The following is a 72,089-nucleotide window of genomic DNA, read 5'->3' on the forward strand; positions in this document are numbered from 1 at the left end:
ATATTGGCAAGCAGACTTTGGAGCACATCATTGGCAGCTGCCAGGCCACTCCCTAGCAACCAAACACAGTACCCTAGCAACCGTTTTGCAAGATCTATATCTCAGCATCAGTACATCGTAGAGGCATGGGGGTTGGTTTATATTGGCGAGCAGACTTTGGAGTATCATCATTGGCAGCTGCCAGGCCACTCCATAGCAACCAAACAGAGTACCCTAGCAACCGTTTTGCACAACCTATATCTCTGCATCAGAACATCGTACAGACATGGCGGTTGGATTTTTTGACTCATGCTAGCACACTGGACTTCCAACATGCTAGTCATGCTAGCAGTGATTAGCTACATGCTAATAGTGATTAGCTAAGTGCTCAAATGGGCTAAGAACTCTATAATAACTACATAGTGACCATCTGTGACAACTACCAACCACCTAGTAACATCATAGCAACCACCCAGGATACCATAGCAACTGCCTAGCAACCAGCCAAAACACCCTAGCAACCGCCTAGCAACACCTTAGCAACCACCCCAAGTACCGTAGCATCTGCCTAGCAACCACCCAGGTTACCATAGCAACCACCCTAGCAACCAACTGGGGTACCCTAGCAACCACATAGCAACACCTAGCAACCACCCCGATTACCCTAGCAACCACCCTGGGTACCCTAGCAACGGCCCTAGCAACCATCATGGGGACCCTAGCAACCGCCCTAGCAACCACCCCGGGTACCCTAGCAACCACATAGCAACACCCTAGCAACCGCCCCGATTACCCTAGCAACCACCCTGGGTACCCTAGCAACGGCCCTAGCAACCATCATGGGGACCCTAGCAACCGCCCTAGCAACCACCCCGGGTACCCTAGCAACCACATAGCAACACCCTAGCAACCGCCCCGATTACCCTAGCAACCACCCTGGGTACCCTAGCAACGGCCCTAGCAACCATCATGGGACCCTAGCAACCGCCCTAGCAACCACCCCGGGTACCCTAGCAACCACATAACAACACCCTAGCAACCACCCCGATTACCCTAGCAACCACCCTGGGTACCCTAGCAACGGCCCTAGCAACCATCATAGGGACCCTAGCAACCGCCCTAGCAACCACCCCGGGTACCCTAGCAACCACAACCTTAGCAACCGAGGGGCGAGTTTTGCCACTGCAAGCACCACTCACATTTTCTTCAGGAAATGTACATTCTAGTTAGTGGTGCTTGCCGGAGGCAAAGCATCACTATTATTATCTCACATACTTATTATTATTATTCTTCTTACTTCTTCCGTACAAAATTTCGGCGCGTAACTAGTCCCGCAGTTTTTGTCACAGACCAACGAAACAGGCGTCAAATCGTGCGGCCTATTCGGGAATGGTGTGCTATGACTTTTATAAGCGATCGGGCGTACGATGTTCGTACAGCGGGCGAAAAATCGCCCGAAAAACGTCCCATAGGAAATGCATTACTGAAAACTTTGACGGATCGTAGCTCCGAGAGAGAATTTCGCAGAAACACGTAAATCACCACATTTGGAGAGGCTATCAGGCTGTGCGAGAACATACCTCGAAGTGGGGTAAAAGTTGTACCCCTGGGGGCTAGAGACCCCCAAAGTTGCCCCATTGACATAGTATGGTGAGGGATCGCCCATGAAACACTGTGTTTTTCCTACTATGGGAAATTACATAGGGATTTTGTATTGTGCATAACTCAGGATCACAGTGTCATAGAGACAAGGGGGTGGGCTCATTTGAATCAGGCAACCAATCAGTCTCTCAGGATCACTGTGACTCTATCAAGCCACGCCCTAGCAACCATAGAGAGCGCCATAGCAACAAGCTCCATAGACTTCCATTGAAAAAGATAAAATGAATAGCTTTGGATAGAAGTGTCATAGAAACATGAGGGTGGGCTCGTTTGACTCGGGGCAGCAAATGGCCAATCACGAATCACCTTCAACACTTCATAGCCACGCCCTAGCAACCATTTGGAGCTCCCTAGCGACCAAAAGCATAGAGAGATATCTTCAAATCTGAATATCATAGAGGCATGGGGGTTGGTTTATATTAGCAAGCAGACTTTGGAGCACATCATTGGCAGCTGCCAGGCCACTCCCTAGCAACCAAACACAGTACCCTAGCAACCGTTTTGCAAGATCTATATCTCAGCATCAGTACATCGTAGAGGCATGGGAGTTGGTTTATATTGGCGAGCAACCTTTGGAGTATCATCATTGGCAGCTGCCAGGCCACTCCATAGCAACCAAACAGAGTACCCTAGCAACCGTTTTGCACGACCTATATCTCTGCATCAGAACATCGTACAGACATGGCGGTTGGATTTTTTGACTCATGCTAGCACACTGGACTTCCAACATGCTAGTCATGCTAGCAGTGATTAGCTACATGCTAATAGTGATTAGCTAAGTGCTCAAATGGGCTAAGAACTCTATAATAACTACATAGTGACCATCTGTGACAACTACCAACCACCTAGTAACATCATAGCAACCACCCAGGATACCATAGCAACTGCCTAGCAACCAGCCAAAACACCCTAGCAACCGCCTAGCAACACCTTAGCAACCACCCCAAGTACCGTAGCAACTGCCTAGCAACCACCCAGGTTACCATAGCAACCACCCTAGCAACCACCTGGGGTACCCTAGCAACCACATAGCAACACCCTAGCAACCACCCCGATTACCCTAGCAACCACCCCGGTTACCTTAGCAACGGCCCTAGCAACCATCATGGTGACCCTAGCAACCGCCCTAGCAACCACCCCGGGTACCCTAGCAACCACATAGAAACACCCTAGCAACCACCCCGATTACCCTAGCAACCACCCCGGGTACCCTAGCAACGGCCCTAGCAACCATCATGGGGACCCTAGCAACCGCCCTAGCAACCACCCCGGGTACCCTAGCAACCACATAGAAACACCCTAGCAACCGCCCCGATTACCCTAGCAACCACCCTGAGTACCCTAGCAATGGCCCTAGCAACCATCATGGGGACCCTAGCAACCGCCCTAGCAACCACCCCGGGTACCCTAGCAACCACATAGCAACACCTTAGCAACCACCCCGATTACCCTAGCAACCACCCTGGGTTCCCTAGCAACCGCCCTAGCAACCATCATGGGGACCCTAGCAACCACCCTAGCAACCACCCGTGGGACCCTAGTAACCACACTGGGTACCCTAGCAACCACCCTAGCAACCTCATTGCTACAACCTAGCAACAGAGGGGCGAGTTTTGCCACAGCAAGCACCACTCACATTTTCTTCAGGAAATGTACATTCTAGTGTTACTATTACTATTCGCCTTGACAAAACTTTGGCACGCTACTCCTCCCGCATTTTTTGTCGCAGTCCCGTGAATGAGATGTCAATTCGAGCGGCTTATTGAGGAGAGGTGTGCTATGACTTTTTTAAGCAATCGGACATACGATATTCGTACAGCGGACGAAGAAAATGTGTAAAAATATCCCATAGACTTAACATTGGAAAAATTATCTGACATCATATCATTGGATCTGGAAGGCATAGAGGCTTGACAGTGGGCTCTTTTGACTCGGCCTATCAAACAGTCCATATGTAGTGACATAACTACTTCATAGCTATGCCATAGCAACCAATTTTAGCCCCCTAGCAACTGTTTAACTACATTTAAAAGCTGTATCTCAGCAAAAATAACTATATAGAAACACTGGCTTGGGCTTTTTGCATTCAGGCTGGTAAATAATCTTTAAATATCACCCCATAAACTATATATTCACACCATAGCAACCATATAGAGCACCCTAGCAACCATGTAGCAATATAAATCCTTCTATCTCTACTTCAAAACATCACACAGGCAACATTGGTGGCTACAGGGTGCAGAGTTTTGCCACTGCAAGCACCACTCACATTTTCTTCAGGAAATGTACATTCTAGTTATTCTTCTTCTTCTTCCGTACAAAATTTCGGCGCGTAACTAGTCCCGCAGTTTTTGTCACAGACCAACGAAACAGGCGTCAAATCGTGCGGCCTATTGAGGAGAGGTGTGCTATGACTTTTATAAGCGATCGGGCGTACGATGTTCGTACAGCGGGCGAAAAATCGGCCGAAAAACGTCCCATAGGAAATGCATTACAAAAAATTTAACGGAGCATAGCTCTGAGAGAGAATTTCGCAGAAACATGTGAATCACCACATTTGGAGAGGCTATAAGGCTGTGCGAGAACATACCTCGCAGAGGGGTACAAGTTGTACCCCTGGGGCGCTAGAGACCCCCAAAGTTGCCCCATAGACATACAATGGTGCGGGATCGCCCATGAAACACTGTGTTTTTCCTACAATGGGAAATTACATAGGGATATTGTATTGAACATAACTCGGCATCACAGTGTCATAGAGACAAGGGGGTGGGCTCATTTGAATCAGGCAACCAATCAGACTCTCAGGATCATTATGAAGCTATCAAGCCACGCCCTAGCAACCATATAGAGCACCATAGCAACAAGCCCCATAGACTTCCATTGAAAAAGATCAAATGAATAACTTTGGATAGAAGTGTCATAGAAACATGAGGGTGGGCTCATTTGACTCGGGCAGCAAACGGCCAATCATGTATCTCCTTCAAGACAACCTAGCCACGCCTTAGCAACCATTAAGAGCTACCTAGCAACCAAAATCCAAAGATAGATATCTTAACATCTGAAAGACATAGAAGCATGGGGGTTGGTTTATATTGTCAAGCAGACTTTGAAGTATCATCATTGGCAGCTGCAAGGCCACTCCCTAGCAACCAACCAGAGTACCCTAGCAACCATTTTTCAAAACCAATATCTCTGCATCAGAACATTGTACAGACATGGGGGTTGGTTTATATTGTCAAGCAGACTTTGAAGTATCATCATTGGCAGGTGACAAGCCACTCCATAGCAACCAAATGGAGTACCCTAGCAACCGTTTTGCACGACCTATATCTCTGCATCAGAACATCGTACGGACATGGCGGTTGGATTTTTTGACTCATGCTAGCACACTGGACTTCCAACATGCTAGTCATGCTAACAGTGATTAGCTACATGCTAATAGTGATTAGCTAAGTGCTCAAATGGGCTAGGAACTCTATAATAACTACATAGTGACCATCTGTGACAACTACCGACCACCTAGTAACATCATAGCAACCACCCAGGAGACCATAGCAACTGCCTAGCAACCAGCCGAAACACCCTAGCAACCGCCTAGCAACACCTTAGCAACCACCCCAAGTACCGTAGCAACTGCCTAGCAACCACCCAGGTTACCATAGCAACCGCCCTAGCAACCACCCAGGGTACCCTAGCAACCACATAGCAACACCCTAGCAACCGCTCCAATTACCCTAGCAACCACCCTGGGTACCTTAGCAACGGCCCTAGCAACCATCATGGGGGCCCTAGCAACCGCCCTAGCAACCACCCCGGGTACCCTAGCAACCACATAGCAACACCCTAGCAACCACCCCGATTACCCTAGCAACCACCCTGAGTACCCTAGCAACGGCCCTAGCAACCATCATGGGGACCCTAGCAACCGCCCTAGCAACCACCCCGGGTACCCTAGCAACCACATAGCAACACCCTAGCAACCGCCCCGATTACCCTAGCAACCACCCTGGGTACCCTAGCAACGGCCCTAGCAACCACCCTAGCAACCACCCCGGGTACCCTAGCAACCACACCTTAGCAACAGAGGGGCGAGTTTTGCCACTGCAAGCACCACTCACATTTTCTTCAGGAAATGTACTTTCTAGTTATTCTTCTTATTCTTATAGATTCCGTACAAATTTCGGCGCGTAACTAGTCCCGCAGCTTTTGTCACAGACCCGCAAAAGTGGCGTCAAATCGTGCGGCCTATGCGGGAATGGTGTGCTATGACTTTTATAAGCGATCGGGCGTACGATGTTCGTACAGCGGGCGAAAAATCGGGCGATCAAACCCATAGACTTAACATTGGGGTCAACTTTGACGGATCGTAGCTCCGAGAGAGAATTTCGCAGAAACATGCAAATCACCACATTTGGAGAGGCTATCAGGCTGTGCGAGAACATACCCCGCATTGGGGTATAAGTTGTACCCCTGGGGGGCTAGAGCCCCCCAAATTTGCCCCTAATACAAAGTATAGGGAGGGCTTTTCCTACTGTGGGACATTACATAGGGATTTTGTATTGAACATAACTCTGGATCACAATGTCATAGAGACAAGGGGGTGGGCTCATTTGAATCAGGCAACCAATCAGTCTCTCAGGATCACTGTGACTCTATCAAGCCACGCCCTAGCAACCATAGAGAGCACCATAGCAACAAGCTCCATAGACTTCAATTGAAAAAGATAAAATTAATAGCTTTGGATAGAAGTGTCATAGAAACATGAGGGTGGGCTCGTTTGACTCTGGGCAGCAAATGGCCAATCACGAATCACCTTCAACACTTCATAGCCACGCCCTAGCAACGATTTGGAGCTCCCTAGCGACCAAAAGCATAGAGAGATATCTTCAAATCTGAATATCATAAAGGCATGGGGGTTGGTTTATATTATTCATACTAGCAAGCAGACTTTGAAATGTCATCATTGGCAGCTTCCAGGGCACTCCCTAGCAACCAAACATAGTACCCTAGCAACCGTTTTGCAAGATCAATATCTCTGCATCAGAATATCGTACAGACATGGGGGTTGGTTAATATTGGCGAGCAGACTTTGGAGTATCATTAATGGCAGCTGCCAGGCCACTCCCTAGCAACCAAACACAGTACCCTAGCAACCGTTTTGCAAGATCTATATCTCAGCAACAGTACATCGTAGAGGCATGGGGGTTGGTTTATATTGGCGAGCAGCCTTTGGAGTATCATCATTGGCAGCTGCCAGGCCACTCCATAGCAACCAAACAGAGTACCCTAGCAACCGTTTTGCACGACCTATATCTCTGCATCAGAACATCGTACAGACATGGCGGTTGGATTTTTTGACTCATGCTAGCACACTGGACTTCCAACATGCTAGTCATGCTAGCAGTGATTAGCTACATGCTAATAGTGATTAGCTAAGTGCTCAAATGGGCTAAGAACTATATAATAACTACATAGTGACCATCTGTGACAACTACCAACCACCTAGTAACATCATAGCAACCACCCAGGATACCATAGCAACTGCCTAGCAACCAGCCAAAACACCCTAGCAACCGCCTAGCAACACCTTAGCAACCACCCCAAGTACCGTAGCAACTGCCTAGCAACCACCCAGGTTACCATAGCAACCACCCTAGCAACCACCTGGGGTACCCTAGCAACCACATAGCAACACCCTAGCAACCACCCCGATTACCCTAGCAACCACCCTGGGTACCTTAGCAACGGCCCTAGCAACCATCATGGTGACCCTAGCAACCACCCTAGCAACCACCCCGGGTACCCTAGCAACCACATAGCAACACCCTAGCAACCACCCCGATTACCCTAGCAACCACATAGCAACACCCTAGCAACCACCCCGATTACCCTAGCAACCACCCTGGGTACCCTAGCAACGGCCCTAGCAACCATCATGGGGACACTAGCAACCAACCTAGCAACCACCCCTGGTACCCTAGCAACCACATAGCAACACCCTAGCAACCACGCTGATTACCCTAGCAACCACCATGGGTACCCTAGCAACCGCCCTAGCAACCACCCGAGGTACCATAGTAACCACACTGGGTACCCTAGCAACCACCCTAGCAACCTCATTGCAACACCCTAGCAACCGAGGGGCGAGTTATGGGTGGCTACAGGGCGCCGAGTTTTGCCACTGCAAGCACCACTCACATTTTCTTCAGGAAATGTACATTCTAGTTATTATTATTGTTGTTATTAATCGTGAATAAATCTAAAGCTTTTGATACTATTATTTTGTGTTATTGAATTTGTCATGAAGATGTGACCATTTCTTCCTTTTATTCAGGCTTACTAAATAATCTTGATATAAAAAAAGGGAGGGGGGTGCCCTTTTTCAGTTTCAGCACATGCCCCTCAAAAGGTCTCTGCACGGCCCTGGTGCACACAGCCAAACAGACAGACAGACACACACGGATTAGTGGGCATCATTTATGCTGTAGTGCCCAGGGAGTAGCTGGGGGTTTGCTGCTTTGCTCAAGGGCACCATGTTCGTGGTATTGCAGGCGTGAGACTCGAACCCACAACCTTAGGTGTTAGGAGACAAACTCTCTAAACACCAAGCCACTTCCTCCCGTACTTAAATGCTCCCGTACTTATATATATATATTTATGGATAATCAACTGCTTGCTGTGCATTAAAGAATTTTAAATGCACGATGCAAAGGCAAAAAAAGAAAACACCCAATGCAAAGCTTTTATGTTTTACTCAATGGTAATTTGCCAAGTTACAGTTAAAACTAGTATCGCTATTTGTAGACCAAATGGGTCAAAATGACAGTTACCATTTTCAGTTTACTGCCTTTTTACTTGTTGCCTTTAATATCTTAAACAGACATCTGTCTTCGTTTTTAAACTCGTCAGATAAAAAATTGTCAAATGTTTTCAACCAAACTCTTAACCTTGTTAAGATATGTGGGAGAGTACATATTATAGTCCAATGATCTCAAGTCAAGGTAATGCCAAAATCTTTCCCATTTTGATCTTACATTGTTTGTTTAAGATCTTACAGAGTTATCTATCTCTTTTTATATAATTGGATATTGTCCAGTTGATACCTTTCTTGTATGTCTGTATAATAACTTGTACAAGCTGATTTATCTGAACATTGTCATTTATTCCCTTCAAGTAATAGCTTATTAGTGTAAAAAATGTTTCAAATTATAGATCTTCTTTTTTGATCCAAGTTCATCTTTTTCAATGCCCACTTTAGTAAGGTCACAATGGAGTGCTTGAGCCTACAAGCATGTCTTGGGCTGAAGATAGGGACAAACCCTGGAGTTGTACGACACTCAGTCGTTGTTTAAGGATCCCATAGGAATGAATGAGAATCCCACCCGTCGCAAAAAGTGAGTGACTTCTCTTTTAAAACAGCATTTTTTTTTTTTTTAGTGTAAACTTTAAAAATACCTGAATCCAAATGTATTTTTTAGTGTAAAACTTGCTGAAGATTAGCCCATAGGGTGTCAACTTATTAAATGATGAGCGGTTTCCTATGTTTTATATGTTAAGTGATCTCTAAACTGAAGTAAATTACTTTTCTCTTCATCCAGAGTAAAATTCCTAAATTTTGTACAGTTTGATTCTCAACAGATGCTTTGTAATGTCATTCTGAGAATTTCTTAAAAAAAATTGGTTGGTAATATAATGTGTATTACTGTGAAACACTATAATCCACATCAATTGGCAATAATTTTGACAATTGCTTAATTAAATGTTTTGTTGCAATTTATTTTTCAATGGTATTTTGCACAATACAAAGACAAGAGACACTCTTGTCAGAGACAAAACATACTAAATCAAATACATATAAACATTACAATAAAAAAATATTAAAATACATAAAAAATGCAACCAAGCTGGATAGTACTTAAAACAGCTTTCATGTTATTTAATATATGTTTTGTTTTTTTATATACATAAAAGCCTTATCTGCACACACAGCATACTTTTTAAACTTCATCATTGTTAGTCAGCGTTAGAAACATGTCAGTGTGGCTTGTTTTGTGGTATTCTATGGTTATAGAAAGGAAGACATGACCACAACTGCAAAGGAAGATGTTTGGTTAAGAGTGGTGACCAAATTTAGAGATGAACATCAGAGAGTCAAATACAAACTGTGTAAACAAGTAGCCTACTATTTTTGCAATGTTTAGTTTAAACCTTGGCCTTTATTATGAACAGAGGAGTGAAATATGACTCTGTACTTTAATTCTATCAGTCAGTTCACTCTTGTACTATTTGTCAGACTGAAAGTAGCTCGCAAGCGTGTGCACACCAGACCACAAATGAACTCTCTGACATTTCTGTTGTCCATCAGCTGACAATATCTCTTAAACTGCTGCATCTTTTTTATTCTTTACACTTAAACTTTTAAATTGGTCCAGATCTACAGCATCTTAAATATAACCATAGCGAAACATATGGAGCTGCAATCGTAACTGTGTAAGAAAACGATTACAAGTGCTCACTGTTTTACTGTTTTACTCATTTCTGTTAGAAACAGTACTGATACTGTATGAATCTATTGGTATGCATTTTATGTCTTTTGAATAAGTTCCCACAGTTATGTTTATATTTGATAAAAATGTATTAAAGTTTATGTTTAATTATGTTTCTCTCTCTCTGAACTGAAAGAAGGATAAGAAAAAAAAAAAATGAGAAACTCAAATATGAAGCAATAAATCACTTGAAAGCTTTGCTAATCCAAATAAAGATATAAACTTTATATCACAGATATTAAGTGGAGGAACTCGATGGGTTGATTAGCGTCCGTACACTGGGCTGACCGTCCAAATTTCTCTGTTTCATCTCTTCGTAAACTGAGTCTGAGGGTGGATTTGATGGTCTGTATTTCTTGCTCCTCCGACACCCCTCCACCTGAGGATAACACAAAGTAGTGACTCATTTAAAAATAAAATAAAAAATAACATATTTTTAATAACATTTTATTTGGAAAAGAGATAGAGAAGAACGGGTGTATGACTGCTAGTGGCACATACTGAGAAATCTGTCAATGACCATCAGACAAACAGCAACAGCTACAGTATAATAATAATAATAATAATAATAATAATAATAATAATAATAATAATAATAATAATAATAATAATAATAATAATAAATGGGTTGTTATTCAATGGGTGAATGAATTTTTTGAGCTATATGACTTCTGTTTCTCAAATGAAAACCTATATAAATATTTTGGCTATAGATTGGGTGCTGTGTATTAGTGGGTATTAGCTGTTGATATGTTAACTAAGTGGTTCAGCTATTAAAATACTTTATGCATCTCAGTCAGTGCAAGGGAAAGATTATCTGAGTGTGTAATGCTGATATACTCTCAACAAGACACAACAAACGCATTTATTTTTCACTTCAGGATTCAAGAAGCCAAAATTATCTAAAGGCTCATATCATTTTCTGTTATCATTGGTAAATCTATTTATTTACACATTTTGCTTAATGTAAAAAAATAATAATAATAATTTGAGAACAAAATGCAGGGCCACTTGACTATGAGCACCATTTCAAAAGTTTCCAATGATCTGTAAACATGCCATAACTTATTTTACATGTAAAGCTTTACTTATTTGGACAAACACGAGTGTTTGGGATATCCCAGAAAAACATCCCAGAGTGTCGGAATTGCAAAACAATTACCCACAACAGATTTTCAGCAACAAATCAAACCACTAAATTGAAATCAGCACATAACAGCATACCTCTGTAATACATTTCAGATCGATGCATAATGTTTTTTATAAGGTTAGTTTTTATTTTTGATTTGTGCTTTTCAGCACTGGTTTGTGTGTGTGTGTGTGTGTGTGTGTGTGTGTGCTTACCTTCAGAATCACAAAGATCAATCCAGTGATGCACAGCAGCAGCATGACAGCACACACAATGAGAAAGATCTTCCCAAGATGATGAAGATCTCCTGAGCACACTTGTTCATCATCTTTACCATCTGCTTCTCCTTTTTTATTTGTTATTTTATCAACTGATTCTTCTATGATGGAATAGAAAATGAAGGCCAGAGAAGTAGAGCTATCATCTATGCTGTTTTTCATTCAATATTAATTAAAAAGGACTGTACTTATTAATCTCGGTATCTGAATAGATGCTTCCCATTAACATAGTTTACATAATAAATCCACAACTGCATGTTTTAAATTCATATAGACAACGATAAACTCATCATGTTTGATAATAAATGTATTTACATGAAGTGTTAGACACACTTACCTATCCATAACCATGTCACTGTGCCGACTGATATTGTGTCTTCAAAATTAAATTCACACCAGTAAAGCCCAATGTCTGTAGCTTTTAGATTCAATATGGTGACATTAAAGTTGGGAAACATTCCATTTACTTTGACGTTGTCCCGACACCATTGTGATTTAGAGCTTAAAGTTCCATCTTTGTAATAGTAGAAGACTTCCTGCTTATTTTGACTTGCTCCTTCTTGTTTATACAGGTACACCCCAACTCGAGGGGTTTTATCAGCAGCACACTGGATGATGATCTCATTCCCAACAGATCCAATTAAAGATGTAACTGTGTTTGAGAAAAACAACTAATGAGATCTTCAACACTTAAATACACTGATGAATTTTCAGACTATTTTGCATCTGAAATAATTTGTGTAGCAAAATGTACAGACAAATACAATACAATACAATACAAATTATTATACAAATAAATTATTAAAGTATATAAAGTTATAATAAAGTATATGCAAAATATGCACATACATATTCATACCTTTTTCAACATGGAGTTTGCACACGAAGTGCTTCTTAAACAGACACTGATCAATAGAAAACTGTATCTCACAACCCTTGCCATCTTCACAGCTCTGCGTGACTGTGACTAGTGTCTGCTGAACAACATCTTGTGGAAGTAGTGGTCACATGCACAGCTTTACATAAACTTTTTTTTTTTTTTTTGTAAAGGGAGTCGAGAACTAAGGGGTAACATTAGAGGTGCCCGAACCCGTAAGAGACCCGTAATGCACTACACAGAACCGACCCGAACCCGTCTATTATTTGAAAGCTGGACCCGAACCCGCCGGGAAGACACAGACCCGACTGGACCCGATTGTCACATACTCCACCTTGAATTGCTATTACAAGTCAATAAACCTGTTGCAAAAAAATACAGCTTTTTGTCTTACCTAATTTAAGGAGCCGTAGTCTCTCTTCCTTGTACCTGACTGCCTGTGATGCATTACAATGCTCCGACAAGAAAGTTTTCCATGTTATTGCTCTCGTTATTCCAAGTCCAAGCTTAATCCACTAACGTTAATTATTTCAGCTTCAAGAGCTGACTCGAGTTAACTCGCATAATAACTTCGACTGTTTGCCCTTTTGAACTATAATAATAACGCCACTGACGTTATTTATTTTCTATCATCTCTGTGCTCTCTGCTCTGCGTCAAGTCTGAATCTGACCAATAAAACTTTAAGATTAAACGGTTCATTTATATTATTATGAAAATGAGAGAAAATGTAAAGCGCGTTTTGGCGGTCGAAGTGTCCCTCACTGGTTGCCATAGAAACATGAAACGTGCTGGAGACTGCAATATATGGAGACCTAAAATATGTTTAACGCAATTTGAGCGTCATAGAAAATATTCATTTAACAGTTCACCTCAGATTGTGTTGTTGATTTGAAATATATTAAATATAAGTGTGTCAAGCCTGCAAGCATTATTACCGTGCGGGCATTTGCAATAAAGCGTCATGAAACATGTCGGCGCCAATAGAGCATCACAGTCCCGCCCACAGCTGGTGCCGGAAGTAAAAAATCAATGCAATCTCTGCATTGACATTTGGGAAATAAGCCATAAAAATGTAACCATACATGGTAGAATTAAAACCAGCTATGGCTGTACTAAGCGATAGTATATGCTTATATAAATGCCAAAAGTTCATGGGGCACTAACCTTGTTTTGAGATAAATGCCTTTTATTCGCGATGTCTTGGATAAGTACTTCATTACCCACAATCCTGAACAATCCCACAATCCCACAGTGATGCATCTGATTGGTGGAACTCGTGGAACCGTCTGGTTAAACCCCGCGAAGGTCCGTGAAGACTGAAGATCATTAATAAAAAAATTAAATAAAATAAAAACATGTGTTGCGTTTTTTGCACGGTAGACTTATCAGAGCAATCGTGTGCTCCTTGGCTGCCATGATGGCTTTTTTCAAGGAGGAAAACAAGTGTTCAAATGGGTGAAAACCACTTTAGATAGGGTCATGTAACGGTAGTTGAGTGTAGCGTGTCCGAGGGTCAGCTTGTGGGTTTTGTAAGCGCCAGCATGAGGGACAAGACCTACAAAGTTTTGGTGAGTTTTGCAGGGAGGTTGGTAACGTTAGTTAGCATTATCGTCCACTTTAGCTAGGCTACTGTAGCCTTCATACGGTATGAGTCATATCAAGCATTTTATGATGCCACTGTCAAAACAATATTTAGACTAGGCATACCGTTTTGTCCATTTACTGAATATTTGTGTAATGGCAACGACATGTGTTGACGACTGAGTGGTGATTGCATTCAGGTATAAAGCACTGCACCATGTTGCTGTCGTTGTTGTTAACCGCTTTCAAACACGCACACAATATATAAAATACACGATGATAAATATAAAATTTTTTTTTGGATTTTCTCTTAGTTTTTTCACTCGAAATTATATGTTTATGAGTTCAGCCGTAGCTGGTTATTCTCAGACATGCTCTAAAACTCTTTAGATATGGATTTTTCCGAAAGTCAATGGGGAAAATGAATGGGAAATTTACTTCCGGCACCAGAGCTTTCACGGGTTGTGGGCGGGATTGTGATGCTCTATAGCATTGTTGGTAAGCGCGTCGCCATGTAGCACTGTTGTGCTTCGGGAGACCCAAGTTTGAGTCTTGGCTCATGGACTTTGGGGTGGTGTTGGCGCTGTGGATAAGACACATGCCTTTGGTGTGAGAGACCCAGGTTCGAATCCACTGTGAGACAATGTGTCCCTGAGCAAGACACTTAACCCTTGTTTGCTCCAGAGGCGTGCGACCTCTGACACATATAGCAATTGTAAGTCGCTTTGGATAAAAGCGTCAGTAAAATGTAATGTACAGATACCCCCCTCTTTCAGCTCAAGTCTAGCTCACAATCTTTTAAATGCAACGTAAATTGGTGTGGTGGCTGTGAGAAGAGGAGAGGGGAAACTCTCATCGCCAATAGCCCATGCATATCGACTGTAACTAAAAATCAGTGGTAAAATGTGAGGAAATATACAATTAAAAAAAAAAATAATAATAATAATGAAAAAATAAATCTAATGAAATACACTGACACTTTATTTTTGTCTTTTCAAGAGCTACTGAATGCCCTGCTACATATATCCTACAGTAATCGTAGTGACCTTTACTTTACAAATAATATCACTGAGCAGCCATGAGAGGGCCAGTGTTGGGTTACTCTAGTTACTCTAAAAAAGTAATTAATTATTAATTACATCTTCAACAGTACAATTAGATTACTGTACAAATTACTCTCTCCAAAAATATTTAATTACTTATTACTTATATATTCTTATTAACTTACCAAAGTATTTAAAGTGAGATGGTACATAAAAAGAATGCATTTTAATGTTAGACTTTACATTTATAATGTTAAATCCACTATTGCATTGTAAATTCATGTTCTACAGTCTTTACACAATATTAAGTTCAATTAAAAAAGAAGTAGCTGTAATTCAATAACAGAAAAAGTATTTCTTTTATAAAGGGAAAAGTAATTAAATTACACAAAACTAATTACACACAACACTGGAGAGGGCCAGGGCTTGCATTAACTTACTTTATTAGAAATAATGCATAGTGATTTGAACACTCAATATTAAAGTATCAAAGCACAATAAACCCACGAATGTTCATTAAAAAAGGGTCATATGAGCTCAGTTCACAGCACAGATGTCAACATAAGCCGCGTTTCCACCGCAGGAACTTTACCCAGGAACTAGGGACTTTGGCCTGGTACTTGGTGTGTTTCCACCGCAGGAACCAGGAACTAAATAAAGTTCCGGGTAAATAAATGCCCCTCAGAAAGTCCCTGCTGGCGAGGTGGTACTTTTTCAAAGTTCCGGAACTTTTGGGGGCGGGACTTTGGCGCTAAACATTCTGATTGGTTGAGTTCACGCAGCATTGGTTGAGTTCAACCACCATTTATTCGGATCAACATTTTCAAAATATTACTGTTATTGTGTCATGAAAAGTATTTCAGGCGAGAATGTAGTTGTTTAAAACTCAAATCTGTTGTTTATTTATAAAGACAGCGCCTATTTAAAAATGTGTTTCGCCGATCTCTGAGACGGTGAGCTCCACACGATCAGCAGGAGCTCAGTGATCATGTATCCCCGGAGAGCAGCCTCACCTCGGCTAGACTTTCTGATATGTGCCGCTGGCTCTGATGTCTCTTTAGTGGTTAAACATAAAATATAATTCAGCTGCGGGGTAAATCTAACAGGTTTAGAGGTTTTTTTTGGTCTGTATTCAATTTATCTATATGTTAAAATGAAAATAAAAAAGGCAAGTCTATATAATATTTAGTTTCATTGTAATGGCTGTATATAACGTTACACATATCCCTGAACTAAGTACATTTCTGCAGCTGTTTGTCACGGTTTTACGCTGCCTGAAGGAACACGGAGCCGAGGATAAACGAAATAAGGCTTTTATTATATCCAACACAGGAGATATCCAACATGGAGCACAGAGGTAGGCACACGTTAGTAGCAAATGAAGTTTGTAGCAAGTGAGGTAGTAGACCCGACCACACAGAACTGAAAGGACAGGGCTTTTGTACAAAGGATAATGGGGAAACACAGGTGGATGGAATCATTAAATTAACAGGGACATGGAACACATGAGGAAGATAACAGAAACACCTGGGAACTAATCAAACTAAACACGGAAGACAGAAACTGGGTCACGGGCAAAAACACACTAAATGGGTCCAGGTGTGACAGCACTCCCCCCTCCCGGTAGGTGCGTCCTCGCACCGTAGAAACAACCGAGGGAGGCGTGGGTGGGAACTTGGGAGGAGGTTCCGGTGGAGGACGGACTCCCAGGAGGGGGCCAGCAGACAGGGACCACGGAGGAAGGAGCCAGGGAGGAGACGACGGAGGGAGGAGCCAGGGAGGAGACAGGAGCAGGAGGAGCCAGATGGTCCACCAGAGACCAGCCAGGACGGAGATCCAAGGTGGAGTCGACGGCGGGAGGAGCCATGGTGAAGGAAGAGTCGACGACACCAGGGGGCCGACAGGCGGAGACTGCACCGGTGGGTGAGGAGCCCAAGATGGAGCAGCACAGCCGCAGAGCCAGGGTGACGACGAGGATCCGGAGGGCCTAGGTGGAGCTGAAGGCTCAGGCGACCAAGGTGGAGGCGGGGTCCTGGCAGACCGCTGTGGAGCCGGAGCGACCGAGGATGGAGGTGGAACTGGAGGGAAGGAGGAGCCTGACAGAGCCGGAGGGATGGAAAGACGAGGTGGAACCGGAGGAGTGGAGTCCCGAGGTGGCGGATGGTCGACGACTGACCAAGGTGGAGCCGGAGGGACGAGGGAGCCCGGTGGAGCAGGTGGGATGACAGGCCACGGTGGAGACGAGGGAGCTAAGAGCCAAGGCGGAGCCGCTGGGTCGAAGGACCGAGGAGGAGTCCAGGGCTCGGAGGCTGGAGGCGGAGACAGGGCCTTAACGCGCCAAGGCGGAGCTGGAGACTGGCAGTCCAGCGGCAAACCATCGCGCCCCGATGGCGCGGACTGAGGGTGAGCTGCGGGACTGACTGGCACCAGCAGGGATGGCGAGGAACTGGCTGGTCTAGGAGGAGGAGAGAGGAGAAGGATGGGAGGAAGGACAGGAGGATCAGGACTGGACGGAACCAGCGAAAGAGTAGAGGGACCAGCAGGTTTGGGAGGAGGCGGGAGAGGGAGGCTGGGAGGGAATACAGGAGACACAGAAGATTCAGGGCTGGGCGGAACCAGTGGTGAAACAGAAAAATCATGGCTGGGCGGAACCAGCGGAGACACAGAAGATTCAGAGCTGGGCGGAACCAGCGGAGACACAGAAGATTCAGAGCTGGGCGGAACCAGCGGAGACACAGAAGATTCAGAGCTGGGCGGAACCAGCGGAGACACAGGAGATTCAGAGCTGGGCGGAACCAGCGGAGACACAGGAAACTCAGGGCTGGGCGGAACCAGCGGAGACACAGAAGATTCAGAGCTGGGCGGAACCAGCGGAGACACAGAAGATTCAGAGCTGGGCGGAACCAGCGGAGACACAGAAGATTCAGAGCTGGGCGGAACCAGCGGAGACACAGGAAACTCAGGGCTGGGCGGAACCAGCGGAGACACAGAAGATTCAGAGCTGGGCGGAACCAGCGGAGACACAGAAGATTCAGAGCTGGGCGGAACCAGCGGAGACACAGAAGATTCAGAGCTGGGCGGAACCAGCGGAGACACAGACGATTCAGAGCTGGGCGGAACCAGCGGAGACACAGAAGATTCAGAGCTGGGCGGAACCAGCGGAGACACAGGAAACTCAGGGCTGGGCGGAACCAGCGGAGACACAGGAAACTCAGGGCTGGGCGGAACCAGCGGAGACACAGGAAACTCAGGGCTGGGCGGAACCAGCGGAGACACAGGAAACTCAGGGCTGGGCGGAACCAGCGGAGACACAGGAAACTCAGGGCTGGGCGGAACCAGCGGAGAAACAGAAAACTCAGGGCTGGGCGGAACCAGCGGAGAAACAGAAAACTCAGGGCTGGGCGGAACCAGCGGAGAAACAGAAAACTCAGGGCTGGGCGGAACCAGCGGAGAAACAGAAAACTCAGGGCTGGGCGGAACCAGCGGAGACACAGGAAACTCAGGGCTGGGCGGAACCAGCGGAGAAACAGAAAACTCAGGGCTGGGCGGAACCAGCGGGGAAACAGAAAACTCAGGGCTGGGCGGAACCAGCGGAGAAACAGAAAACTCAGGGCTGGGCGGAACCAGCGGAGAAACAGAAAACTCAGGGCTGGGCGGAACCAGCGGAGAAACAGAAAACTCAGGACTGGGCGGAACCAGCGGAAATGGAGCAGAGGAAATGACTGGAGGAGGTAGGAGTGGGAGACTGAGAGGGTATACAGGGGAATCAGGGCTGGACGGAACCAGCGGGGAAACAGGAAAATTGGGGATTACCTCCATAGACCAGTCCATCAGATCCAGAACTTGCTCCATATGACTTACAGAGACTGTATACAGCTCACCCTCAGTCGCAGGAGTGTGGGCAGGGCTTTCCTCCACGCCCTCGATCTCCACGAGGACTCCCACGATGCACGGTGTTGCCGGCTCACACACCTGGTCAGTCGCGCTCTCGAGATCCGGCTCCCTGTCGGTGAATGACTCGGGCTCTGCGGCTGCGGTGGGCTCTGGCTCCGTGCGGCGTGATGGTGGCTGGCTGGTCTCTGGGTCGGGAGTGGGGCTGGCGAGATCCTCTATGGGGCAGATGGTGAAAGAAGAGCCATTTCTCGCCAGAGTCCACTCCACGAATGCGGCGAAATCCTCCCGAGGACCATCTTCGGACGACAACGCTCTGCATTTGGAGTTCAGGCTTGTGTTGTAGAAGGTGCAGAGCGCGTCGTCCGGGTAGCTGGTGGCATTAGCTAGTAGAAGAAACAGTCTGGTGTGGTCCTCGAGAGAGCGTCCTTCCTGCTCCAGCATGAGGAGGAGGAATCCGGGGCTAGAGAGGGGATCCATCAAACACTACAAAACAAAAAGACTGAGAAAAAACGAAAGCAAAACGGAGGGAAAGACGCAGTTTTAAACCTTTTTTTTTTAAGGTCGGGTCTTCTGTCACGGTTTTACGCTGCCTGAAGGAACACGGAGCCGAGGATAAACGAAATAAGGCTTTTATTATATCCAACACAGGAGATATCCAACATGGAGCACAGAGGTAGGCACACGTTAGTAGCAAATGAAGTTTGTAGCAAGTGAGGTAGTAGACCCGACCACACAGAACTGAAAGGACAGGGCTTTTGTACAAAGGATAATGGGGAAACACAGGTGGATGGAATCATTAAATTAACAGGGACATGGAACACATGAGGAAGATAACAGAAACACCTGGGAACTAATCAAACTAAACACGGAAGACAGAAACTGGGTCACGGGCAAAAACACACTAAATGGGTCCAGGTGTGACACTGTTATTATGTTTAAATGAAAACGAAAGGAGGCAGTGGTATTTTATATCCTATTTCGTTTTATTGTAAATATACTGAGGGGAAAATTGCTGTAGCCAAAGCCATCTGAGTTCACGCAGCATTGGTTGAGTTCAAACACCATTTATTCGGATCATTTTCAAATATTACTGTTATTGTTTCATGAAATGTAATTTTAAAAGTATTTCAGGCGAGAATGTAGTTGTTTAAAACTCAAATCTGTGGTTTATTTATAAAGACAGCGCCTATTTAAAAATGTGTTTCGCCGATCTCGTAGACGGTGAGCTCCACTCGATCAGCGGGAGATCAGTCCTCATGTATCCACAGAGAGCAGCCTCTCCTGGGATAGACTTTCTGATATGTGCCGCTGGCTCTGATGTGTCTTTAGTTGTTAAACATAAAATATAATTCAGCTGCGGGGTAAATCTAACAGGTTTTCTTTGGTCTGTATTAAATTTATCTATATGTTAAAATGAAAATAAAAAAGGCAAATTTATAAAATATTTAGTTTCATTGTAATGGCTGCATATACACATATCCCTGAACTAAGTACATTTCTGCAGCTGTTATTATGCTTAAATGAAAACCAAAGGAGTCAGTGGTATTTGGTCAGTGCATATTTCGTTTTATTGTAAATATAGCCTACAGTAAGGAAAACTGCAGTAGCCAAGACGAGATGACTGAAGTTATCAAGTATGCTGCTGTTTATAGATTTACCGGACTTGCGTCATCGCGGACATCACACTCCCCAGTCGAATGCACAAAGTCTGAACTAACTACTGATGATGCACGTCCAAAATCAGCGAACTTTTTTTTTTTTTTATCAGCGGTACTTTGTATTGAGAAATGCACACGGAGCTACGTCACCAGTCATTTGCCTAATCTTCCCGGTACTTTACACCGCGGTGGAAACGCAGAAAGCAACAGGTCTGGGGGGAAAAAAGTTCCTGGGAAAAAAAGTTCCTGGTAAAAATGTTCCGGGTAATTTCGGTGGAAACGCGGCAATAGTGATGCATGAACACAGAAATGAAACTGGTGTTTACCGACCCCTAGTGGACACAGAGAGTACAGCAAAAACAAGGTGAAGCCACATGATGATGAGGGTAGAATGTCTTACTGAAAAACACGTTCAGAATTAAGTACAACTACAGGTGATTAAAATTATTTATGCAGTAATAGACATTAATTAATGTTGTTGCTCTGTACCTGATTAACTATTATGCTGTCCCTATTTGCAGTCCTTCCAGTTCACCCCAGAGGTCATTATCATCTCATCTTATTAAGGCTTTGACTAGGATTTCCATTTATTTACTTCTGGATCTGGGCCCATATTCACAAAACATTTTATCTTAGCACTAAGAGTTCTCCTAAATAGCAGTAAAACAATTAAACTATTAAAAATACAAACTTTTACTAAGGAATAGGGGGAAGTCTTAAAGGGGTCATATGATGCAATTTCTATTTTTCCTTTTCTTTAGTGTGTTTTGTAACTATTTGTGCATGTATAAGATCTGCAGAGTTACAAAGCTCAAAGTCTCCCACAAAAGGATTTATTCTATCTAAAAGAGGAGGCTGATCCGGCTAGGTAGCTTCCAATAAGCAAAGTTTCCTGATTATTACGCTGTAATGAAAGTATAGTTCCTAGCAATTTGGGCCTAGAAAATCACAACTTTTTTATTTTCCATCGGTCTACACGATGTACACGATGCAACTACAGAAGAGTCAAGTTTGAACTCATTTTGGTCATTTTTGAGCGAGGTGCTAAAGGTCTAATCAGATTCAATGATCTGTGCTAAGCTAAGCTAAAAGTGGCATTCATAGGCATCAGCCTGGTAAAAAGTACTATCCTGAAAACACAATCTAACTTTATTTACATGGTTTCCTACAAAGGTTTTTCTAAATAAAGACCTTATACAACTGGCCATGCAACTTTATATAACATAACTATTTATATTTTATATATTGTTTCTGAATAGGGGGGCTGTTTGAAATATGACATTTAACTAAATTTGCTTTAAATGTATGAGAAAGACAAATAGAGCAGAATATTATTTCTCTTTTATTTTGATTGTTTCTGTTGGCCTCATTTGTAAGTCACTTTGGATAAAAGCGTCTGTTAAATGAATAAATGTACATTTAATTAATTTATTTTTTATTTTAAATGCTAGATTCTATGCTTAAATTCACATGTGACTTTATTGTTTTTTAGCAGCTTTGACTGAAAAGTACAACAAAACGAAGTTTAACATCATCATGGATTCCAGAATCGAGCACACAGTTATATATATATACACACACACACATTTCATTTTTCAATTAAATTTTCACTTTATTTTTGTACTGCACCTTTGATGACCATCATATTCCACTCTGGTTTCTCAATGACAGCTTCTCGAATCTGTTTATATTCTAGATTTTATGACGGTCATAAGAATGAAAGTTGAAGGCCATGTTAAGATTTTTTTTTTTTTTTTTTTTTTTTTTTTTTTGGTTAGTGAACCCGTTCAACTCACCAAATATGATGTGTGAAGATACAGATATGAAGTCTTTAATATCTGACTGAATATAGTTGATCAATGCGCTAAAAAACTGAACCCAGATTCCAACACTCACCTTGTTTTTATAATTATTTTTTATATGTGTTTGTTTTAAATGTACCTCATCTTTTCCCAATGCCACAAAGTTATCCTACATAATGAAATGATAAAAAAAAAATATTAATTTTAATTTTGGCAGCCCTCCTGCAATATGCTCACGGCCCACCAGGGGCGCTGCATTAGCTTTATCGGATGCCACAGTTACACTTTTTCGATACAGTATTTTAATTCTGCTGTTATTTTAATGATTTCAAGGATGGCAATGTTCCTTCACAAAAATAAATAAATAAATAAATAATTCAAGTGGAAACATATAATTATCCTGTAAGGCATTCAGTACCAATCATAAGAGTTTCAATCTTTTGTTAACAAATACATTCATGTCCTGCCAATAATAACTATTTAGGAACAGGACTCCACAATGTTTACATGCAATGCCTCCAATGCAAAAGTTGATGAATTAACTTCATCCTAAGCAGGTTTTTACATTTTAGTTTTGCCAGCTCATTCATATTAACTTGTATCTAACAACCTTAAAGAGGCATGCATTTAAGTTCAAAGTCATCAAAAGTCAAAAAGAAAAATAATAAAAAAAATTAAATAAAGTGCTAGACATCTAGAAAAATAGTTATCCTTTGATCATGTGCCAATTGTGGAGTTTCAGCTTCCTCAATCACACTATCTCTACCTTCAGGACATTAACCCAGAGATCCACAGGGGTCGAGAGCTCAGGTCATGTGCTCTGAATCACTCTGTGAAGCTTGCAGAAGCAAGGAAATGTTCTACTTTGACAACACCATGTCAACATTCTCATCATGCAGGTTTATCTTCATTCATTACACTTAACTTATAACAATGTTTTCTAAAAAACTAATGTGCAACTCATTTAAAATAAGAACTTTTAAAAATCAATGCGGCTGCTTTGTGTCCAAAGGGATAACACTTAATAATAATTTTCATTAATAAATCCTTAACAAACATTATCTAATGTTTAACTAATCATTCACATATCTAGAAATATTAGATTATGTGCTTGTTAAATCTTAACTAATTATCTTATTAAACATTACCAAAAGATTAACAGATCATTATTTAATGTACATTTAAATGCTTAAAAAATGTCATAAAACTATCATTTCATATAATCATGCATTTAAATTTTTTGTAAATTATTATTACATATTTAAAAAAAAAAAAAAAAAAATATCAAAACAATGCAATATAATCCCCGTATCCCCGTATCACACCTCAACAGCAGCAAGTGTTGTGCATCAGCACAAGCTTTTAATCATTGTATAACATCTGTTAAAATCATTTGTAGATTTTCAAGATGTGCAAGTTTTATAACATTTGTTGGCATTTTAATTTACCTGAAATGTTAATCATTAGGTAATGTTTAATAAATGTATTAGTAAACATTAACAAGAACATTATTTCACATTCCTAGATATGTGAATATATTTGAACTAATGATCCGTTAATCATTACATAATGTTTGTTAATGATTTATTAATGAAAGTTATTATAAAGTGTTACCTGATAAATGTTTAAAGTTTTATTTATTCAAGCAGTGTAATTCAATTTACTTTTCCAAATTTTCAGCTATCAACTGCCAGAACACAACTGACAATGAGCATTCATCAAGAACTATAAAAAGACAGGAATGTTTAGGAATTTCCCAGAATTAAGTTTTTTTTTTTTTTTACTGCATCCCTCTTGGTGAAGACAGGGCCAAAGAGAACCATTCTGAAAAGGAAAAAAAAAATTAAAAGATCAGAAAAAAAGTATTTCTTCAATAGTCAAAAAGTGTTAAAGACAAACTCCTCTAACTTCTCCTCTCACCTTGTGTTAGACGGTCTGATGAGCCTTCAGCACCGCTACCGCTTCATCCACCTGGAATACAAATATATTTCTATATATAGAATATTAACCTCTGTGCATCAATAAAAAAAAAAAAAACATATATATATATATATATATATATATATATATATATATATATATATATATATATACATAGGTTCATAGAGGACAAAAATGTCCATGTCCAAAAAACTGTCATGACAATTTGAAGCTTGGTAGTACAAACTTATGTTTGGTCTAATTTAAAATAAGACCCTTGGCAGATTATTGTTGAACTAAAAAAAAAAAAAAAAAGGTAAGAAAACGTTAGAGAGGTTTAAGTTAATGAAAATTATTCATGAGCAATTTTTATATACAAACCACACTCTGACATCCATATTCACCCACACTATTATAACTGCATAATTCATCCAACTGGTTCTAAAATACAGCAGAAAACAGGAATATTTTTATTTATAAGCCAAACCTGAGAAAATGGCACCATCTGGTAAATAATAATAAAAAAAAAAAACGAAAAAAAAAAGCCTTGCCTACAGATTGAAAGCCTATTAACTATTATTTAAATGGGTTACAATGAGGAATTTTTTTGTCCTCATATTAAGGTCCTGAAAGGAACTATTTTTGTACCTAGTGTAAAACAGATTTATTAAAGGAAATGAAGATGAAGATTAAATCAATTTCAATAAAAATACACACCTGTGCCAAAATGTATGAAGTTGACATTAACACAAGCAAAATGATCAATAAACTAAACTGACAAAAATGCCCATAAGGTCACACAAAGGTTAAAACGCATTCATGACATTTCATTATCACTAAAAAGCGGTGAGATCACATCACCGCTATCAGGAACACCCAATAACAAAACCAAGCATCCCATGATGACCGACCTTTGACCTCAGAGACTCCGTAGACTCCAGCATGTGCAGCAGCTCAGAGTTGTCCATCTCCAAAAGCATTCCGGTGATCTTTCCAGCCAGACTGGGATGCATGTCCTGGATGAGCGGGAACAGACGGTCACCTGTCGCAGAAGAGAGCATGTATGAGATATCCCACTGGAATTCTATTGACTTTTATAATTGACATACATTACATTAAAATATGCAACTGACATTTTAAAAATACACGTAAAATGCAAATATATGTATACTATACATAAAAACAAAAATGAGAATTTAAAATCCCATTTTGGTGTGTGTGTGTGTGTGTGTGTGTGTGTGTGTGTATATATATATATATATATATATATATATATATATATATATATATATATATATATATATATATATATATACTCATTTACATCCTTCTCTTCACTCTCTGAGGCAGAAGTCTCAAAACTCATCCTTTCTAATCATCCTACTACTTGCCCGCTTGATCCTATTCCATCTCATCTTCTTCAAGCCATTTCTCCTCCAGTTATACCTGCACTCACTCACATCATCAACACTTCCCTTCACAATGGTGTTTTCCCCTCATCATTTAGACAGGCACGTATAAATCCACTACTTAAGAAAATCAACCTCATCTCTTTTAGATAACTACAGACCAGTTTCTCTTCTTCCTTTCATTGCAAAAACACTTGAAAGAGCTGTGTTCAAACAAGTCTCTGCATTTCTCACACACAACAATCTCCTTGACAGCAACCAATCTGGCTTCAGAAGTGGACATTCAACTGAGACGGCCTTGCTCTCAGTTGTTGAAGCTCTAAGACTGGCAAGAGCAGAATCCAAATCTTCAGTACTTATCCTGCTTGATCTGTCCGCTGCTTTTGACACGGTTAATCACCAGATCCTCCTATTAACACTACTGGCAAAGGGCATCTCAGGAACCACACTTCAATGGTTTGAGTCTTACCTATCAGATAGGTCCTTCAAAGTATTTTGGAGAGGTGAGGTGTCCAAGTCACAACATCTGACTACTGGGGTGCCTCAGGGCTCAGTTCTTGGACCACTTCTCTTCTCTGTCTACATGGCATCATTAGGTTCTGTCATTCAGAAACATGGCTTTTCATACCACTGCTATGCTGATGACACTCAACTCTACCTCTCATTCTTTCCTGATGATCCGACGGTAACTGCTCGCATCTCAGTTTGTCTAACTGCATTTCTTCCTGGATGATGGACCATCACCTTCAACTCAACCTTGCCAAGACAGAACTGCTTGTGATTCCAGCAAACCCATCGTTCCATCACAATTTCACCATACAGTTAGGCACATCAACCATAACTCCTTCAAAAACAGCCAGAAGCCTTGGAGTTATTATTGATGATCAGTTGACTTTCTCAGACCACATTGCTAAAACTGTCCGATCCTGCAGATTTGCTTTATTCAATATGAGGAAGCCCTTTCTTTGGGAACATGCTGCACAACTCCTTGTTCAAGCTCTTGTACTGTCCAGGCTGGACTATTGTAATGCTCTCTTGGCAGGTCTTCCAGCCAATTCTATCAAACCTTTACAATTAATCCATAATGAGGCAGCAACATTAATTTTTAATGAGCCGAAAAGAATACACGTCACACCTCTGTTTATCAATTTGCACTGGCTTCCAATAGCTGCTCACATAAAATTCAAGGCATTGATGTTTGCCTACAAAACTACCACTGGCTCGGCAACCATTTACCTAAATTCATTATTTCAGAATTATGTGCCTCTAGAAGCTTGCGTTCTGCAAGTGAACGTCACTTGATTGTGCCATCCCAAAGAAGCACAAAGTCACTTTCACGGACTTTTAAATTAAATGTTCCCTCCTGGTGGAATGACCTGCCCAACTCAATCCGAGCAGCTGAGTCCTTAGCCATCTTCAAGAATCGGCTTAAAACACATCTCTTACATCTTTATTTGACCCTCTAACTTTAACACTCACTATTCTAATTCTATTCTTAAAAAAATCTAACTACCTTTCTAATCTTTTTGTATTCTATTTTTCTTTTCATTTATTATGCAATTATATATATATATATATATATATATATATATGTGTGTGTGTGTGTGTGTGTGTGTAAAGACCTCTAACTAGCTTGCTCTATTCTTTTTTTATTTTATCTGTTTTCTTTTTATTTATTATATTATTTAAAATCCCATGAAACGTGTACTGTGTTAACCTAACTGAGACTTGTTATAGCACTTATATATCATTGCTCTTTTTGTTGTTTTTGATTGCTTCTACTGTCTTCATCTGTAAGTCGCTTTGGATAAAAGCTATTGCTAAATTAATGAATGTAAATGTAAATGTAAATATATATATATACCTGGATTTAATGTGCAATTTCTAATTTCAAAATTCAAATGGTTAAGTACTTGAAATATAATTATTATACAATTATTATTGTTACTATTACATAACTTTATTATATTTTAAATGATTAAAAAAAAACATTGCTGACAAATGAGTAGAACCTAGTGGTTTAAAGGATGATAATGAAAATTGGTAAAGACTTACAATGATAATTAGTATTTTTAGTGCTGCACTGTGATCCTTAAATAGAGACTTTTAATGACATCTAATGATTCTAAATATGCCTGACAAGATTTTTTTATATATTAACTATAACACAGTCTTCTGTAAATTACATTAAAAACATATGATGTCTTATTTTTTGCTCAGAAAAAATAAAATGAAACGGGACACATTCTAATAAATGAAAAAAAGCAAAACAGGAACAAGAGGATAAACTTACCCAACATCTGCTTCTGTTCTTGTGGAGGGACGGCAGCCAACATGGACGCCGTCAGAGGCTGACAAATACATAGACATTAAGAAACACTTTTTTTTTTTGCAAGATACACAAGCAAACAGTCACTCTGTGACGTCTGGGGCAAAAAGCAAGTACAATTTTGAAAACTCCTCTTCACTTACACATTGTTTCAGAGCAGCTTGACAGTAAATCATGATGGTAATATTTATGTTAATAAATTCTTCTTCAAAATCACATCTTGCAACAACATAATCAAGCAGTTGAGATTTGCTACATAGAATTAAACATTGCTTTATGCATACACTGAAGTTGCAGAGCTATATATCCAGCTGTATAAAAAGAGCTGGGTAAGTTATATTTTGTGACAAAAATAAATTCCGACAGTTGAGACTTACTACATAGGTTGTGCGATATTATCGGACCGATATCGGAATCAGCCGATAATGGTTCTAAATGTAAATATCGGCATCAGCCCGATATGAAAAATTATACCGAAAAGAATACAATAACTCACATGTGCTCAGGGTGTGCTAGTGATTAGATCACGTCAGCTGTGAGGCTCATTCTTGAAGCAAAGTTTTGTCTGAATGATAATAAGATTCATTGTTTTGGATCCCTGCTTTTAAAAGGAGAAACGCTGTTGGCCTACTAATAAAATGAAAGTAAAATACACAAATAAGATTTAGACTGTGTTTCTGATTAAATAAAGTAGTAATTCATGTCATAAAATCATGAGAATGGTTTCATTTAAAGTTCAGAAGCTATAGCTTACATAAAAAAAAAAAAACATATAATAATTGTATTTATACTGATTTATTCATTATCAGTACATCAGTATGAACATTATCACTATTAGCATGTGTAATATGTTATATTTTTAAACAAATTATGAGCTCTAATAGGTTTTCAGAATTGTTGCTACTTTTTTGCTTTGCTTTAAAATAAAATGTTAAGGTTACTACTGCATCTTTCTGAAAAGAATTTAAATAAATAAATGCTGCTCTTGATATATAGTTTATTTCTAGTTAAAATAACTTCATTATTGTTTATTTAACTCTGACAAATAAGCTCTTGTGAAAAACGAACCAGAATTAAAGGGGTCATATGATGCAATTTCAAGTTTTTCTTTCTCTTTGGAGTGTTACAAGCTGTTCGTGCATAGATAAGATCCCTAAAGTTGCAAAGACTAAAGTCTCAAATCCAAAGAGATATTCTTTATAAAATGAAGACTCGTCCAAGCCCTCCTAAAATGCCTCGTTTAAACCTGGCTCCACACGTCTATGTCACTGTTTAGAAATATTTGCATAACACCACCCAAATGTTCATGCAAAGAAAGGAGTAAAATTGATTCTTGCTGTATTATTGTTGCTGCCGCCACCGCCATGTCATGGAGACGCTGTGTGTTTCATTGTGAAAGCAGAACTACTTTGTTTGGCCTTCCAAAAGAGGACACAACTAGTAATCAATGGTTAAGTTGTATTTACAACACTGTTCCAGAACAGTTCAACCCAAATATTTGAGTGTGTGCAGCGCATTTTACGAAGAACTGTTTCCTGAAACCAGGAGAGTTGCAGACTCCAGGTGTGTAATTATACCAAAGCCAATAGAAAGCAAGCCTGCAACCATTAGCCAAAAAAGCATAATGCTAAAGCTAACATTTCCGGTCTGGCAGTACGTGGGAAAGGAGACCAGAAGCAGCTTTTTTTTTTAGATGGATGTCAATGGAGGAGAGGCTTCACAACGCTGAATATATAGCTTTTTAGAGGAAACGGCTATTACTTAATGAATCGAAAGCCTATCTGCTAATCATCAAATGATTTCCACTAAACAATATGTTTATATTGAACTATTTTTAGAGTTAACCATGTAAAACTAAATAGTTTGATAAGAGAAGTCACTGACTTTTTGTGGCAGGTGGGATTCACCTTACAAAATTCTCATTCACTCTTATGGTCACAGTAAGAGGCATTTGAGGCAACTAATATTCAATGACGTCAAGGCTGTAATGTGATTAGTTATTAAGGCTCACGTGACCCGAGTTAGCCGTTACGCTTTCTCCATTATTAAGTAACACAGAGCCTCTCATCTCCTGATACTAAGACAATCTCTGTTTGTACTGAGGCACTCCTCTCACCTGAGCCGTTCCTGTGGCTGCACCTGTGGTGGTGGGACGAGGGCCCATGGCCTGAGACACTGAGGGAAACACAGAGCACAATCTGGATCAGTGAACACACACACACACCGGGCCTCGTTCTGAAACCTGCATAAATTCAGATTAATTTGCACGTAAAACAGGCCTTCGTGAAAAATATTCTCTGGGTTCACAAATGCTTTGTAAACATCAGATCTAATGGTTAAACGTGTATGTTAATGAATTACAGTCATTAGTAAATAGGGCGCTTGTGCACACTCATTCACTATTAGCATAATCCCCACCTATGAATTACAGCTATGCATATTGTGTGTCGAGGAATGCCGTGGAATATTCTGGTCTACTTTCTTAGGTTTGGCTCAAGTAAATTGCAAAAAAAGACTAACAGGCCAGGCCATATGCCTAACAATAAATATTCAATAACTAATGAGGACAATGGAAGCAATCAAAATCAACAAAAGAGTATGCAAGTGCTATAGCAAGTCTCAGCCTAATGCAGTACATGTAGCAAGGTTTTAATATAATATAATATAAAAACCTTGCTACATGTACTGCATTAGGCTGAGACTTGTTATAGCACTTGCATACTCTTTTGTTGATTTTGATTCAAAATTCTGTGTCATCAGTTTGCCAAAAAGAACATGGAACATTTTGTAGGCTGTACATTTCTTTTGTACAAACTGACATTTTGAAAATATCATGAATATCAATTCATGAAATATTAAATTCATGAATTCAAAGGTTTACGTCTGAACGGCTTTACGAACTATTTACAAAATGTAATGTGTTTCATGAATGAGGCCCATTGTGTGCAGAGATGCAAACAGGTAAGTGGGGAAAAAGGTGAGAACATTGCAACTGTAATAGAATAGATTGTAAAAGTAATTTTTCACATACACACAAAAAATAACACATTGTTGCAACATTTGACAAAAATCAAGATTGAATATAAGTATTTGGTCAAAATACCATTTTATAAAAGATAACATTAGCAGCTGCCAAGGAATAATCAGTCTAACTTTTTACAATACAAATAAGACCAATCTAACTTTTCATATTAAAAGGTTATGACCAGTCTTAAAAAAATAAATAAAAACACTTTATCTTTGGATCTAAGCAAATTTCATAGGTGACCTTTTTCGATCACAAAAGTGAGTGGTTACTGAAAGGTGAGTCAAAGGTTCAAGGCTCACCCATGCCCTGGGGCGTGATCACCCGTGGCACCTGTAAGGCAGGACGCATGCCGCTGAAGGTTTGCAGACGGGGCTGCGAGGGCCTGATGGAATTGGGCATGGCCTGCATATCTGGAACGGAGATGAGAAACAGAGCAGTCAAATGAAGAGTTTTGGTGGTCTTTGCAAGTGTGTGAGCAGATGTGGGCGGGGCTATAGGTGTCTGGGCGGAGACTCATACTGAGGTTGGACACCCCGAGTGGCCCAGCGAGGACTGGGTCGGACCTGGTTGATCTGACTGGGGGTATAGTAAGCAGCATGATTCTGAGCCTGTCAATCAAACAAAGAGAGAGAAACACAACCTGTTACGAGTAAAATGTAAATTGTGTAATGTAAACTGCAGGTTTTATGAAGGCCAATTTACATTACATTTAGTCATTTAGCAGATGGTTTTATCCAAAACGACTTAAAATTGAGGGCAATGGAAGCAATCAAAACCAACAAAAGAGCAATTAAAAGGGTCATATGATGCTGCAAAAAGAACATTATTTTATGTATTGAATGAGCTCTGTGCAATGTCTGAACTGATTGCACTATATTTTCACTTTTTTTTTGTATTTTATTTTATGTAAAATCATTTTCTAACTGTTTTAAATTCATTTTAAATAAGTACATTTTTTAATAATTTTAAAATTGCTTGTTTTATTCTTGTTATTATTTTTCTTCATTATTATTTTACTTTCTTTTATGTAAAGCACTTTGAATTACCATTGTGTACGAAATGTGCTATATAAATAAACATTATTTTCCAAATACTGTACATCATTGTGTTTCCTCTATACCTTCTGAAATGCATTGATTTTTAACCCTCTCAAGGCAGGTGTTGCAGATTTGCAACAGTAAAGTAACTAAAAACCTTATTACTCCAGATACATATTTTATGAATCTGGAGTACTGAAAACTTTACTATAGGTTACTAAATTTACTAAGTTACTAAAACTTAATTTGAGCCTGAGAGGGTTAAACAGCTTACAAAAACAAGTGCAACTGTGTGTAACACAGCTCTAAGTGAATGAAAACATCCTGCAAAGTTTTAAATCTGAAAGTGCACCGTGTATAGTTATTGTCTCTCAAAAGAAAGAGGCGACTCTGAATCATTGAACTGAGTCATTTTTAAAACAAATCCCAGGCCGTTCCATGTTGACGTCAACATGAAGCATTAGCATATTGCCCATTGAGCTAATCGTTTGGGAGTCGTTGAGCAAGTACGGAAAAAAGAATGCATGTTATAAGACAATGAAAGTGTTTTTTGACCTTGCATGCATGTCAACCTGTTGTTGTGGACTTAAAAAAGCAAGATCTGAACCTTTCATTACCCACAATAAGGACACTTGGCATCTAATCTTTTCCAAGAAGTTTAACCTGATTTTTACATTTTATGGGCATTTTTACCTGTATAATGCCATTTTTTTCTAAAAGTGTCCATTACCTTATGAGTCAAATTCTTACATTTATTCAGTGAATTAGAATAATAAGACATTTGGGCTGTTACCCAGCAATGAAATCAACACAGAAGCTGCATCTGAAGTTGCGTTTAGATGTACACACTGTTTAATACAAGATATGACTGAATTTAGCCTGCAATCACTAATGTGTTAATAACGTTTTGCTATATTAAACATAAAAAGTTGAATACAGATTGTTTTAAATGTCACTGTTTTAAAAAATGATGTTCCTTTTCATGTTTTATTCATCAAAGAATCCTAAAAAAATTAAGATAAATACAGGTTCCAAACAAATATGAAGCAGCATATAACAATGTTTTCTGAAGGATCATTTGACACTGAAGACTGCAGTCATGATGCTGAAAATTCAGCTTTGATCACAGGAATAAATTACTATTTATAACATATTAAAATATAAACCATTATTTTAAATTGCAACAATATTACACACACAATATTACAGTTTTTGTTCTATTTTTAATCAAATAAATGCAGCCTGGATGAGCAAAGAAACCTCTTTAAAAACATTCAAAATCTTACTGATCCCAAACTTTTGATCAGTAGTGTATATCACAAACCCCTACTGAGTGGTGTGAAAGAGGTTTGACCTGTGGAATATGGAAGTATCTGGATGGTGGCGCTGGCTGGTAGTACTTGAAAACTGGGTTGGGCACGGATTTGACGCTGACCATGCTCTGCATGTGCTGGCTGGTGAGATTTGCCTGACAGCTCATTGTACCTGCATACTGCTGTATCGACTTTAGCTCTGTAGAGACTAATGACAATAAAACATCATCAGATCTTAAGCTTATATTTAAGAATTGAGTACAATATCATGTTTCTATCGAATCAGTGAGTGTAATGATGTACCAGTTAGTGTGAGTTTCTCATCTATAGTGTCCTTCAGTTGAGTCAGATCTCTCCTCAGAGTCTCCAGACTCTCATCAGTCTTCATACTGATCTCAGGCCAGTTCCTGGTGTTTCTAGAGCTGCACAGGGATGAGTTAATCTACAGCAGGAGAGAGGAGAAATCCTTCAGCGTGCCATATCCTGCATTATCATTGATTAGAGAGAGCATGTTGACTGACCTGTAGCAAGTGGAGGTGATCTTCAGTGTGTGAGAGCTGCTCCAACTCAGTGTTTCTCATCTTTAGCTCAGTGATCTCCTGCTCCATCTCTTCAATCAGCTCTTGCTCCTGTTTCTCTGCTGCATTTTGCTGCTCCTTCATCATCTCCAGCAGTTCAGTATAAAATCTCTGAGGAAAAGAAATGTGTCACTATTAACGTCACTATCAATATTTATCCCTCAACTGAAGTATAAACTTTATATCACCTCAGTATGATAGGTGCAAGATGGCAGAAGGAACATTAATTTTGCTCTTGCTGTATTTTGTATGATTTCTGTTCAAATATATTTTCAATTGTTTACAAATGCATATGGAATTGACATTCAACTTGACCACAGTCTGAATATTTTTGGATATTCTGAGCTGACAGAACTTTTCCTCTTACACACCAGAAGGCTCTAATGATGGGAATGATATTATCTGGAAAGGTAATAAATGGACTTTATTATTCTAATACGGTTGTTTTAGTGAGCTTAGTTTACCAAACAGATTTGTAATTATGGTATATTCTGTAAACCCATTCTTTTTTCCCATATATTTGTTTTCCTTTACTTTGTAAATTATTGGGTTTATATGGTGTTTATCTGTTTTTTTATGGCTCCTGTGGACCATCAGCTACTTGATTCAGTTCACCCAGCTTCCCCCCAAGTTCAGGGGCATTTGGTTCACTTCAGTTAAGGCTGTCGATGCCTTCTTGCATGTGGGAATCGCAGTCCTGTTGGCAAAGGATTCTATAGAGTTGGTCCCTCCAGCCGATTTAATAGCCCTTACTTCATTGTGCCCGATTAAAGCAGTGGGTTACGACCGACCTTGGATCTGCAAGTATTAAACTATGTGCTTTACAAGCTAATGTTCAAGATGTTGACACAAAACTTCGGGTGCATCCGTACCCAAGATTGGTTCGCAGCGATTGACCTGAAGGATGCGTACATTCATGTCTCAATACTACCATGGTGCAGTCCATTCCTGAGGTTTGCCTTCCAGGTTCGGTCATGTCAGTACAAGGTCCTGCCCTTCGGGCTGTCCCTGTTGCCTCGTATATTCACCAAAGTGGTGGAGGCAGCCCATGTTCTTTTAAGACAATGGGGTGTGCATTCTCAACTATGATGAGTGGCTCATACTCACACAGTCTCGCTATCAGTTGTGTACCTGTTGGGTCTCACCCTTGCCCGCCTTCAGCTCGTGGTCAGATGCCTCGTTTTTTTGGGCAAGAGTGCCCCTGAAATAGGTATCCAGGCATGCTGTGGTATGTACGGATGCCTTGGCAACCAGCTGGTGGGCCATGTATAATGGGCACACAGTCTCAGGGGTTTGGATGAGTCCCCAACTGCATTGGCTTATAAATTGCCTCAAGTTGCTAGCAGTACGCCTTGCCGTGAGCTGCCTCAGATGGCACCTTTGGGGGAGGGAGGTTCTGGTCCACATTGACAACACTGTGACCATTGCGTATATCAACCGGCAAGGTCGCATGTCGCAACTTGCCCGCCACCTCCTCTTGTGGAATCAGAAGCATCTGAGTCTGTGTCATGCCATCCACATCCCGGGAGTGTTAAATCGGCCCAATGTTCCTACCACTCCCTTTAGGGAGCCAAGTGGTGAACCTGCAAGTGCTGCCCTTTGAGGAGGCAGACCGAGCCATAGCTTTGCTCTGTCCTGTGCGTGCATTGCGACAGTATGTGGATAGAACTCAGAACTTCAGGACCTTAGAACAACTCTTTTTCTGTTATGGTGGACAGCGGAACAGGAAAGCGGTCTCAAAGCAGAGGATGGCCCACTGTATAGTGAATGCCATCACCTTGGCCTGCGAAGCACAAGGTGTGCCCTGCCTTCTCAGGCTGTGTGCTCACTCCACCTGGGGTGTTGCATCATCCTGGGTGCTGGTTCATGGTGCCTCATTAGCAGACATTTGTAGAGCTGTGGGATGGGCGACTCCTAACACATATGCTAGGTTCTCCTGTGTTGTCACCTCAAATGGTTAGTGGCACTGAGAGGCCTGGTTCAGAGTCGGCTTGAGGAGTCCTGGATGCCTAGTTCTCCAGAGAGTCCCTTGACAAGGCAGACCCTGTCGAGTCCTCCAGCACTCCAGTGGCAAGATGTGACAGAGCATCTAACATCAAGCCTTTCAGCCATTGAATTCCTGAAATCTGTTTTGAGGTTAGGGCCCATAAGAGTGACCCGGTTAGGATCCCATATATGTATTTCCACTGTTCAGTTACTAGGGCCGTGTTTCCCCTGGAAGACCATGTTCTGCCATCTCTAAATGATGCTTCCATGAGCAATCTCAGAGACTTTCATGTGCATTTGGGCCCCTCTGGGTTAATCCACATGAGTAAATCTCAATTAAGCCCCTCTGGGTGGAGGTGACTCCACAGTGTGTCCTCTTCCAAATGGAAGGGCACACTTTCCCAGTGTTATCCAAGTATTACTATTGGGTTGCGAGGAACAACCTTCTCTCTGTAGAGCCCAGTCCTATCGTCTGCCTTATAGGATGGATCAGGATGCTTACACAGGACACCTTGGGGGAGGCAGCATGTGTGGCGTGTTGGTAGGGATCCCAATTCGTTGGTCATCACAGATGTGGCGTCGAGACTGGCCGACTGAAAGGGAATGTCTCGGCTAGATATGTAACCCTCATTCCATGAAGGAGGGAATGGAGACTTCACGTCCTGTCGCCACAGTTGATGTACCACTGCTGATCTGCCGGCTCACCGGCTCGGCTCCTCAGCAAAACATAAATTAATGCAGTGTATCTGCTGCCTCTTACACTCACGAGGTGATGAGGGCAGCTGGATGCAATAAACGCATGCCAATGTGCATTTGCTCATTTAGTTTAATCTGGTGGATTGGGCACTCTGGCTAGAACCGAAGTGACATCTCCATTCCCTCGTTCAGGGAATGAGATGATCTTTAGAAGAACCTGGTAAGAGCTTCCAGCTCACGTAATAAACTCATGAAGAATCTTCATTCTCTACATGCATCTGGATCACTGATTTTAAACAATGCCAGTCTTTGTTCTTTTCTTACTCTCTCCTTACTTTTTGCTGTTGTGTATGTATGTGTTTTGCTTAGTTTAGTAGTATGTTAGTAATAGTATTGTTTATTATTGTGTTTGCTGCTCACAATTCGAATGTTGATCTTGCTTCATGCTACAGTAAGTTACTGCTAGCACTGTGTACAGTAGGAAAGCTATTCTTTCTTGGTCAGAAAGAGAACCTTCCCTAGAGTTGATAAAGGATTATACTGTCTGCCCTGTGGATGAACAAACTAAATAATTGTAACATTAATTCTGCTATAGTTAATTCTGAAAGCCGTTATAATTAATTGTACACATTTCCCCTTTAATAATAATTTACTGCAAAGCACAGACAAGCTGAGTGACACAAACAGTGAAAAATCTGGACTTTATATAAGGACACTTGTAAAGATGCAACTAAATTATGTATAACATGTAATTTTAATTATTTAAACTTACTTTTCTGACTTCTGCTGAGTGTTTGATGTCTTGAATTTTCTTGATTCTGTTCAGGATCATCTGCTGCACGTCTTTCTGTGTCTTCATCAGTTCAGTCTATAGAGAGAACAACACAGACAGATTTATCATAACACAGATTTACTGTCTTCTGAGGAAATGTACAATGTTTTAAAAATTAAATCTTTCACAAGATGAAAAAATATTCTTCATGATATGAGCCTTATAAAATCAGTTTTGTTAGTAACTTTTACCTTCTTCTCTTCACTGTCCTCTTCTATAGCAACAGTGTTGTGATTCTTGTGGTCTGTCACAGTGCAGATTGAACACACACATGTCTGATCATCTCTGCAGAACAGATCCAGAGGTCTCTCATGTTTCTGACATATATAATCCTCCATATTACTTACAGGATCCATCAGTTTGTGTTTCTTCAAACCTGCCACTCTCAAATGACGCTCCAGGTGAGTTTCACAGTAAGAGCTCTGACACACCAGACACGACTTCAGCGCTTTCAGCTTTCTTTCCTCACAGATGTCACACAGAACTTCAGTTGTTTTCAAAGTCTCAGGACTTTTCTTTTTATAGTGATCTACAAGCTCTCGGAGTGTGGTATTAATCTTGAGATCAGGTCTTTGCTTGAATGCTTCTTTACAGTATGGACAGCTGCAGGTCTGACTGTTGTCCCAGCACTTATTCAGACAGATCTTGCAGAAGTTGTGTCCACATGGAGTCGTGACTGGATCAGTGAACACGTCCAGACATATAGAGCACTGAATCTCCTCAGACAGTGAACTCATGGAGGATGACATTGCTGGAAAGAGACATTATTTAGGATTAGTGTGAACTCCTTCAATACTGTTTATGAAGTGTGGTGTGCCACCAACAATCTGGAACTAAACACCAAGAAGACAAAGGAGATCATTGTGGACTTCAGGCGGACTAGGAGTCATGCACACACTCCCATCTACATCAATGGAGCTGTAGTGGAGTGTGTGTCGAGTTTCAAGTTCCTTGGCATCCACATCTCTGATGACCTCACCTGGTCCCATAACACCTCCAACCTGTTCAAAAAGGCACAGCAGCGCCTTTACTTCTTATGGAGCCTTAAGAAAGTTCACCTGAGTCCCAGGATCCTTGTGGAATTCTACTGCTGTACCATTGAGAGCATACTCACAAACTGCATCTCAGTATGGTACAGCAATTGCTCTGCATCTGACTGCAAAGAACTCCAGTGGGTGGTGAAAACTGCTCAATGGATCACCGGCACCCAGTTAACTTTGAAAACATTTATCACAAGCGCTGCCTGGGCAGGGTAAGTAACATCATCAAGGATGCCTCTCACCCTAGCCATGGACTTTTAGCCCTCCTTCCATCCGGCAGGCGTTACAGGAGCCTACACTCTTGCACTAGTAGGCTCAGGAAGAGCTTCTTCCACTGAGGCTGTGACACTTCTGAACTCCATACCACCAATCTAACCTGCCATACTCTGATCATTACTGTATATATGATTCTGTAAATCATAACTTCACTTACTCTGCACTTATATGTATATAAAACACTATATTCTTGCACTTCTGGTTAGATGCTAACTGCATTTCATTAGCTCTGTAATTGTACATAATGACAATAAAGTTGAATCTAATCTAATCTAATCTAAATATATAATAGAGCAAAGATACAAATAAAATAAACAGTGCTTTTCATGTTTTTTAGGTAGGTCTAACACTAGGTTTTAGGTACAGAAATTGAATAAAGAAATCAAATGTAACATAACAACATTGCATATTTTACTTTGTAAATTAAAGACTAATTACAAAAGTTAAAAGCAGTGAGTGATTTTCTTGTTGCTGCTGTTTGATTAACACTAAGAAAGTGTTGTCACTTTAAGAGAACGCACTGATCAGTACACTGATAGCATATGTTTGCCCGACTGTGTCTGCTAGGATACTCACCAAGTCCGGCATTTTAACATAATTTTTGTGTGAATCTGTCCATTAAAAAATAATACTATAAAGAGAACTTAATATTTGCTTGTGTTCTGAGATGCAGTTTCACTTGCTTTGGATAAGCGCACACGCATATCTTCTCACTGCACATGCAAGTTCATGTCTTCTGGCTCTTTAACATTTAAACTGGCAAGGCTTAAATGAGTTTAGTTTAAACAAATTAGCAATGTGTGTTGTTCAGGTCTCACCTGCGTTATCAACACGTGATGACGGCATCAATGATAGTTATTCCAAAGTGATTGGTTTGTCCACATATATTTATTTTTCATCTTGTTGTAATGTATTGGGAAGCCAGAATTTGTATTCATCAACAGAAACATGCATTAGCAGAACTCTAACCAACCATATTAAATATGCATTGTCAAATTTAAATTTGAACCACAGTCCTAGTGCAAGCTAAAGCGTGTGTGGAGAATGGTACGATTTGATATTTTACAGAGAACAGTTACACCACTAACACGCACATCATAATGTTTTAGGAAACCATATAATGACATAAAATATTTTAATTAGATTGAATTTGTATTTAACCTGATCACGTTCAATAAAAAATACATTTTAAGTTAAAGTATAACACTGCATTTCTACGATTGTTCACACAAAACACAAATTATGCAAACAAAGAATGTCCCAGGTTACGCATTTAACAATGGTTCCCTGATAATAGGGAACGAGATGCTGCATCCTTTAGAGGGCTCTAGGCGAACGCCTCCAACATGACTTGTGTCTGAAGCATGAATAAAATAACGACAGTACCCAGCTAACATTTTTCATGTTCTGGGAATGTTTTTAGTGGCAAATTTTATTTTAGATCCCAGAATGTTCTTTTAAAAGGTAGGATAACATTCCTCAAAAACATTCTAAAAATGTGTATTGATAACATTGTTAGAACATTATCCTCTAACATCTTCCCATCATACTGGATGGGGCTCAGAAGTCAAATGTTGGTTGAAAGTGAAAACCCAACCTTTGTTTGATGTCAAACTCCAGCGTAAATAACTTCAAAAACAGAATTACCAGTTTCACTTATTATAAACAAGATTGACTATTTCTGTCATGAATATAAAACAGTTCTTATACAGATTAACAGAGGTTGATCGTTTATTGAAAATAATTTAGTTTGACGTCACCATTATGGTGATCAGTGCATAGGCAGTATGACTCTTTTCAATGTTACTTTTTGTTTATCTGCTGTAAGTATAATTGTTACAGTGAAAAAGGTGAGAATTTAAAAACATCATCAGGTGATGTGGGTTACTTGCTGATGTTAAAAATTTGTCATGTAACAATCTGTTAAACTGGTTTTATCTGGAGTATAGTCTATGCTATTAATTTACTGCAAGTGACTATAGCAAATGTGTTGCAACACATAGGATCCTGCAGATTTATATCATATATATTTTTGTCTATTCTTTTTAAATGACTTTTTTCATGAACCTCTTTGTAACCCAGAATGCTTAGCTACACATAGACTTCAAGAATTACTGTATGAATCTCAAAAATGCTGACATGCTTCATGCCACAATGCATTCTGGGTGCCATGGATGAGTTTTGTATGATGTACCCAGAATACATTGCTGCATGAAGCATGTCACCATTGTTGAGAGTCATTCACTGAATCTTGATGTTTGTGTGACAAAGACAGAAAAAAAAAATGTCTCAAATTCTTGAAATTATCTGCTTTAAATTTAGCTGGGTCTCAGGCTGTTGACCCATTGAGTCACTTTAATAAATAATACCAACTAACACCATACATTAGACTGGTTGAAACCATGTAACCAGACCACATATGTGGTGATGTCTTATCCATCAGCAAGCAATCAGCATCATCCACATGTCCTCTTGCTGTTTTTGCCACAATAAAACATACAGCAGCTAAAGATCAACACTGCCAAGTCAAGTGTCAAATTACACAACTAAAGCCAACACTTACCACCATTAGGGTGACATTAAATCAAACTATTACTTTGAAACAGACATCAACATCTAAACCTCTGCTTAAATCTTACTTAGTATGTTAGGGGATAATGTTCTAATAATGTTATTAATAAAAAAATTTAGAATGTTTTTAGAGAACGTTATCCTATCTTTTGAGAGAATGTTCTGGGAACAAAAATAAAACTACCTGCTAAAAACATTGTTAGAACAATGGTAATGTTCTTATGATCTATTTTCTATTTTTAGAAAAAAAAAAAATTCTAGCTGGGTGAACTTGACATTTGCTGGTGGAAGCCTATGACGTAAGCAAATGAGCGATTATAAAGGGCGGGTATAAAGGGCACCTGTAGAATACTTTTTTTTTTTTTGTCTGAGGAGATGCAAGCAGGAATGGCTGAAGCATGGCAATGGGACGCAGCGTCTCATTCCCTATTCTCAGGGAACCATGGTTACATGCATATCCTTTTTGAAAGGGAACTCCATGCTGCATCCTCTAGAGCAGGGATCCTCAAATCTGGACCTCGAGATCCACTTTCCTGCAGAGTTTAGCTCCAACCCTAATCAAACACACCTGAGCATGCTAATCAATGCCAAATAATGTCTTTGGGATCATTAGAGAATCCCAGACAGGTGAGGTTGATCAGGGTTGGAGCTAAACACTGCAGTGCATTGGACCTCCAGGGCAAGATTTGAGGAAGGGGGCTCTAGAGGGTGCTAGGGTAACGTTATACCAATGGGGCCATGCTGAGGTATGAGTGCCCAGTTAACAGTTTCCCCAAGTCAAGACTCAAGCAACAGCATCCCTGCTAGCGAAAATGCTAGGCTTTATGGGCATGCTCAAGCTCCAGTCATCTTAGACTAACTCACCCACCAGAGTATGAAACTGAGTGAAGGTCTGAGCATAATGACTCCCTAAGTGAGAGAACACCTAGCTACACTCAATTCCAGAAGCAGATAGTGAGGCTCAAAAGCAAGAGCCTGTAAACTCATATTACTTCCAAAGACGGAAGTCTGAAAAGTGAAGGCTTCAGCAGGATGACTCTCTTAAAACAAGAGGAAGCCTAACAACTCTAAACCCTATAAGAGAAACTCTTAAAAGTGGAGAACTCAGCATGACGACTCTCTAGAACGAGAGGAGACCTGACTACACTCAGCGCAAGGGACAGTTAGGATCCTACATACCAATTAAAACTGTCTAAGCTGAGCTCTGGAGAGCAGAGGTTTTAACAGGATGACTCTCTTAGACTAGAGGAAACCTAACCACACTCAATTCTAGTTTGAGATTTTAAGAGTGTAGGCTTCAGCATAACGACTCTCTAAACTAAACTTTAAACTTAACTTAAATCAGAAAAGAACAAATATATATTGGTTCACATTTAACTCTTCTTTTGTATGTTAATTTATAAGTGTTTGGGCTGTTTATTAGGATTTTGTTAAAAATGTCCATCCATGGCCATTAAAAACATATATTGCAATAATACATGAAACGTTTGTGTTCAGTTTTTCATCAAGTCATTTACTTCCTGTTTCTTTATGTATTTATATCGCATGACAAAATGACAGAAACACCAAACTTTGTTCAATCAAATGACATACTGTTAATATAATTCTGATATCACTTCAGAGCAGTAAACAACTAAAGTATCTGAGTATTTGACACTCTTAACCCCATTTTCAGCATGGATACAGAAATGACATACCCAAAATAAAAAAGTTTCTGCTCATGATTCTTTATGACTAGATACATAATCAATGTATGTTCACAAAGCTGACACTTCAAAGTTTACTATTCAGGAATATGATTTATTATTTTGTACTCCTGACATAAATTACTAAATAACTGTCACTGCAACAATGTTTTATCAAAACATCGGTCAAATATTGAAGCTAGAGTCTTTAAACTTTCAACTGATGCACAGTTTCAACCTGCTTCTGTTCAACTCATTCAATTCTGACATAAACCATATTAAACCAGATCACTGCTATTAGAAACCTGTTCAGGACAATCTCTCTTATATTTCTATCACTTACCTGTGAGTATCAGATGTGTTCACAAGGGTCTCTGAACGACTCAATATTCTGTTGTTTAAAGAGTTTGATGTTTTCAGATGTTCATGTTGTTGTTGATCAAGTTAGTTTCACTTTCACTTTCTCTGAGTCTCTCACTGAGCTACAGTGATGTCAGAGCTCCTCCTGTAGTCACGCATTTACATTCATCCCTGTATTTGGCCTGTTTGTATGTTTCTGTCAGCTCAATCAGAAGAGATTTCAGCAGACTTGATTATTTAGCAACATTTGTGAAGAGTTTCCATGTAAATCTAGCATAAAAACTGCTCTATTGTCAACACTGAACACAGCGCTCTGCTGCCTCTGGTGGCGCTGCTGTGCATTACATGCTGCATAATACACTTACACTGTACTATCAAATATAATGTAAACACATATAATTGCTGAGAAAAAAACACATTTGTGCAGGCTTGAGAATACATTATTACAGAATGATCTCAATTCACCGCACATGTGCAAATATACATACCTTAAAGAATATATATTCACCATAAAGTGTTGCATTTACACAGAAATGAAACTGATTTTAACTGTCCCCTAATGGACACAGAGAGTACAGCATGACACACACAACCGGTGAAGCTTCATGATGATGAGTAAAATATCTTATTTAAATATTAGTTCAGAATAAAGCACAGACACATGTGATTTAACAGAACTATAATGATAAGAGATTGATTAAAGCTGTTGCACTGTACCTGATGGACCGTTATGCTGGTTTTAGAGTAATCTGGAACACATTCACATTTGCAGTCCCTCCAGTTCACCCCCAGAGGTCATTATTGTCTTTCCACCCTCTCTCCACATACTCATGCATGTGACAGTATATAACTATAATAGTGTATGTTAATATTATACAGTAGATTATTTAGCAAAACAATATCCCTTTTGATGAGAAGAGATTTATTCCCATTTACTTATTTTCATATATATTTATTTTTTTATTTACATTTTAACACTTTTATATTCCCTTAATTTCTATGCTAACTTCACACACACACACACACACACACACACATATATATATAGTATATTTCTGTACTATACAGATGTAGCTACTTTTCATGCGCACAAACATTCACACCCACACACAGAAAACACACTGAATGAAATGTGAATTGTTAAAGTAATAGTATTTCCTTGTAAAACACAATACAATAAAACAATGATTTACAGTGCTTTACTGAGTTGGGAATGATGGCAATAAAGCAGGTGGACAAGGAATGGTGAGTTTTTCTTCCTGTTCCTTATATGTATGTATTTATTTACTTAGATTTATTTAAAATATCTAGCAGAGCTGGAATGTGCATGTTTAAGACAGAGAGAAATGTGAGAGGAAAGCGATCAGAGTGTCATTGTAAGTGAGAGCATTAAAAGTGTAATAACAGTTTAAGGATATAATCCATCATGCTGGAGACAGACAGACGGAGACTGAGATCTCTTTCTCAGGTCATCATTTTGTGTTGATTAGATGATAAATGCCCATTCATTAATATTAGTGGATGAAAGCTGGGATGATTTATTGCTGCTGGGTCTGAGATGTGAGTTTGTTGGTCACTCAAGCGTTACACTGAGGATTGTGTGTGTTTGTGTCGGGTCGTGCCACATGAACAATGATGATAAACCTGAATGCACCCCGAAGACAAAACAGCTCAATAAATATCTTCTGTCATGATTACTATTGGTATGATTGAGGGTAAGTCTTTACATAAATGTCACATAAAATAAATGTCCTTCTACACTGTAAAAAATATTCATATATCAGTGGTGAAAAAGATATTGGGATTAATGACAAAATCAAATCACATTTGGTCTAGAATCATGATCCGGACCTTCTATTGATTTCTTTTGTTCATTTTGTTGTGACAATATTTCCTTGCGTAGTGAAAAAAATGGTAAACTAAAAATGGTGAAACCTTAATTAACTGGATTTATTCAAGTAAAAAAAAAAAAAAAAAAACCTCACCTAAACAATATTTATATATTTATTAAAACGGAAAACACCTGCTCTTTGGTTCATGGATGCAGGAAATTACTCACACACACTCTTTGTGCATTTTTACTTTCTCAAAAAAACCTCATTCTGTATGATTTATAAGCGTTTTGAAAAATGGGGACATGGGTTATGTCCTCATAAGTCACCCTTCTCCTGTGTCATACCCATGTCATTATACAGAGTTGTGTCCTGATATGACACACACACACACACACACACACACACACAACAGCAGGAATTAAAAGTGTATGCTCTGCATCTAAAGGTTTAGTGATTCTGAGTTCTGTGTTTGGGACATTATCATAGGTGTAGTGTGACCTCAAACTTTTAAATATGGACATCACTAAAAATATGAACAATGATTTTCACTAATAATGTATTTTTAACCAGGAGCTTGCATATGAAGATGCCACACACTCCCAAAAATAAACTTTGTCAGATAGTTTCATGTACAATGACCTAATTTATACTGAGAAAAAAAAAAATATGTTAATGCATATGAATTAATACATGTAAATATGTGTAAAATATAGATAATTTATCTGATGCTAACACTTTATTTCATTTAAGAGACGCTCCTGTACTCGTGATGGGTCACAGAGAGGCTGGGGTTGCATTGCTGTTAAAAGGTAACATGAAAGATGCTTAATATTCACTGATGAAACATTCACTGTAAGACACGTATTGCTGCATAGTAATTGTTAGTAAACTGCCATCAAGATACTGACTTTTCTTTCTCATATCACTCCTGCAAGATCAGTGTTAAACACTGCAGTCTGAACATGACTGTTAGTAAAGGGACTTTTGCAGTTCAGGCCGAATATTTCATCATGCTAATGTTGGTCTCCAGACGCACCTCACTGAAGGACTCGGAGTCTGTCCTCACCTTTATCGTTTGACAAATCTCTCCCCTCTCTCTCCTTCTCTCTCCGAGTAAGTGAAGTAATTTCCCCCGCGCTGATGATAAATGATCAGCCGGTCCTCTTGATGCCCTTCCAGTCCTCACAGCCTAATTAAAGAAAACATTTCATGATTGCCTATTTTTCCTCATGCGTGACAACCTATTATTCTTTCTGCTACCTGATTAGGGCCTTATTATGCGGAGATGTAGATTGATTTAACAGGGCAGAGTAATAAAGCTGTACTTGCTCTGATTGAAGTAAGGTGCAGGTTGAGTCGGTCGCAGTAATTGTTATTACTGGCTGCTGATCGCGGAGGCAGAGCGGCTCCAGATGAAATTGAATTAGAAAATTAGAAGGTCACTCTGTGAACAACAGGTGCTGTTTTGGGCCGAGCTCCTCTCGATGGAGCTGTCAGGAGAGAACATTCGAGCTGTGCCATTGTCCCAAATGATAAATCGTGTCCATCACGTTGGCTAACACTGACATATTTCCATCAAAACAAGATTAATCTCTTCATCAGAGCGGACAGTGTGTTGATATAATCGTTGGTAAAAATGGAATGCAAACTGACAAATTGCTTTTTTTCCTCTCCTCTCTTTCATCTGTGGAGCACGGACTGATTGATTAAATTATTTTTTAATGAATTAAGAATCGAAGGAAACAATTTTCTGCAGCTTTTCTTCAAAATTCAGATTCTGACCTTATTTTTAAAGCAATCAAGCGGTTGAGCCGAGAAACATCACTAATGAACAGTTTAATCTGCACTCATATCAACACACACATAATCATATTAATGGACACATGCTCGAAATGACACTTTTACTACAACTGCGACAGACAGAATATATCATGTATTTGATATATTGCAGATATGTATATTAAAAAAACTCCAAATATCAAAGAAAAACATTATTTTAGAGCAGTGAATATTTTTGTTATGTAATCTGTGCTACACAACACTGTTGTTGTTACTTTAGAGAGCTACTTTTAGATTTGAATTAACACATTAATTTAGGATATTATATAAAGTAGGCTAATGTTTGTAGGTTTGTTTACTGATGTTAAGTAATATTTTTGACTTCAATAAAAAAGGTTAATTTAGATGTTACCAGATGTTCGGTGTAACAATGAAAACTAAGTAATGCACAGATTATTTCTTTAATCAAATTATTTTCTTGGGAATATCATTTCAATTGGTGATTAATTTTATTTATGTATTTATTTTGATTTTTCTGTGTGATCAGTATCACTTTCCATTCTGTTAATCTTTTGAAGAATTATTTTAACTAACAAAAGCCAATCCCCCACCTTCTTCTTTAATTAAAAATATAGTAAACAATATTACATCCACCCAATAGTTAACATTTTCTGAATATTTCCTCACCCTCAAGCCATCTATAGATTTATTGAGTTTGTGTCTTCATCAGATTTGTAGAAATATATCAATACATCAGTGTCTCATCAATGGATGCTCTGCAGTGAATGGGTGCCGTCAGAATGAAAACAGCTGATAAAAACATCACAATAATCCACAGCACTCCAGTCCATCAGTGAACATCTGGAGAAGACAAACGCTGAAACACATCCAGCATTAAGATGTTTTTAACATCAAACCAGTGAAAAAGTCCATCTCCTGTTGTCTCTCACATCAAAATCCAGTCACATATTTGTTTGAAGCTGAAGACTTTGACGTGTAATCAGTGTGCAGATTTCTCCCCCGATTCAGATAAGATAGATTCCCATTGGAGGAAGCATTATTATGGACTAGGACTTATATTTTAGCCAGAAGCAATAGTTTGAAGTTTAAACCATCTAATTTTATATATAGTCAGGTTATTTTTAAGGGGTTTGTATATGTTAGAGCTCTGGCTGCACAAACATCAGTAATGGATCTGATGCATTCGGTCATGTTTACTGTACCTCTTTATGAGTTAAGAGGTTTCTGAAAGTCTGTTAAACCCTTTTATAGAAATGTTTCCTAAATTGTTCTTATATACAATTTAGTGTTCAAAAGGTTCTGCAGAACCAGTGTCTCAGTGTGTCTGAACATCTGATTTATCTGCTTCATCAGGGACTGATTCTCTCATAATCATTTAATGCTGAGTATCTCTAGTGTTGACAATCTCATTTACAAGGCTCTGTCAAGCCGCGTGTGTGTGTGTGTGTGTGTGTGTGAGAGCTTCTCTTCAGGTGAGTTTGCTGTTCTGTGTTCTACATTTTTTTCATTCCCACGTCTCAGAAATGCACATGAAATAATGAGCTGACAAATAGTCTACAAATCATTGTGCTGCTCTCACTTCACTGACACTCTTGACATCGTAATGAAGCCGCAGCGGCTCTCACACACACTTTGATTGCTTCATTTAAGAGTCTAAACGCTTGACACACAATCATTTATCTGACTTACTGCTAATCTCTTCAAAGTACACACACACACACACACACACACACACACCTCAGGTGAGATATGATTGTTCACTGCCTAATTCCACATGAGTGAGAGACATTCTCACATCGACTCATTTCTCTATAAACATTTACTTTGGACACCAAATGGCAAAGAAGCAATCATTTAAATACAAAAATAAAAATATAATGTAATTGAAATAAAACATCAACACCTTTGACATTGACAAAGAAAGATACACACTTCAAATAATAAAGTTTCTGAGAGACACTGACCATACTAATACTTACTGGTGATGTTTGTGGAGCTGATTTCGCCCGTAATGATGTCACTTCCTGTTGGGTGATGTCCTTAAGTAGTTAAGTTAAAGTAATAGCAGAAGATGAACATTTGCTGAAAACATGCTCACCCTCGGGCCATCCAAGATGTAGATGAGTTTTTTCTTCATGGGAACAGATTTGCAGAAACTCAGCATTGCATCACTTGCTCACAAAAAGATACTTTTCCTTTAATCAATTTCTCTGAGAATAAAAAATGCATGATATTTTTTTGATACTTTCTTAAATTAATTTATTTTTGTTTGTTAGTCAACATAGTTTTACTTGTTCAAAGCATAATAAATTAGGCCTAATATTCTGTAATAAAATGGTTTTGTATTATTAAAATCATCATAAAATCAATACAACAAACAGTACCATGATCAAGTGTATAGTTTTGTTTTAAATAATTAATTATTCACATTTTGGAATTAATTTATTTATGTATATTACAGAATATAATTGCATAATTTTCTACTTTATTGTATAAGAATTTTGGGGAAATTTACTTAGTTTCAATGAAAATAATGTCACAATCCAAAAATCTTAATGTTCCTAAAAATATCTATATATTATTTTTCTATAAAATTTTGCTTTTATTTCTAAATAAGAAAATATCAGCACCGACATACATTTTAAATATACACATTGAAAAATTCACCCATTCATTTTTGCTGTATCAATAAAGCAATATGCAATAGTGACATAAATGCATGATTTTCTACTTATTATTATTAGTTAATTATCATTCCCACCCTCCCACTCTCTCTCTCTCACACACACACACACACACACACACACACACACACTGTACTCTTCCTGCCTCTCACATGTTCTGCTTTGATCGTTACACTGCACTAAATTAATTCACTCTAATTACAGCAGGTTCCTCCTCTCTGACTCCTGCACCTTTTGATGCAAATTAACAGAGCAAATTTCGTATTAATGAATGAGTATGTTTTTAATTCCTGGCCGGCGTGGCGAGCAGCTGTGAGCGCTGTGTGTTTATGGAGGGCAGCTGGAGATTTCACTTTAGTGGTTTAGCAGAATTAATTTGAACAGTTATTTCAGATGAACAGTTTCCCTCCTGTCTAGTTGACTTTTCTTCTCCAGTTTAGGCCTGAAAATAAATACTTGATAAAAATGCACAAACTCAGAAATCAGTGCTGGGCTAAACCTCAGATTCAGTCTGTCTCTGTCACAGATGACCTGAAAGACCAATAAACATACAGGAAAAGATCATTTGTGTATAAAAATGATAATTTTGACTGTAAAAGGCTAAAACTATGGTAAAAACTGACTTAAAAAAAAAAAAAAAAAACATATTTCAGTAATTTCTTATCTTAACACTATTTCAGTTAGTGAACTATACTTTTTCATTGTACATAAATGCTCAGTTTGTGAAACCTAAAATACTTTTCTTTCGGTAATGTTCTGGCAACCACAGCTGCTGTTTGTGTTCATCATGTTTATCCACTTCAGAATCGTATCATACACAATGGTAGTCCAAAAATAAATCAATAAATCAATAAATGGGCGTGGCTTTGGACGGTGATTGCAGGGAGGGTGGGACGTTCACTTTCAGTGCTACCAGGCTAATGTTAGCATTTTCCAAGATCTCCTATTGCACCTTTAACATTTTCTGAATATTTCCTCACCCTCAAGCCATCTATAGATGCAGATGAGTTTGTGTCTTCATCAGGTTTGTAGAAAAGTAGCATTGCATCAGTGTCTCATCAATGGATGCTCTGCAGTGAATGGGTGCCGTCAGAATGAAAACAGCTGACGAAAAACATCACAATAATCCACAGCACTCCAGTCCATCAGTTAACACCTGGAGAAGACAAAAGATGAAACACATCCAGCATTAAGATGTTTTTATCTTCAAACCAGTGAAGAAGAAAAAAGCAATAATTTGGTACTTTATCATTAATTCAGTTAATGTTATACATATTTTGACTGTAAATATTATGAGATATACCGTATATATTATGAGATGACATGTATTTCCCCCCACTTTTACGTTTATTTTAGATTTATTTCAATTTTCTCATCATATAGAGTAACTTAGCATTTTTACAGTCTTTTTACAGTGATGCAAAAATGAGAGAATAGCATTTTCTTTGATTATGTCTAATCCTCTAAATTGTTAGCAGGCAAATGAACTAATAAGTGTGTGACAAGTGTGTTTTATTCTAGGTCCACGCAGCCAAAAGTGCCATAGCTGAAGAAAGTCCCTCTTGTGTTGTGTTTGTCCGGGGTCTGTGTGACTGGCAGAATGAGAGCAGTCAGAGTCCAACCCAGCTGCGATTATCTCAGATCGCTCTCAGATCTGGACTTCTGTGCTAATCCCTTCTTCCGAATGTCGACCTGTGAGATATGCAAACACAAGCGGCCTAATCAGATGGAGATAGGAGCCGTGCTTGGACCTGACACGGCCGTTTAATATCGCTGATGTGAGCGGGATAATCTCAAATAAAACTCTTCGGATGCTGATCGCCTGCGTGTTTCTCTCTGACTCCGAGGAGTCTATGAAACTGATAGTGAGGAGATTAAAAACTTAATCTAGAAATCCCTCCTCGTCTTCAACTGTGCGTAAAAAGCCTCGGGGAACTTGTATGAAGCAGAAACGCTCTGATTAGTTGCTGAATTCTGGCTGAACTGCTGTTAAATTATCATGCGATGGTGAATTTGAGCTCTCTGATACTGCAGATTACGCTTCGGGATAAGATCACGTTTCTGTTCAGAACATATCTCATTTCTCTCTTTTGACTTCTCACATGTGGTGCTTAGTCTCTCACCAGCAGGGGGAGACAGAAACCAGATCAGAGGTTCAGCACATAGCTTCAATTCATGCTTGTTTTAACATTTGACCATTTACTTAGAGTGGGGAATCAAATTAAAGGAATATTTCACCCTAAAATTCATATTTTGGTTATCATTTGTCATCATGCATTAAACCAAAACAATGCATTGCAATGCATTTCATATCCTAACATTTACAGTTCATGGTGAATATGTCTGTCAAAAAAAAAAAAAGCACGTTTGTCTCATGCTCTTTGTTTACTTATAATGAAGTAATGTTATGCTCTGTGAACTGAAAAAATAAATGGTGTATTAAAATTTTCCCTTAGAAATTGCTAGTACATTTCACAATTAATAACCAAAAAATGATAAATAACATATTGCATTAATCATGAACTCAAAATAAACCCCAAAATAGTTATTTACATTTTGTAAAATCATTTTTACAGTGTGTGCATCATCTGACGAAACTATTCCTTTAAGTTTGTCCTAGATAGCGCTCTTCCTCCTTGTTCCCGAAGTGTTTGTGAGTGATCCTGAGTTCAGAAAAAGACATTTACACAATCCTGAGAACCCATCTCTCCTCTAATGACGCTGAATTTCTAGACATCTCACTGTTGTTAGGTAAATATGGGCTCAGTTGCTCTGTAAGTGGTGTGTAACCCAATAAGAAGACAAAAGTCAGCGTGTGTGTTTGATGTGCATTAGACTCTGAGTGTCTGGACACACTCCATTCGCTCATCGGCTTCTTACAAGCAATTACAGTAAATGTTCTCCCACCGGTGGACTTGTGTCTCAAGACCAATTAAATGCTGCGGTCCTGCATGCAGGACTAAAGCCTGTTAATGGTGAAAATTAGATTCTCAACTTTTCAAAGCTTTTCCAACCTTGTTTTATTGCATTTCTGAAGTGAGTAGGTCTGAATGCTGGGAGAATTTCATTAGGGTTTGCGCTTTAGGTTTGACAAGTAGATTTTTACATTAAACTGTGTAAGTGCTGTAAGTAATGCAATTGTAGCTACAGTATACGGAGAGAAAAGAGAGAACTGTTTTCGAGAAGGTAACTGACAACAGAAACTCTCTTATGGCAAACATGCATTTCTACCTTGAGTGACGTGTCCATCAGACCAGAGGCCTCTTTATAAATCAGTCGTGTGATCAGATTTGATCCTGAATTGCATGCATTTCATCCTACTTTAACATCAAAAGTGAGGAACAAATCAAAAAGGAAGAAGTTGAATTGAAAATGCATGCATATGCATCTCAAGATCATGTGTAAAAAACATTTTGCACTCATGTACTAGCAATTAAATGAATCCAACACTGCTTATGAAGTCAAACAGGCAATCATAACATGAATTAATATAACTGCATGTGCAAATGAGCACAATTTTAATATCACTGAAATTAAATGGTTAATTGTAAGAAGAAAACATTTCGGAAACTATTTTACTTTCACATTATTCTATATAAATAAAATGCAATGTGTCTAACCCCTTTGTAGCCACAGGAAATGACATCATGACAGCAGTGTTTGGCACTATGAGACATCTCAAACCATTCTTTAGTGACTAAAAAAAGATGTGACGTCAAAGATAGCAGACAGGGACGAACTAAAATACAGCCACAGAAACCCTCCAAAAAATGGGTCACTGAAAAAAATTATTTAAAAAAAATATTTTTGCCCTTATAGATAAACGCAGATTCATATCAGATCGAATGAGGTTGTCAAAGAAGCATTACACGGCACTGAATCAGTGTCTCATCAATGGATGCTCTGCAGTGAATGGGTGCCGTCAGATTGAGAGTCCAAACAGCTGATAAAAACATCTCAATAATCACAGCACTCCAGTCCATCAGTTAAAATCTGGAGAAAACAAAGCTGCATGTTTGTGATCCATCCATCAAGATGTTTTTAACTTCAAAACATTGCTTCTGGTTAAAATATGAGTCCATAATCCATAATAAAGCTCACTCCAGTTAAAAAGTGCACCTCCTGTTGTTTCTCACATCAAAATCCACCCACATATTTGTTCAGAGCTGTTTTGGCTTGTTTCTAGACCAGAACACTTTTCACTCATTCTGATGGCACCCATTCACTGTAGAGGATCTAATTCTGAGCAGGTGATGGAATGATACATTTCTCCAAATCTGTTCCCACACACCTTGTATGGCTTAAAAAAAAAAAAAAAAAAAAAAAAAAAAAAAAAACATTATATATATATATATATATATATATATATATATATATATATATATATATATATATATATATATATATATATATATATATATATATATATATATAATGTTTTTTTTTTTTTTTTTTTTTTTTTTTTTTTTGTGCGGTATGAACACTGTATTCATTAAGTAGCATTGCATTCTGAATGCAACCATACAGAAAAATCTGATTATTATTGAATTGATTTGAAAGCTTTGTTCTTCTTCTTCTTTTTTACAAATGTCATTAAAGTAATATTAGAAGAGTGTAATGTAATCAGGCGGCTGAAGACGATGCTCTGGTGCAGGAGCGAGGGTGTGAATGCTCTGAATGTCTTTGGCTGTTTCTGACGCAGCTGTCAGCTTCACTCAGCAGAGGGAGACGCAGAGTGAACGTGAGACCGTCTCTCTCTTCCAGCCTGAAACAAATGAACACGTTCTCCTCCGTAAAGTCGCTCTGACGCTGATGAATGGCTCCGGAGATCAGCTCTGAAAATCTGATGGATTTCAGATCAGAGAAATGCTTAGACAAACTAATGCATGTGATTACATTTTCCAACTCAAGTCCATTGGTGGCTGTCTCATTACAACATCATTACATGTAATTGCAGAGAAAATTACACCGTTTGCACTTTATTTCTCTGCGTGTGAGTGTGTATTTTAGGAGGTGCTGATGGGAAGTGTGTTTGTTGAGAGATGATACAATTGAATTAGTTATTTTGTAAGTGAGAGCGTTCAGAGGTGATTTTGCAGGCGAACACATTTTTTGCTGCTTCTGATTATACTGAATGTTAAAATGTTATTGCTCAGAGGTTGCTCTTTTAGAGCTCAATACAGTTTTTACATTACATTTCATTTAAATATCAGCTCTCTCCTTGAGTTTATTTGATGAGAAATGACAGAGTTCATATTGAGATGTAAGGGCATTAGGAGAGAGAGAGAAATAAGAGACTTAAACCCCATGGTGTGAATGATTCAGTCACTTTGACTTGGATTTTTTTTTTTTTAATGCTAGTAAATCTTATCACATTGGACTAAAAACTATTGAATTTGCTAATTTTTCTTGTTTTTTTTTTTTCAGCAACATTTTTTTCTTTAATTTTCCACCAAAAAAAAAAAAAAAAAAAAAAAAAAAAAAAAACACAAGCTGAATCCAGTGTGGTGATAGTATAGAATAATAAGAGATTTACAAGCTATTTTTGGACCAGGAGCACAAAAGTAGGGATTTCCAGCTCTGCACAAGGGTTAAAAAAAGCTATATATTTGATACAACTTGATATTTTTTTCTTCCTCTATTGATATTGCTTTGAGAAACATGCAACATATTTGAGGGACAGACCATTTGTGATTTTACTTTCCTATGAGACCAAAAAAAAAAAAAGAAGAAAAAAAGAAATCTACACAACTCTCTCTCTCTCTCTCTCTCTCTCTCTCTCTCTCACACACACACATACAAAACCTTGTACATAACATCAGTATATGAGGGAATGTAAGAGTATGATACACTTTATACATCATTCTCAGATCTTAAAAATTAAGATGAATTTATTTTAAATATAGTTTTTAAAGCATTTTAAATCACATTTTTATATGGAAAGGCAAACCCCCAGGATTGCTTGAATCATCTTTGTATCTCATTATTTAAAGCGTAATTGATTGCAGCTGCAGTGATCAGTTTCACTACAGAACACATAGCTTGTATTGTAAAATAAGCTCATTTTTAAAAAAACACAATTAAAAAACTGACTGTTTTAGTAAAGCAGCGGAGGAATAAATATTGAGTTTGATATCAACTGATCTGAATTTTGGAGCATGTTTTATTTCTCTGGTGCTCTCCACTAGAGGTCAGTCTTTCATTGGCCATGTGTCTTTGTTTTAGTTCAACACTCTTTCTGTCTGCATCTCTTCATCTCTTGCTACTCTTCTGGCTTTTTAAAAACAATCTTAATTGGGCTTTTTTGCTCTTTTGCAGCTTGCTCTGTACCGGACACACACACACACACACATATCTCTCACTTGTGACAAATGTGATGTTTCGGTGTGTATGTTAATGGGCGGCACAGGCATCAAAGAGCATACATTAATATTTACGGCCGCTGTGATTTCTTGTTGTGTTTGCTCTCCTGAGGCGACAGGCACATTCTTGCACTCAACTATCTCCTGTTTTCCTCATGCTTTCAATAAATTGTGATATTCCTCACTGTTTTTCTCTCTGTAATGTGCGGTTGAGTTTGAGGGCCATCAAAGAGAATCCTAATTGAGCCGAGTCTTTTGTTCTGCTCAAATCTAGATTGTCTCCAGACCTCTTCAAACTCCCCGAGACGCTCCGAGAGTAAACACCATTTAACCTGCAGTGTTCAACATCACCGTCCAGCCTGCATTGATTTGATCAGAAATACGGTATTATTATAAAATATTGTTATGCATTAAGATATGTTTTATATTTGAATATATTGTAAAATTTATTTTATTTCAGTATAACTTCAGTGTCACATGATCCTTCAGAAATCATCCTAATATGCTTATTTTTATAGATGGATTATTTTATTCGTATTAACAGTTCTTATTAGCAGAAACCACTATTTATTCATAGGTTTCTTTGATATATCAAAAGTTTAATAGAACAGCTTTTGTTTGCAATAGAAATCTCCTGTATTTTATTTTATTTCCCAGTAACAATCACACAGTGTCAGTTGAAGGGCCTGTATCTGTTCTGTGAGGTTAAAATGTTAAGCTCATATTTTTGTGGAAGCACTGCACATGAATTAATGAGTAAAATGCCTACTTTATTAATTATTTAAAAGTGTTACAGTCTCTTTCTAGGATCTTTGCATGCATCATGTAAAGGTTTTCTAGTTTAAATGTCATTACATGGTCATGAAGAAGATTAGTAAGTGATTTTATCACACTTTATTACATTGTGGACATACATGATGTTTAATTGTTATGTGTGAATTTTATTTATTTATTTATTTATTTTTTTGACTTGTGTGCTTCTATTACACATGTTTACTTGTGATATTTTGTGGCACCAGACTTGAGTCGTATTGAATTCAGAATTCTTCGTTTTTTCAATATCCAAATTCTAGTCTAAAATATGAATGAAAACAAGGTTATTATAGTTAACTAATCATTACAAAATAAAATAAAATAAAATGAACATTAACAGTTACAAAGTAACCAGGTGTTGCCATGGCAACATTTCTCATTTTAATTTAGTTTAATTAAATGCACAAAAAAAGGACATAGATATTAAAAAAGTGGCTAATACTTTACAATAACGTCCCATTAGTTAATTTTTTAGCATTAACATTGACGAACAATGAACAAGACATGTGTTACTGTATTTGTTCATGTTTAATAAATGTTAATAAAAATACAACTGTTCATTGTTAGCTCATGTTAACTAATGTAGTTAACAAATAAAACCTTACTTCAAAGTGTGACCTTAAAAGGAAAGCAGAAAATATACAAATAAAACTTATTAAGAATAGTAAAAATAAAAAAATAAAAAACTATAATAGAATCTAAATTATTCCAAAATAACTCTAAAATAACAATAAGGCTTTTGTAAAATAATATTCACAATTTGAATGACCTTTCAGCTTTTTTGCAATTCACTCACACTGTCCCGCAGCGACAAATTCATTATTTTTATTTTATTTAAACACATATATTGCATGATGTATTTCAATCAATGTGTTCTGCTGCGCTGTGTGATATTTATAGATGAAGTACAGAAGCAGGTCAGAGCCATACAGTGTTTCTGACCCACTTAGAGCAAGAAAACACGTGTGTGTGTGTGTGTGTGTGTGTGAGGCTTAAATAAATGATAAACACTATCTGATCTTTAACAAAGCCACTGATTTAGTAAGAGCTGGAGAGAAAGGAAGAAAGGAGAGGTTGAGATGTTATTGACCCGTCTGTCCGGCGTCACAAACACTCGCCCCTCCTCGACTCTTCCTCCTCACACGACAACAAATTACCAGAAAAACTGATTACATATTCTTATCGCTGAGTGTGGAAGAAGTCAATAAACAGTGTGGATAATTTCAGAGCCTTAAGAAATGTCTCAGTGGCCTCGCTGTAATCATTATGCTGAGATTATTTTTAAATGTTATCTGTAATTTCATGGTCTAATTCAGCCGCTGTTCGACGGGAGCCACGGACTCTCCAAGAGTCAGAATCAGAAATAACACGAGCGTTTCCCAGCATGCTCAGCGGCGCTGAAGAAGAGTGGAGATTCAGAGGGGAGGAGATCAAGTGAGCTACAAAACAGCCACATTCTCAACTAATCACACACACACACACACACACACACACACACACGCACACACACACGCGCACACACACACACACACACACACACACACACACACACACTGTGCCAGCTGCTTCATCTTCTGCTGTTTTTAATATCAAAACTATTGAGTGCTATTAATGTTCCTGTTATTGGTATTATTATTTTGACTTGGCATTAAAGCGCATTAGACATTGAAACATTTCTAATGGGAAGGAGGTTTTTAGAAGAAAGTGTTTGTGCACTAAAGCAGCTCATGGTGTTCTCTGAAGAAACACTAACACTGAACTGATCCGAGACTCTCGAGCGCAGATCAAACGCTCGACAACCGTCTCGACTGTCCATGAAGTTTCTGAGTAATTGTTTCTGATCTTCATTTTCATGTCCAGAAAGAATAAACCAACGCTTTCCCAACACGAAAGAGAAGCAGATCTCTGCAGTATCTCAGATGTTTCTTCTAGACAGTGTTCTGCTGGAGTCTCCTGCTTCTTCACATGAACACAAGTCTAGTAATTACACATGTATCTCTCTTGTCCTAAACTAGTTTTGCCTCAGGATTCATATTTTACATCGGTTAATATACTGCTATATTAGCTGAAACAAGTAAATATATACTTCCATGAAAAACATATTATTATTATTATTATTATTATTATTATTATTATTATTATTATTATTATTATTATTATTATTTCAGCTAGTTCCCAAGACAACAGTTCTAATTTTCATTTAGATTAACTTGATCTATTAAAACAACCAAAACTAAATAATAAACAAAATGCATAAAAACTATACACATATAAAAAAAACTTGAATTCAAATCTAGTATCATCACAATGATATTAAAATGATGTATGTGTGTAATATCTATTTTTTTCTATATGTGTAACATTTAATATTTTTATAAGCTGAATATAAAATAATTGTGTACGTTTTACAAAATAAAAAGTACTATTTTATAAACACACACACACATACACACAAAATGGTAATATGTATAATTATTACTATATAATGATATGATCTGTGATATGTTATTGGTCAATGGCCAATCCAATGTATGATTTTACAGTGATGTATTAACATGATGTGCATTTCTTAAACAATAGCAATTCTGTAAAAGCAAAAACAGTAGAAGCTTGAATGGACAAACCTCCTGTTCTTTTGTTATTTAAAGTATTGATAAGTTGATAAGCATAATTATGCATATTTGTGATGATGAAATATTCTTGTTATCCTAATTACTTTATGCATGATTATAAAATGCATTTTATTTTTTGCATTTATTATTTTCTCTTGCAGGCATTTGTGATGTAAAACATGATGATTTATTAGATTTAGAGAGAGTTCATATGTTTCCTGAGCAGATGTTCTAGCTCCAGAGCAAGTGTATGATCCTGTTTTGTGAGACCAGCCCATCACGTTTTCAGTTTTTGGTAGCGAGGCACCAGTAAAGCGTCCCGTGTGTCTGTGATGTGTGTGTGGTGATCTCAGTCCCTGCGGTCCGTCTCTCTCTCTCTCTGTGGGACTCGAGGTCGCTCTGCTCTCTGAAGGTTTAAACCACAGCTTTGTCAAGTCTTCCACTCCGCTTCCACAATCTGCGTCCGCAGCTGATCCCGCCGAACGCTCGCATGCCCCGGCTGCCCAAACGCCTGGAACAGTGCTGCACATTGTTCTCCGTCCAGCAGGGGCCCGAGGGGCCGATGGGAGACACTTGGTATCCGGGTGTAATCTTTTTTTCATTGGCTGGCCGTTTGAGCGCAGTCTCAGGCGAGTCCGGGGAAAGAATAGAGCCGGTAGAATCGGAGGCTTACAGAAGCGCTCGTAATCCGGAGGCGTCCCGGGCCAAACCTCCACGACTTCCTGCCGAGGGCCCGTCCTCTAATGGGCCTCACTGTACTAATCACAAACACACAAGCCACATTCATTCATCACGTCACAGTGCACACTACTCTAAATCTCTTTATTAGATTAGGCTTGGCTTTCAGCTTTGCTGTTTGCGTTTTATTTTTGTCAAGCCCAATATTTGGACTAAAACTGTTTTGGTTATTGCTCTGAATGACGCTTCTAAATACGAACTGACCATTTCAAATCCACTTTAGCAGCTTACAGAGACACATCCTCATCTGTTCAAGGTCAAACACTCAGAAACTTCTGAAAACAAACAACTTCTGAATATTTAATGTGAGAAGCATGCTTTGGTTTTATGGCAACTTTAATTTGAATCCTGTTTTAAAATCCACAAAGTTATTTCAACTCACTATTTTAACTTCATAATAATAAATACAAATTATATTATTAGCATTTGCTTTAGTGTAATGAATGTAATTACATTGTTATTACTAAAGTTAATAAAGCTGATTTTTAATACATCTCTGTGAGATAATTAAATGCATTCTCATATCTAAATTAAGTGAACTGTTAACAAATGTTAATATATATATATATATATACATATGTGTGTGTGTGTGTGTGTGTGTGTGTGTGTGTGCGCATGTCATAATTATATAAATATGTAATATAATAAAATGTAAAAATAAAACATAAAAACTGCACATTATAATGATTATATCAATATTCTAAGTAATTTTGACATTTGAGAAAATATTTGACCTTTTACAACTATAAAGCAATCTACAGAAATGTATTAAAAAAATAAATAAAAAAAAAAAAAACTATGTATAAACAGTTTTCACTCAGAAATTGCTACATTTCGATAAAAAAGGCAAGCAGCATTGAATGAAGTGTGAAATTTTGTTTTTCGGACCGATTGAAATGTCTATATCTTAACCTATCTACCTATCTTCTACATATACACATTACATATAAAACAACACAAACTATTCACTATATAAACCTCTAATGCAGTCAGAATGTGTGAGTTATCTGTCTGTGATTTGTTTGACAGAGTCCGACCTGATTGATGAAGTGTGTTCAGCTTCCACCTTAAAGCAGAGCAGCAGAAAGTGTCATTAGCTCCGGCGTACAGTGGAGCCCATTTGTGTCCATTTGCATGCGGCGTCTGGTGCAGCTGAGTGTGGAGACGTGTGCTGTAATGACCGCCTGTCACAACACTCGGAGGGAGGCCTGCACACACCGCACACCCAAAATCAACCCCTGTCAGTCGCGCTGGCAACCTGTAATTCCCCACACGCTTCCTTCCTGCTCCGCGCGGCTAAATGGCACTCGCGGCGGACTGAATCTGTAAAGTTGTGTTTAATAACACTGAGGAGCGAGTGATATCTGCGGCGGGGCGCTCTGATGGCGGGCTCGCGGGGTTAAGAGGGATTTTGTCATGACTGCTGGAGCGTGCGCTAATCTATTCACTGAAACTCTCCATCTTTTCAGCTAGCGATCGTCAGGGAAACAGAAAACAATTAAGGCCCCTGGCAAATTGTTTAAATGTTTCCACGTTAGCCGTTTTCCCTTTCCTCTTTGTGGCTCGACATTTGCACGTGCAATGCTTAGCTTATACTGTAATTACTACAGGACTTTTAGCATTACCTTACCACCATGAGAGTTTGACTGGAGAGATCTGGAGGACCAAGATGCATTGACGATCCTTTATTGATATCTATGTCTTGTTTTCCAATTGAATGATGCAACCATGTTTAAAACAGCATGCATCTAAGAACCAAATTTGCATCAGGATTTTAGAAAATAGATATTGAATTAACTTGAATTTCTTAGTCCAGGTACATTTAGTCCTCAATACTTAATGCGATGTAATCCCAGAAGTCTTATTGATTTATATATCATTGTTTTCTCTGTCTTATTTCAGTACATCTGATTTATCTATTACAGTTTTAATTCAAATTTTGAATCAGTTGTTATTTTTACATTTTTATTTTAGTAATTCTGTTGAGTGTGTTTGTCATTTTAGCAGTTTTTTTATACATTATATTATTCTTTATATATATATTTATAGATTTATTTATATTATTATTTTGGTAATTCAAGTTAAAGTGAATTAAAATAATACATTTTTCTTTGGCATCTAGCTGAAATAATAAAAAAGTGAGTTACACTTAATTTGAAGGTGTCCTTGTTGCAGTGTAATTATAGATTTAAGTAGCCTACTGAGTAATATTAATTAGTTACATGTGCTTACTATATGCCTAGGATTAGGGTAGTTTAATTAGGGTAGTTTAATTAAATATTATTTTAGTTTTAGTTATCTATAATAGCTGTGTTTTCACGTAACTTTAGGTATGATTACACATTTTTAACTGGAAAACAAGACAAAATACTGAACTGCAATACATCTCCTGAGAAATACACATAAGGCAAGACACGGCGAGAAAGACTGCATGACACGAAAAACAACATTTAACAAAAGAGGAGCACTTTCCTTTAGGGTAGCCGCACACGTGACCAGTCAGATATTTCCAGCTTAGATGAAAAAGTGAAATGATTTTGAAATTTCGCAAAACTTTGCGGCCCTAATGGTGTGTCTAATGGAGTGTCATCACCAGAGCTGGGAAGCTTTAAAAACATTTAAACACAGCGTTGTGGTGTTTTCTCATTCTACACCACTGCTTGATGGAAGAACATTTCAAAAAGTTTGTTTTGAAAACAGCTAAAGAAGTAGTACTGTAGTCACTCCTCTATCGGTCATGGCACTCATGTGACGTGTGTTTCTGACCTCCAGACTACAGTAGAAAGAGTGTCCTGCATGCTAAAGCACTTCACACTGAACATGCCCTGGGTCTCCTCTGATGAGATCTGGATGCAAATGAGGGAATATTATTTTTACGTACACATGAATCTGCTGAGGATGCTAGAAGTGAATGGTCACGAGGCTCTGCTTTTTTTTCCACCAATGCAGATGAAACGCTGTTCTGTAATGACAGTTTTTCATGTGCTTCATTACTTGCACTTTACCACAGACAACCAGTGTGGTCTGATTCATCAACACACGACCTATGAGCTAGTTCTTTATAATAAAACTGCTCAAAATGACCAGAATTGTGAGGAAACATTCAGATAGCATCTACTATTTTAACAGATTTATTTAGTGCACGTCATTAATTCTATATCCAGCTCATAATAAATCAGAAACTGTTAATGCATTATGATTTGTGAGACTTAAATGAGCATACATTTCCACTTAAATCAGTCCCAATTCAAGTTAATATAGCTTTTGTTGGTATCATATATCATTATATATAATGCAGTCATGATGAATTTCTTGGGGGTTTTCTCTAAAGCTGGTGTATGTAATGGAATCTCGTCCAGAATTGCCAAATTTCTCAGGTTTCATCCCTATTGAAGCATCGAGTAAATTCTCTGCAAACGAAGAAACAGCAGAGAAAAAAAAACAAAAAAAAAACACAGTGTATCATTCCTGATTAATGAATTCATTTGAGCTCAACAGCATGATATCAGCAGGAGCGCACATTGATATTCACCAAAACAACAACAAAAACAGGATTCCTTTGAAATGCCCCCAAAAGACGGAGCGCAGAAGTTGGCCGAACCTGAGAGAGAAAGAGAAGAAATTAGCAGTTGACGAGCATTTTCACTCTAATTTGTCATCGATGCATAAATCTTGCTGACAGGCAGCAGCGGCGTAATGGCATCGCGTTGGATGGAAAAGCTGTGTAAACTTGCGCAGTTGCAGAAACTGAAAAACTATATGTTGAACATCACCTTATTTGCATAATTTAGCGAAAGCCAATGAGGCAGCACCGAGAGCGCGTGCGGCGGCCGTAAGTGTTTGGAGGGGGGGCAGTAAATGGGTCGCCTATGGGGATTTCTGCGCTCCGTAGGGGTGGGAAATGAGGAATATTTTTCAAACAGCAGGGGGAAAGGTTTTAAAAGCAGAAACACACGCAGAGATAAAGATGTTAATGCCATGGGGTGCGATGCAGGAAAACTCTCAGCGTTGAGAGGAAGAGTGAAAAATATCAACTAGGCTGCGTAATTTCAGCATTAAGAGGTCATAATCATGTTTCACTCGCGATATTAAAACGGAAGCGCGCGTCCTCTCATGAGAGGACTCAAAAGATAAATAAAGAAGGAAAGATCATCAGGTAGCTTTGGCTAATGGACTGCAGGAATGTGTCACGGGGTGTTTGTGTGTGTGTGTGTGTGTGTGTGTGTGTGTAAACACTGCATCACACTCACACACCTCACAAACAAACACACACCTCACGCTGGATGCAGTCGTGTGTGTGTGTGTGTGTTTCTCTTATTGATGTTTGGACTGACTCTGCCCCGCGCTGACTCAAACGCATTTGGGATTTCATGCGCGAGAGCTTTTGTTCGCTCTGTTGTGTCCTAAACTCCAGCGATTCTAGAAGAAAACCACACAAGACGCCAAAGAGAGTGGAAGACGTCCTGGTTGAGGCTCTTTATAATGTGTCTCAACCACTGAAACTCTCATGAGTCAGTATTCAGGGGCCAAACCTAGATTTTCACAATGAAGCAAATTTCCTGACCAGATTTTTTTTTTTCTTGCAGAAGACATGGGACTGCATTATGTTTAGCATTATCATTTTAAAAATATACATTTTTAAATAATACAAAAATATTATTGCATTGCAATTATTATTAATGCACTGTATAAAGTATTCATGGCATCCTATGTTTTTACATGACATTAGCTAATAAATCTCTTAAATTTAACCAATTTAAACTTAACTCAAACTAAGTCATGAGATTCAACTCAATATTTGAAGTCAGTTTAAAATAATATTTGGTAAAAGTTATTGTACAGGGATTATATTATTATTTGATTTTAAGGCAACAACTGATTTTTTTTTAATTGTTTATTATATATATATATATATATATAATTTTTTTTATTTATTTTTTTTTTTTCTGAGAGCCTGTCTCCATCTCTTATTGAAAGTGCATTCGTCAAATTTTGGTGATATTAGATTTGACAACGAGGACGTTCTCGGGAAAAATAAATAAGTGAATAATGCATGACAAAAATCTGATGCTAAATTTTCCAGTGATGTAACACAATCATTAAAATCAAGTCTTCTTTAGATCAAATGATCAGTTTTACTGTTTAACAAAACCCATGTTGCAGCTGCTAATAAGCCTGTTTTTTTTTCCCTTACCAAAGCAAGTTTTTATTCCCACTTGGTGCTTGGCGAGTGCTAATATTTAACCACAAAAATAAATAAATAAATATTTGTTAGAAAAAAAGGCAACACAGAATGAAAGAAAGAAACCAGCCAAAGTGAGAAGGCTAAATAATGGAGTGTACTGTGGTGGCATTTGGACAAAGCTGCTCTCTAAGCCTCTTCAGAGCAGCACAAAGATTAGAGCAGAACGTGTGAGAGACAAAGATAGAGAGAACGAGAGAGAGATACTGAGGAAGAGTGAGAGGCTGGACGGCCCAGAAAACACTTGGCATTCAGACGTCTTTGGAAGCCAAACACACACATTACACTGAGCATCAGACGCCCTTCAGACGGACTCAACACAATGAAGGACGGGAACCAAACACCTTACACGAGCCATGTTCAGGCTTCACCTTCAGCTCGGGACACGTTAGGAAATCACAGGAGCATGGAGGTAACAGATGATTCTCGTGAAGGTTTGGGAGGAATCTGTCAATCACAAAACAGCTACAGTCACGTTTCACTCCAAAATCCAAAGACAAAAAAACAAGATATTAAAATAATAAAGTAAGCGATTTGTATGGAGGATCAACTGCAAACAAAAAGTTTGGTCACTTTATTTTAATGTGCCTTTTGTTGCCACATGGAGGCACTGCCTGTTTTTTGGTTAATGCATTTGTGCATATATATATATATATATATATATATTTACTGTGACATTGAGAGGGTGAGAAGGCATTTTGTCAATTCTTAAGTGTCTGACAAGTTGAATATAGTTTAGCATAGCAGGAACACAAGGACGTCAAGGAAAAGAGTCAAAGCGAAGCCGAGAGAGAGGAGGGTGATGTGAGTGACATTGCTGCTGACCTCGTGACCTCAGAGTCCCCCGGGGGTCACCGTCCCTCAAACAGAGAAAAGGCTGTAGCCAAAGGTTCCTGGATGACGGGAGGTCATCGTGTGTGGAGAGTTTGACTGCCCTCGACACTCCCTCCAGCTGTCAGACGCCAGCAGCCCTGAAACACTGCAGACGGAGACGTTTAAAGACGGGAGAGGAGTTCAGAAGGACAGAATTGTGTTGTTTTGCATTTAGAGGAAGTGAGGATTATTCACTTTTCTACATCCTGTTCTCAGATGAGATGATCACGGTCAGAGCGAAAGAGAAAAACGATATAAAGACAGACCATAGTTTTAGAAAACATGCAATGTTTATATCACATGGTGACCCAACATTAATGTTATTCTTAAAACTTATTTAGAAATATCAAAACTCAAAAATCCATTCACCTCAAGTTCACTGGAAAAACATGCCTCTGCCAAATAATTTATTTCAAAGATATTATAAAATAAACCTAAACATACAATTCACTGCCATTTTCATCTTAAATAAACACTTCTGGAAGTAAAACCACAGCTACTTGCATTATTTTTCTCTCAAATTATGATTACAGGTGCAGAATAAATAAAATTATAAGTAAAATAATAAGTAAATATGATTTTTAAACGGTTACTAGCATCACACATTTCTTGGCCTTAAATAGTTGCATGAGCCGTGAAAATGTATTTAGCATTTTATTTTTTATTTTTTTTTGTACAACATTTTGGGTCAGTAAGGCTTACTTTTAAAATAAATTAATACTTTTATTAAGCAAGGATGCATTAAATTGATCATCAGTCACACTAAAGGCATTTATAATCTTACAAAATATTTTAAATAAATGTTTTGAACTTTTGAACTTTCTATTCATCAAAAAATCCTAAATATATATATATATATATATATATATATATATATATATATATATATATATATATATATATATATATATATATTTCATGGTGAATCATAATTATGAGATAAAAAAATCACAATTATGAGATGAAAAGTAGAAAATAATTGAAAAAGTCACAATTGTGACATGAAAACAATTATGATAAATTATTATTTCGTCAATATTGGCTTTTTATGTCATAATTTAGAATTTTTATCTCACAATTATGACTTAGTAGGTCTATCTCATAATTTAATATTTGTATCTCATTCTCAGCTGACTCCTGTCTACTATTTACCTAGATTCTAAAAAGTGACATAAATTTTGCCCCAAATATCTTGGAGTCTGATCAAACACACAGTCTTTGATGTCAACAGCAAAATATACGGGGGATGTTTTCTCTTCCCTTGGTAGAGTACTTTTTTTGCCTGCGATTATTCAGTTAATTGCAGTTTATTGCAAGCCGTGGACGATGAGGACAGAACAGAGAGTGTCAGTCTGAGAGAAATGACTGGATCTGTCGTGTGATAGTTCAAGTGCCTCTCCGGCGTTTAATAGAGAGACTCTTTCCTAAACGCATCAAGAACAGCGCCCATATCTCTCACAGCAGGTATCACCGTACCACAGCAACAAATACCTCGTCTGACGCGCATTCACGCTCCCCATCTGCTCTCCCAGGTGCTGTTTAGATTCCAGACCCCCGGGGGATGCACCACAAACTTTAATGCTCCTTTGTAACAGAGAAAAACACTCAGTGATCTCTGCCAGTACCACATGTCACATGTAAAATGCATCACAATAATGTAGTGGGAGGCCGGATCACTCTCTCGTTTCTGTTGTCGACTTCAGTGCTGAAATATTAAACCGTTTCCACAGAGCGTCTGTGCGAGCGACGCCGTGTTTTCCTCTGGGTTTGTTTTAAACAAACACCTTGATTTTCATAAAGAGAGCTGAATGATCAGGTCTCTGCTAGTTGGCAATAAATCAATGTACCTGTTTTGTTCTTTACGGCTGGAAGATGAATTGCTCGTTTGATAAAAGATGACTCCTCAAACACCGTGACAATTACCTGCCTTCTTCTCATTATGAAGCGGACAGCAGACACCTCACACAGTCACGCGTGACAGCGCAGAAACACCCGTTACACATTAATCATGAGACGACCCGGAGCTGCCTGCATGGAATTGTGTTATTATCCTTTCAGATTTGTTATTTTAATATCACACATGTTTTTATAAAGGTTTATGAAAAACATATTTGAGGCAAAGTGCACTGGAATTTACACGTAAAACATGCTACTGTTCAAACGTTTGAGGTCTGTCTGCTCACCAAGACTGCATTTATTTAATAATAAACTATAAAATGTGAAATATTATTGCAATTTAAAATAACTGTTCTCTATGTAAATATATTGGAAACTGTAATGTATTTCTGTGATGCTCCGCTGTATTTTCAGCATCATTCCTCCAGTCTTCAGTGTCACATGATCTTCAGAAATCATGAAAATATGATGATTTACTGCTCAAGAAACATTTCTGATTATTATCAGTGTTGAACACAGTTGAGCTGATCATATTTTTGTGGAAACCATGATGCATTTTTTTTTTTTTTTTGGATTCACAGATGAATAGAAAGATGAATAGAAAGTTTAAAAGAACAACATTTACAACATTTATTTACATGTAAAATCTCTTTACTGACACTTTTGATCAATTAAATTGGTCATTTTTTTATTTATTTTTGATCAATTAAATGATTTATTTTGATCAGACAAGTTGGTTCTTGTTGAAGTTCAAATAAAAACCTTACTACCCCAAAATTTTGAATATTTATGGATGTAGAGAACTAATTACCAAACTGCTTGAATTAAATATTGCATTAAATTCAAAGTGATAGCATTCAAATAATTCACTCAGAAATCTGTTTTATGAATGAGACCCATTGTTTCTGAGTCAGATGAATGTCTGCATCAGATCAAATAGAAATGCATGACTGTTTTCAAACAGGTTTCCAGTTTGCATAACACTCCCCCATCTGCCATTGGTTAATCAAACAGATAGTCCCGCCCCTAAACTCAAATCATTGGATGAGTCGGAAGTTGACAAGTTGTGAAATATGGTTATAATACACAACTGCATTATTCTTTTGTTCACACACTCTCAAGGAAATCTCAGTATGAACTGAAGTAACTTCCACTAAACTCAAAATGACTTTGAGAAACAAAATGGCATGAACATTATTACATTTATTTTTTTATCAAGTTTAAAGTGCATCTTTTCCCTCATTTTCCGTAACTATCACGAGAGCCGGTAAGAGACAGAGAGGAGGAGATGGGCAGATGGATGTATGGATGGCGCAGATGTAATCACACGTGATTGAGATCAGCGCTTTTGAGTTAAGAGAGTCCGAGAGTGATCTGTGCTACAGACATAAGGAAAAATCATATTTGGCTCCCAAGCAACGTAATAAGCAGCACTTAAGACGGACAACATATTTATTTATTATCATGAATGTGTCCAAGGCAGACGGAGTCAATCTCCCAGGCTTCCGTCTGATAAACTACACAGGAATCACATCAAGAGCTGCTTTTTATGATCTACTTCATCTTAAATGGATAAATGGAGAAAAAGATGGACAAAAAAGCTAGAGAAATAATAACAATCATTGTTTCCAGTCTGATAGATAGCAGCTAATTTCCAGAGGCTTTCCAGTAAAAGTAACAAAAAAGAAAAAAGAGAAACAGCGAGGCTCTGAATCACCTTATTTCTGTCATTGTCTATGATTCGTTTCTGTGGTGATGTATTGATGTAATGTGTTTTAATGGCAATCTGATGCATGCTGGTTTTTTAAAGTATAAAAGTGTGATGGTGAGCTGTTATGATGATGTTAATGGTGTAATGATATGTGTCCCTGCAGCACAGAAGCAGTCATCAGAAGCACAGGTATATTTTTAGCAATAGACAACAATATATTGTATGGGTCAAAATAATACATTTTTCTTTTATACCAAAAATCATTAAGCTATTAAATAAAGATCATGTTCCGTTAAGATATTTAGTAAATAACATTTTTGATTAGTAATATGCATTGTTGAGAACTTAATTTGGACAACTTCAAAGGCAATTTTCTCAATATTTAGATTTTTTTGCATCCTCAGATTCCAGATTTTCAAATAGTCACATATTTTTTTCCTTACGAACCATACATCAATGGCAATCTTATGTAATTAGCCTCCAGATAATGCAGGGGGTCCAGGGTCACATATTATGATTGTATTGTGATCATGTACTGGTGATGTGATGCTGTGGTGTATGATTGTGTTGTGATAGTGAGTGTATGACAGAGTGATCCTGTAATTGTGACGGTCTCATGATGGAATGTGATGGTGTTATGAGATGATATTGTAGGGATCTTGTGATATTGATAATTACATGGCAATGCTGTGATATTATTGTCATACTGAACTGGTGATGTAACTGTGTGGTGATGAAGTCGGATTGTGTTGTAATAGTGGTGACATGGTGATGTGATGTGATGGTGTTATGTGGTGATAATGCTGGTGTATTGTGATCGTGATCAGTTATGGTGTTACTGTGATAGTGTCCTGGAGATATAATCATGTGGTGATGATGAAGTCAGTGCTCTGTGGTGGATGACTGTTGTGATGGTGATGATTAGATTCGATGATGTTATGATGTTATTGTGATATTGTGTTGGTTTGTAATTGAGTGATGAAGTCATGGTGTTGTGGCGTATTACTGTGCTATGACAGTGATGTTATGGTAATTTTATGATGTTGCTAATAATGCTGGGATGTTGTGATAGTGATAGTGACAGGATGATATGGTGATGTTATCATGCTTTTGTGATAGTGTATTGGTGATGTAATCTTGTGCTGAATGTGTTGTATAATTGTTTTATAATAGTGATGTTATGATGTAGCAATGTTTATGGGATTTTATTATTGTGATGGTGTCAAGTGGTGGTTATACTGGGATCTTGTGATAGTGAATTGGGGATGTAATCATGTGGTGATAAAGTCCATGTTCTGCCGTTTATGATTGTGTTGTGATAGTGATGATATAGTGATCTTGTGATTGTGTAAGTGTGATGGTTTTATGTGATTTTGGAAAGTCTTGTGATCGTGATGGCAGGGTATTGTGGTGCTGTGATGGTCTGATGATGATGTCACAGTCTGTTAAAGTGACAGAGAGGATAATGAAGATGATGTGTCATGTCAAGACAATGTGATTGCAGTAGTTGTAATTCTTGGGAGATTATGTGATTGTAAAGATGCTCAAGAAACACAGAGCAACTGCGGGCCCTCAGGACCCCTACAGATGGATTCCTGCATATTTAACACTGAGAACCTTCTTTCTACATCTCTCTCCACAATATAGCACTCTCTGAGCCTCTTCCATACATATTTAGCAATCAGGAACATACAGACAATAAAATATATATATAATAAAGAATGGAAGTATTTGATTTAGTAGTTGAGTGAACACACACACACACACACACACACACAGTGAAGCATTCATAAGGAATCTGACTTATGTGAGGTTGGATGCGTCTGGATTTGCTTGCATGACAACAGAAGAACAGAAGCTGTAGCTGCAAGGAAGAAACCTGTGACACATGAGCACACACACACACACACACACTGCAGATGGTTCACTTGTGTTTCAGTTACAGTGACCTTACAAATGCATTATCTGTTGTCTTCTACAAAACACCATCAAGGAGGAAAAGCAGTAATTAAG

General features: G+C 38.5%; 1 protein-coding gene and 1 pseudogene across 1 annotated transcript; both read right to left on the minus strand.

The window, feature by feature from the left end:
• LOC113105143 (cyclic nucleotide-gated channel cone photoreceptor subunit alpha-like) overlaps positions 1–127 on the minus strand; it is a 2,816-nt pseudogene extending 2,689 nt beyond the window's left edge.
• A 23,945-nt stretch (positions 128–24,072) lies between these two features.
• LOC113089541 (E3 ubiquitin/ISG15 ligase TRIM25-like) lies at positions 24,073–43,804 on the minus strand. Its single transcript, XM_026256037.1, has 13 exons — positions 43,494–43,804; positions 37,770–38,329; positions 37,519–37,614; positions 34,008–34,175; positions 33,790–33,928; positions 33,528–33,694; positions 31,654–31,744; positions 31,436–31,546; positions 30,225–30,283; positions 28,073–28,130; positions 25,282–25,412; positions 24,371–24,421; positions 24,073–24,274 (listed from the first exon to the last, which is right to left on the minus strand). Exons 2-12 carry the CDS (start codon positions 38,325–38,327, stop codon positions 24,377–24,379), a joined length of 1,623 nt encoding a protein of 540 aa, XP_026111822.1. The 5' UTR covers positions 38,328–38,329; positions 43,494–43,804; the 3' UTR covers positions 24,073–24,274; positions 24,371–24,376.
• Positions 43,805–72,089: the final 28,285 nt, after the last annotated feature.

The sequence above is a fragment of the Carassius auratus genome, chromosome 6, assembly GCF_003368295.1.
Source record: "Carassius auratus strain Wakin chromosome 6, ASM336829v1, whole genome shotgun sequence".
NCBI lineage: Eukaryota > Metazoa > Chordata > Actinopteri > Cypriniformes > Cyprinidae > Carassius > Carassius auratus.

Bases quoted from the DNA above. Each gene is read 5' to 3' on its own strand.
- LOC113089541 (XM_026256037.1), bottom strand. From the start codon at position 38,327: ATGTCATCCTCCATGAGTTCACTGTCTGAGGAGATTCAGTGCTCTATA. The intron at 31,745-33,527 runs GTCAAACCTCTT...TTTGATTGACAG, and splicing joins GATACTTCCATATTCCACAG to GCTCAGAATCATGCTGCTTA. The intron at 25,413-28,072 runs GTAAGTTTATCC...CTTCTGCGACAG, and splicing joins AGAACAGAAGCAGATGTTGG to GTGACCGTCTGTTCCCGCTC.